This window comes from Triturus cristatus, chromosome 10, assembly GCF_964204655.1.
Source record: "Triturus cristatus chromosome 10, aTriCri1.1, whole genome shotgun sequence".
Lineage (NCBI taxonomy): Eukaryota > Metazoa > Chordata > Amphibia > Caudata > Salamandridae > Triturus > Triturus cristatus.
In genome coordinates this window covers 1,014,620,823-1,014,692,911 of record NC_140593.1, presented here as the reverse complement: position 1 = coordinate 1,014,692,911, position 72,089 = coordinate 1,014,620,823, and positions in this window count along the sequence as shown.

The following is a 72,089-nucleotide window of genomic DNA, read 5'->3' as shown; positions in this document are numbered from 1 at the left end:
TGGCAGCTAGGATTATGCTTTTTTAAAAATCACAAAATACTCCAGCATAACATGCTTATACCCCCATCCAAGATTGTGTAGTTGGAGGTCTAATGCTGCAACAGGGCTCTACCAAGCATGGCAAGAATCAGGTTTTGGTCAGCTTGGGGATTTCTATAATCATCAAATGTTAATTATTTGGGAAACGATAAGACTGCAATTCGGCAATTTAAATACTGCTTTTTCATTGAGCTATCTTCAGCTTGTGAATTTTCTTAAGAATAACTATACCACGCTGAGTAAGGCCGCACGTCAAATTACTAAGCAAATGTCGCATAAAATAGTGAGAATGGGAGTTTGGTATCGGCTGTTACATCAGCAAGCTCGTAGTGAAGAGATCATTGTGAAAGAGCTCCAGAAAATCTACTCAGAGACAGGTTGCAAGTTCAATACGAAAGAATGGTGACAACTTAGTGAATTCTTGAATAAAGTATTGCGAGGTGCTAATTATGAAAGAATTAATTTTTTATCCAGATGGCTAGCATATTGCACTCCTCTGAGATTGCATAAGATGTTTCTTACTAATCCGAATCAATGTTTTAGATGTAATATACAGGATGAAGGAGGATGGGTACACACATGTTATGAATGTAGTAAATTGCAGCAATTTTGGAAGGATTTTTGTTTTATGATTTCTCAATTTCTGTCGTCAACTATTGACCCATCATCTAGGCTGGTATTATTTGGGGCATCACCGGAGGTTCAATGTTTTACCAAATATCAACAGTGTTCTGTGATAATTTCTATAGCGGTTGCTAAGTCCCTTGTTCTGCAAAATTGGAAAACTATTAAACAGCCTAGGATTAACCAATGGGTTAGTAGACTGTGCAGGACTTATAGATTTGAGGAGGCCTATGCAAAATGTGTGGGAGGTATGGCAAGATTTAGAACTATCTGGCAAAAATTCAGTATAGCTGAGTAAGAGCAGGTTTGAAGACCCTTCTGTAGTTGGGAATCAATTTTTGCACTTTATTTAGTAAAAAAGGCGCTGATAGCCGCACTTGCACTTTAAAGAGTTCTTAGATATTTGTATTGATGTTGCTACTGGCATGGTTTTAAGTGATTTTTTGCAATTTTTTATTTTGTATTTTTGAAATACTCACTCCTTTTTTTTATTGAATTTTTTTTATTCAATCCATGACAAACAACAATCAAAATCAATTACATAAATACATAAGCCCTCAAGTTGCCATAGCGTATATACACATTATTAAGACAATAAATAAACAATCAGACAACCCAATACATGATATATCCCTTATATAGCTTTCTTATTTCATATGGTCTATCATTGGCTCCCATATCTGAGTACCCAAATTTAGTTTTTTCATTGATTTCAAAGAATATAAACTAGATTCAAAATGAAAGATATTATAAAATTTGGCCCGCCACATTTCAAAAGAAGGAGCTTCCTGTTGCAGCCACAGCAAAGCTAGACATAACCTAGCTACCGCCACTGCTATGAATATCAAGTATCTGAATGGATAGCACCCTTCCCCTGATTTGAGGGATTCCCCAATTTCTGTAAGCATTATATATATTGTTATCTGTACATTAACCCCCGTAATCTCCGATAGAAACCCTTCAATATGTCTCTTCCATGGATTTAGCTGCACACACCCAAATAAAATATGATATCCGCCCTCTCCGGCGCACACCAAAAACATCTCCCATCATTTGTACCTCCCCATTTCATCATCTTCAAATTAAATAGTGCCTTAAAGTGTTGGGCTTTCAAGTTAGCTGACAGCAAGATGTTCCCTGCGACATCTATTGATTCCTGCATATACAATCCATCTTGATTTAGCCGGGAACACCAATTCCTATCTTGCATCTCCATGTCATCTTGCTGTAGATCCATCAATATTTGATACAGTGCACCTATTTTAGCTCCCCGCCTAACTGCCTCACCAAGAGGGCAGATTTTCATCCCCTTCTGCTCTTGCTGCTTCAAAAAATAATCTCGAATTTGCAAATACTTAAAGAACTCATTTGCAGCCCAAATCTATCTGATAACGTTTTAAATGAGACAAATACTTCCTCCTCAAAAAAGTCACCTAGTTGACTAATCCCGTTTGCTCTCCATTTCTCCATTCTGAAGTCCCAAAATATAGGCAGCAGCATTGAAGTGGTGTTTATAGGAGTATAATAACAAATCCCTGTTAGCCCTATTCTCTTTCTAAACAGCTTCCAAGCTTTGTATGCTGCAATTACCATATTGAATCGCGTTCTTTTCTAATAGCTTATTCCAAAAATTTAACTAAACAATTTCTCGCCTCTGATCCCAACAACAGCTGATATATTGATGGTGTTTCTGCCAACGTTTCCACTTCCTCCCCTGTTAACATAACCCTAATATTTTGAAAGAGGCAAACATAATAATAGAAAGCAAAATTGAGAACAGCCCATCCCCCACGATCTCGTAGTAGCATCATATACTTAAAAGCCCTCCAACATATCACCAATAGCTTGTGCTTTTTTAAGTTGTAAGCTAGTTAGCTCTAATGGTACTGCCCTGAAATAATGCATGAACTTGAGTAGTATACACATCTTGAGGACATTACACCTTTCCACTAGTATGAAATGAAGGCACTCCAATTGGTCCAACAACTGCTGAACCCCAGCAACTATATTTCTTCAATTAACATCTTTTAGCTGCTGTAAATCCATCCTTATTTTTATACCCAGATATGTAGCCTCCACCACAGCCCGAGGGTCCCCAGGACAACCCCCTCTGTAGACACAATCTGAGTTTTTGCCAAATTTAGTTTATATCCAGACACTTCCCCAAATCCTTGGGCAAGCCTTTCTATCTCCTCAACCGTTTGCAGTGGGTCTGATGTTGCCACCGCAATATCATCTGCGTAAGCTAATACTCAAACTGAGTATTGTCCACAGGTCATAGAACTGATCCTATTGCTGCTTTCAAGCATACATAAGAACGGATTATTATATAATCCAAATAGCAACGGGGAGCAAGGGCATCCCTGCCTTGTTCCCTTTGTTATAAACACCGGCTCCGATTTTTTACCCAATACTCATATTCTAGCTTTGGGTGATATATACATGGTTTGAATAGCTCTAATATATTGCGGGCCAAATCCCATCTTATATAAAACTGCCCACAAAAACGTCCAGGAGACACGGGCAAACGCCTTCTCAGCGGCAAGGAATATCAATCCCAGCTTAGCTTGATGTACATTCGCATAGTCTAACAAGGCAACTACTCTATTTATATGGTGGGTATAAACCCATGCTGATGTATAGAAACCAAAGGGGTAATCACCCTCGCCAACCTAGTTGCCAAAAGTTTCGCATATATTTTGCCATCCGCATTTAACAAAGAATTGGGCCTTTAAGACCCTGGTAATTCTGGTGGTTTGTCCTTCTTTTTAAGTACCACTATGTTGGCCTCTTCCCATGATGGCGGTGATTTCCCGGCCTGCGCTTCTTGCATGACAGCCAACATGTCCTTCTTTAACTCCTGAAACAACACTTGATATACCTCAAGTGGTAATTTATCTGGCCCTGCTGCTTTCCCTCGAGCCAGCAAACCCACTGCCTCCTGTAACTCTTCCATTGTTATCAAGGTGTCGAGTAGTTTCTGCTCCTCTTGTCCTAATTTTAATAAGTCTACTTTCACTCCTTTTCTCATGAGAATATAATTCTTTATAAAATGCATGAAAGATTCCCAATATACCCTCCATATTTTCCACCATATTCCCAGCTGAGTCCTTCAATGCATTTATTTTCTGTAAAGAGTGTTTAACCCGCAGTCTCTGCACCAGACACTGCCCTGTGGCTTCACCAAATTCATATCTTTCCTCTTTATATGTCTTCTATTGGCGGGCAATATCCTTACTCCAAACCCGATTAATTTTAGCCTTATAGCAGGCTATCTTTATTTGTAATCCCTTATCTTCAACCCCCTTCCTTATTTCCTGAATAAGTTCCTGTTCCGCCCTTCTGAGATCATCAGTCCTTACATTATATCCTGATGTTGCTTCCTCTTAGCCCATCCATAACTAATTGTCTCTCCTCGCAATCCAACCTTCAATGCATCCCATATCATAGCTGTTGAAGCTGTTTCTCTATTAGTTTCTAAAACAAGTGAGCATCAAGCTCACTTATGTTCTACAAAAAAACTATCCAGCAAGAACTTCCTTTTAAACGTAAAGGGTCTGCCCACCCTCTTCTGAACACCTAGATTGACACCTAAAAACAATAGGCCATGATCCACCATAATCCTGGGCCATATCTGCATTTTTGCTCCCACCATATATTGTCTTGACATAAAAACATAATCAAGTCTTACTAACTTATGGTGTGGGTGCGAGTAAAAATTATATCCCGGATCCGCGCAATTTAGGGTTGACCACGCATCAACCAATCCATGATCTAAGATAAGCATCCGTAACACTTTAAAAACCTTAGGTTTACGATCTGCATACTTTCTCTTATTAGGATCCCATTCCTGCCCTTCCACATGTATATTGAAATCTCCGCATAAAATCAGCGGAGTGTCCCACATCGCTAACTCAATATTCAGTCCTACTAATATTTCTGCTTCATCAAGGTTTGAGCCATAGACTGTACATATGACAACCTTCATTCCATCTATTACACATTCTGCAATAGCCCACCTCCCAAAGTTGTCTGCCTTGGTCTTCCCAATCACGCCTAATCCATGTCTAACCATTATAGCTACACCCCTATTCATAACAGACTGCTGGGATACCACTACTAGACTAAATCCCATTTTTTTCATCACTATACATCTACACCAGGGTATATGTGTTTCCTGTATACATACAATATCAGGTTTCATTAACCGCGAATCAGCTGCAACCCGTTGAGATTATTCCTCCGATGCCTATTCTCCAAGTCCACAAGCTTAGTTTGTATGTCATCTCTATGTAGACTTATATCTTCTGTAACCGCCTTCTGTGCTGCCATTTCATCCTCCAGTGTAGAGATTCTTGCCTCAGCCTCGTTCATTCTCTCAGTAAATTCATTGCACGTTTTTGCAAACCTTCTGACTGTATTTTGAAGTTTTCAATACGCCATGTGGGTTTTTGCATTCTCCGTACGGGTCTCCACTCTATGATCTGAAATACATCGATACATTGAATCCACAGAATTCTCAGTGTCTGTTTTTTCTCCTGGGCTGCCCTCGGTTTGGTCATCAAATTTAGCAACTTCAGGGGTCATTTCAACTGAGGAGGAGAAATCCCACAACAAGTTCTTAGTTGCTTCTGGCCGATCCCCCTTCTCCTTATTTGGCATTTGTTTATGCATCATAGTTACCTCTAAGTTTTCATCTTCCAGATTTGTACTATTCAAATCGCTGTCAATACTCATTACTGATCCCTCCAAGGAACCAGATTTAAGCCCTAATTCACAATTTCTCCCCTGAATCCCTCTCCTTACTAGTAGCTTCGGCATTCAGTCCTGTCTCAGCTTCCAATGGTCTGCTCTCCTCTTGAAGCCCCACTGTCATCCTACTTAATTCAGTCACTGCCGCTGGCACTGCTGAATCTAGGCCAGTATTTATGACACTCTGTTTAGTCTCTGCTTGTCGCTTTAATGCCTCCTTTTCCACCAGTTTCCCCTGTGCTATATCATTATCAACTTTGTCAGTTCTTCCATCTTCAATTTGATCTGTTGCAGCCTTAAACACATGCAGCGATAGCTGTTTTTTCCTATTTGCTGCTAGGAATATCTGGGGTACTTTTTTACTCCCTACCCCTTGTTCAGCCCCCTTGCAGCGAGTTCTCCGTGACCCTTTTCTGCTCCCTCCAGCGCCCAACAAGTGCCGTCCTGTTCACTGCTTCATTAACAGCTTTGATTTTCCCTCCACGGGCCGTTTTGGGAGGCATGTCAACGCCCAGCAACACTCAATAGCTGTTAGCACTGTCCCCCAGGCACAAATCACCAACTCTTCTTTTTGTTAGAGCCAAAGATAAGCCAAGGATATGCCCCCACTCAGCCTCACTCGCGACCCAAACCTTCACCGGCCTGGCGACTTTCCAACTCCTCTGCTGATGCTTATCCCACTGCCGGTTTCAATACCTTCCTCCAAGTCCACAGTCCATAGTTCACAGGCGTATGCAACACTTTCCGTCTCCTCGCTGCCACTTCAACCACCAAGCCGCCCTGACACAACGCAGCCGTTTCAGCAAACCCAGTCATACCACCAGGCTCACCGCTTTCTGACTCCTTGCTGCCTCTACCACGCGCCAACACACCCGTCCTGCAACCCTGCCGATGCTACTCCAGCTGCCGGTTCCTCCAACTCCACAGGTGTATGTATGTATGTATTGAATTCTTATTGAGCGCTTCTGCCACCCCAAGGGTATCCTGGCGCTTGACCTTACGTAAGTCATCAGATTAAATACACTACATTGCTCTTGGAAAGAGAGAGGTCTTCAACTCTTTTTTAAAGGAGATTAATTCTTGCTTACTCCTTAGCAACAGAGGAAGAGTATTCCACAGCTTAGCTGCTGCAAAACCAAAAGCACGTCCGCCCATCCTCACTCTGACAAATTTAGGGACTATAATCAAAAAAGCCGAGGAGGATCTTAAGGGTCTAGCAGCCTGGTACCAGGAAAAGAGATGTTGGAGTGGCAGAGGTCCCAGACCATGCAGCGCTCTGAACACAATGCAGGCAGCTTTAAAAAGAATACGCTGCTGGACAGGCAGCCAGTGAAGGTCAGATAATGCTTCTGAGGATGACGCGGAGCGTGGTCGAGCCAATGCCAACTTGGCTGCCATGTTTTGAACCCTCTGCAGCCTAGATACCAAAGACTTAGGTGCCCCCAGAAGTAGTGCGTTGCAGTAGTCTAGTCTACTGAGTATAGTACTGCGCACCACCTCTGCTCGAGCTTCTAGGGGAAGCAACGGCAAGATTTTACGTAGGGCTCGAAGTAGGCCCATGCACGTTGCTATAGTCTTATTTACCAAGGCATCCAGCTGCAGACTAGGCTCAAACATGATCCCCAAGTTACGGGCCGACTCAGCAGCTGTCACAGTATCCAAGATGGATGCCGGCCAGAAATCTTCTGGCAACGGGCGAGAGGGCTGATCCAAGGAGCAATGAAGCACCTCGGTCTTTGCCCCATTAAATTGGAGTGAATTGAGGCGAAGCCACTCTGCTGTTTCCGACATACACTGATGGAAGATATCCCTCAAGACTGCCTCCTTACCCTCAAAGGAAAAAATCAGTTGTGTATCATCGGCATAATTAATAACTGAGATGCCGAAGGATTTTATCAAACTGATTAGGGGTCGGAGGTAGAGGTTGAAAAGGATCGGACTAATCGCGGACCCCTGTGGCACACCCTGCTTCACCTGGCGTATATCTGAGCGAAACGGTGGTAATGCAACTGCTTGTTGCCTATTGTCCAGATAGGATTTAAGCCAGCCCAGCGCCAGACCAGCCACGCCCGCTTTCTGGAGACGATCCAGCAGGACAGCATGATCCACCGTGTCGAACGCAGCCGACATGTCCAGCAGCACTAAAAATGCTGCCTTACCTATGTCGACACGCGTTCGCAGATCGTCCAACACGGTGATCAAGGCGGTCTCAGTCCCATGTGCTGGCCTGAATCCAACCTGGACTGCGTCCAGACAAGCGTTAGATTCCAAAAAGTTTGATAAAGTTCGTGTAACCAACTTCTCTAGAATTTTTATAGGGAATGGAAGCAACGAGATAGGCCTATAGCTGGCTGGACATAGCGGGTCCAGTGAGGCCTTTTTTAGCAAAGGTGTTACTATTGCAAGCTTCCAGCTATCAGGAATCGAAGCTGAAGCCAATGACTGGCAGCAGATGGTATACAGCGGAGGTAGCAGTTCTGTCTGGAAGGCCTTCCATATCCTATGTGGCAAAGGGTCAAGTGGGGAACCCGACGACACACCATTAGCCACTGTATAGAATTCCTCCAAGGAAGGGATAGGAAAGCAGGATAATTGCTGTTGTTCCCCCTTAACCTCGTGAGGAGGTTTCAGTGGAGAAGACTCTATCGAGACCAAATGGCTCGAGATCGAGAGGCCACTCAGAATAAGCCTGATTTTTTCCTCAAATGCAGAGGCCAAGGAGTTGCACAGCTCCTGAGATGCTATAGTGACTGGTACTGCGCAGGCAGGGTTTGCCAAATTATTGACCAACTTAAAAAGGGTCTGTGATTTATTGGTGGCTTTGGCCAGAGAATCTTCCAGAAACTTCGCCTTAGCCATCTTTAAGTGGCCTTTATATTCCCGCAGAGCCTGTCTATACTCTGCGCGGTTCGAATCCGCGTACCCTCTCCTCCAAGCACGCTCCGCCTGTTTACAGCGGAGTTTCTGTTGGCTAAGATCACCAGTGAACCAGGTGTTGGCTCTCCGAGGCTTGTTCTTCACCCTTTTTAGAGGGATCAGTTCATCCAGTGATGTTAAAATTTGTTTACTAAGGGCAGCATAGCTTTTATCCACGGTTTCCTGCACCGCAAAGGTTGTAGGCAACAATGAAGGTAAACTTGACCCCCTTAACAGACGGGACCACTGTCTACTAAATTTATGCCCAACCGAGCTATCATCACTACGCTGCTCTCCTGACATAAAAATAGACATGAGAACCAAAGCATGGTCTGTCCAGCATTGATCCAAGACCTCATTAATAGCAACCAACTTTTTATCTGCAAAGACCAAGTCCAAGATGTTCCCCTTCACATGCGTGGAACATTGCACAAGCTGTTCCAACTGTATGTTGTTGCATGCTTGGCAGATTTCTCTGTAGGCTAGTTCTTGTGGGCCTGACAGTTGTAAATTAAAATCACCCAGCACTATAAAGTTGGAGTGTGAGTTAGATAAGTCATAAACAAGGTCAATGAATTGCTGGAAAGAAGAGGCCATTCTAGAGGGCGGTCTGTAACACAAAAGACCTGCCAAGACTATGCCACCTTGAGCCATCAAAGAGAAGCCCAAGAGTTCAAAGCCTACCACCTGTTTGACTATAAACTGTGAAAGGGAGAGTGTATCTTTACAAATAAACCCCACTCCGCCACCCCTTCCCGTAGTTCGAGGAATATGTCTAATAAAGTATCCTGGAGGACATGCCCAGGCCAACTCCGCTCCACTATCTGGTGTAGTCCAAGTCTCTGTTAGGAACAAAATATCCAATTTAGCTGACTCAACTAACAGAGAGTTTTCGGCAGAATGCTTTACAAGGGAGCGGACATTAAGAAGGCCACAGGAAATGGAGGGCGGGGTCATTGGCCGCGAGTTAGATCCTTTGTTTGAGGCCGAGTGGTGGTTCAGAGCACACAGTTCTTCTCGAGAATATACTAAGTGTGTCCTCATCGGTTCTATAGAACCAGGAGCAACCGGGACGTGAACGGGCGCAAACGGGCTTACCTCTGGCGCACCTCCGGCGCGCCCGCTGCGCGCGAACGCTGCGCGCCCGTACCTCCATTCAATTAATAGTATTACGCCGCGCGGGTACCGCCTCGTAGGCGACTGACCCACCCAATATGGCGCCTACAATGTCACAAGCCTCACTCACCCACTCAAAGATGGCGATCAAGCGCCGCTAAACCGGAGCCCCCGCTAACTGAGTCCCGCCAAATGCGGGTGATAGAACAATTTTAATGTGCAGGTAAGCCTGACTGTCTCCCCCAGCGGCAAAGCAGCGTAGCAGCAAATTTAAAACCTCTATTCCAATAGAGTTGTATTTAGTTTTAAAAATAATCCAATGCGCGCGATGACAAGGTCTGCCTTACCGTGTCAGAGGAGCTATTTATATAACTCTCCAATGCGCGGGTACCGCCTCGTAGGCGACTGACCCACCCAATATGGCGCCTACAATGTCCCAAGCCTCACTCACCCACTCAAAGATGGCGATCAAGCGCCGCTAAACCGGAGCCCCCGCTAACTGAGTCCCGCCAAATGCGGGTGATAGAACAATTTTAATGTGCAGGTAAGCCTGACTGTCTCCCCCAGCGGCAAAGCAGCGTAGCAGCAAATTTAAAATCTCTATTCCAATAGAGTTGTATTTAGTTTTAAAAATAATCCAATGCGTGCGATGACAAGGTGTGTGCAGCAGGTGAGCGTGCCTTGCTGAGAAACCCATCAGGAATGCCCTTTGAAGAATTACTTTCGCCGCTTTCCGTGCCTTCCAATCATTTTTACTTTTAGTTTTTCTGTTTGTGCCTTTTGTTTATTTTTCCTCCATTGATTCTCAACCTATTGAATATCGAGGGTGGGCGAAAACAGTCGGGAGCTCCTCACTCACACGTCCATCCAGTGGATGCCATCTTGCCGCTCAGCTGAAATATTCACTCCTAGTTGAACATGCACTTTAAATTGTTGCTGATAGTCTTGTGCTATTTTTTTAGATTTGTGTGGGTCAATTATTCAGTAACAGTGTATTAAGGATTATACATTAATGTAGAATATAGTTTTTATGCACCTTCTTATATTTCTTAAACCCTCGATGCTAATCCGGAGTACTACTGTTTTTTTGCATTATTATGTAATGTATATTGGGTTTTCTCTGTTTTTATTCCTGCTCTAATAAAAAATTAAGGGAAAAAAAAAGAAAATGTACAATGTAAGGAAAATACTGCACGTTTTTCCCCATTTAGATTGTAGTAGGTTTGACCTGCCAAACGTTTAGGAAGGGGGAAATATTTTTACATATCCGGTAATTACAGGGACGGGATGAATAACACAGAACTTGTAATTCTGATACCTATGCAAACATGGTATTTAATCAGGGGTCAGAAAACACTGACCAGCTCGTAATCAGGACCACAGTGTGCCTGTATTGGTTCTTTCTACTGCTATCCTTTCCTCAGTAATTTTTGGATATCTACTGTCAAAATGGTGGCTGTCAAAAGCAGTGTTGCCATGCCCACATGTTCCTTAAGTGACCAGTCTTTACTATGCCAAATTTACCTGGGATGGGAAAAGGTCCAAAACTAGGTGATGCTATTCACATTGTGGATTTATGTGGAATAGCTGTAAGATCACCAAACACCACTGAAAACAGAATGATGTAAATGCTTGGGAGAGGTGTACTCTACAAAAACTACTTTGAAGTGATAATTTCTACTATTAAAGAACTTTTGAGCACTAAGGTTTGCTTCACTTACCTTGTCTATATCTAAGATCCTTTCTGGGTAAATCTAGGATTTGGGCAGCATTTTGATTTAAAACGCACTCTTCTACTACTCTAAAATGAGTCAAAATTAATAAGTAGTAGTAATGAGTAGTTTATTCATTTCATGTTTCTTTCTTTGAATTTGGACTTTTTAGTTCCAGTTGATTCCATTATAAAATCCAGAATGCGTATAAATAGCCTGTCCTGGATGACCTACTCAGACATGGCATTGGAAAACTGAAGAGGTCTGTATTTTTAAAGTTTATCTCTGAGTGAATGAGAGACAAGACATGCCAAGAATTATCATAATTGAAATTCAAATTCTTCTTGAAACATCTTTGTTGATATGAATAATGGATTTGAGTACACTATCCAAAATAGAAATAGTTCCTCTGAAATTCGTGTACAACTCTAAATTGCCGATACTAGATTTACCTGTGCTTGTGTACCGCACATGCATTGTCAAAGGCAAAAGTGCTAGGCAGCCATCATTAAATAATATATTCTATAGTTTAGTATTGTCCAGTTCAAAGATGGTGACATGTTGCAAGTGCATACTGCATAAACTGTGCCTTTAGTTGCAGCGTGACACCATCTTGGACTGGTACCGTAATATAGTACAGAAAATACCACTTCCAGATTGCCTGACAGCCTTCTCAAGATTATGTTTTCTATGTTTTACTATTGTACCACTCCAAGTCACATTGTGTGTAGATGCCTGAATGTGAAAATATTGCACGTAGACACAACATAACAACATTTTGGAGTGTCCCAATAAAAATGTATGGAAAATGCTACTTAGCTGTCCGGGGTAGTGCCTTGGCCAATGTATGTGCCACTAACAGTGATAAGGAACACCAATACTGGTTGGTGGCAGATGACGAGAGGCCATATTAGTTTTATCCAAACTCTGATGAGGAGCCTGGACACGACTGAAACAGGGATTAGTGGGAGATCACTAGAGTGAGGCCTCAAGGTCTAAACACTTATAAATAGGGTGACACAAGACACAGGCAGAGTATAGAACAGAAGTTGGGTTTGAAAGGTGGTGGGACAGGATGCACAGGGTCAAAGAGAGAGTGGGAAAGAAGAAAGGGGAAGGGCCCTGCACTCCCATCTAGAGCAAAAGTGAAATGCCATAGAGGTCAGCAAACCGAAAAATAATTCTGTGACATCAACAATAGAAGGATACAACTTCCCAATTAAAACACAAAAAGAATGTTTCGCTGTGTGGAATAAGCACAAGACCAGGGAGGGGGGAAATTGATTAAGGAAGAGGGTGCTAAAAAATACAAGCACAATGTTGGACTTGGCGATCTCTGCAGGGTCATCCCCAAACCTTTTGCCTTCACCCCTCCTGTTTTCTGAATTCGTTTTTGTTGGCATTAGGACTCTATGCACTTTACCACATGAGGACTCTGTGCACTTTACCAGTGCTAACCAGTCCTAAAGTGCCAGTCCTCCCTCCCTAAAACATGGTACAATTGGCTTACACCTGACTGAAATATTTAATTTACACATACGCCTCTAGTATATAGTACTACATGCATCCAGGGCCTCTAAATTAAACACCACTAGTGTGCCTGCAGGACTCATTGTGCCACCCACTAAACTAGCCATTTAAAACATGTCTCAGGCCTGCCACTGCAGCCTGTAGTGCAGTTTCAATCTGCGGATTTGATCAGGCAAAATAAACCTTTTCCAGGCCTAAACCTTCCTTATTAAAACGTATGTCAGCTCTAAGGTAGGCTCTAAATATCCCACAGGGCAGAGTGCATTGTATTTAAAAGGTAGATCATGTGGTTTTAAGTTTTACCTGTCCTGGTAGTGAACAAACCCTAAATTCATCTTTAACTACTGTAAGGCCCATGTCTCCCTTAGGATTATACTGGGTTACCTTGTTACATTTAATACGTGTTTATTGGGAGCAAATAGGGATGTCCAGGTTAGATTCAAGTTAATTGTAATGTAAAATACTCTTTTAAAAAAAAAGAAAAATGTAAATCCTCATTCACCTCTGTCCTCCATGGCCGAAACCAACCGCCTGTACTGTACACGTTGTTGATTGCAGGTTTTAGGGTTTCGCCTCCCTGCTGGTACACCTGCGTACTGGGAGGGCACAGGCCCGAAAATGGGCACAGTCACTCTCCAATGTGGTCCAGTATTCACTGGCGGCTGCTAATGTTGGCGATAGAGAAGCAAGAGAGGCCCAACGCAGTCTAGAGACATCCAGAGAGGTATAATCATAGGACCAATTTCTGTTAACAAAGATACAGATACATAATCAGGATTCTCAACAGTTCTCCTCTACCTCAGCATTTGACCATCTTAATAAAAAGTCCCAGTGAGCTTTTTTCCTCCTAGTCTGGATCCTTCTCAGATCAAGCTTGGATGTCGAAATGTCTGAAGCCAGCCATTTGAAGAGCAAAGGAGACAAGCATGCTATCCATTATTTGCATATTTCCCTCCTGGCTAAATGTATGGCATAGCCCAGGCCCAGGCCCTTGCTGGGCCTGTAACTTTACTGGAGATCCCAAAAATGATTAGGGAAAGGCTTAGTTTTACTTGAAAACCTAGAATTTGCCGAGATGGTTTCGCTGACTTCTACTCAGAAGTCAGAAATGTCCGGACATTCCTGAAACATATGTATATCAGATGCTTTCTCCAGATCACATTTCTTGCATCTGACAGGGGTCCTGTGGCCATCTTCGACAGCTTTTGGGGGGTAAGTAGGCCCTATGAGTTGTGAACAGATGGTTCCTTCTGAGCCGGGCAGGCTTAACTATGGAGAACAAAATGCTAAACAATGTTTGCCAGAGATGTTCCCAGGGTTCGTCTGGCATACAAACAACCCACAATTCCTCTGCTAATTTGAAGACCCCATCCATTGCCTCTTCGATGTTCCAATACCACAGAGAGACCTCCTTCTACCCCCTCAGTCTTTCCATAAGATGTTCCTCTAAAGTATTCCCTATACCAATGGGTGATTTCTGGTTTTGGACCCAGCTTTGAAGTTGGATATATTTAAATTTCAAGATGCCCCCTTCCAAAATGGTGTAGAAAGTTGGCCAGGGTAAAAGTGTGCCTTCTTGAGTTAAATCACCCCATACCTTAAGCCCGGCCTCTGTAAGTGGCTGTGCTAATTTGTCCTTAAGGCACTCCAGGGGCAAGACTAGAAAAATAGCTGAGGCCCGTCAGCAGTCTAATAATTGCCCATGTTCGTCTGTAGCACCTTTAGCCTTATCTTTTCGAAGAACTTGGGCTCTCCATGTTTTAACAGGAAACCCTCCTGAGCCAAGCTGGCACCCTTTAGCATCGCTGGTGACATTGCCCCTACCCCAGCACAATCTGGTATTTTTAAGAGCATCCTAGAATAGGACAATTGGAAGGCCCACGAATAGTACTGCAGTCCCGGCAGTAAAAGTTCTCCCTTCTCCCTCCTACGCCTCAACTTCCTCCAGGCAATTCTGGTTCCTCTATAGGCCCAAATGAATGAATTAATAGCCTGCTGAAGTTTATCTATAGCCGGTTTGCCAAAATGTAGTGGAATAGCATTGAAGAAGAAGGTGATTTTGGGGAGCACTATCATTTTGATCAGATTCACCCTCCCAAAGATTGACAAAGGAAGGTGGCCCCAACTCTTCATAGGCTTCTGGCACTCCTTTGTTACATTAACCAGGTTAGTCTCTGAGATTTTGCCAATATCCTGTACTATTCTGACCCCTAGGTATTTCATCTCTCTTTTGGTCTGGTATTGTCACTCCCCTAAGTTCCATGACATCACCTCGGTCTTCCCAGCATTCACCTCATACCCTGATATCCTGCCGAAATCTTTGGCATTCTTTATTACCGCTGGCAAGGCAATGGAAAGGCCAGAGGAAAGGACCAGTAGATCGTTGGCATCGAGGGCCACTTTTCTCTCCCATCCCTCGCGCCTAAATAGTAAGATGTTTGCCTCATCCCTCAGCCTCTGAGCAAATGGCTCGATATACAGATTAAAGAGGAGGGGAGATAAGGGACAGCCCTGTCTAGTGCCCCTGGTGATTTTAAAGGGGCTAGTTAGGTTGTCATTTACCAACAGTTTCGCAGACGGTCCTGATAGATCAGCTGGTTGGCTCTGAGGAATTTTATACGAATATTATATTTCTCCAGAACAGCCCACAGATACACCCAGTTGACCCTATAAAAGGCCTTAGTTGCATCTATGATAATAGCTGCAAAGTGAAGCGAGTACGTTGTGGCTAGATCAATCACACCTAAAAGGTCATATATAAATTTGTATACATTTCTGCCCTTGACAAAGCCCTTTTGGTCAAGGTGCAGCATATCCCCTGCTACTGTTCCCAGCCTATCAGCTAGAACTTTGGCAAAGATTTTATAATCTGCATTTAGGAGTGATATGGGTCTATACGACTCACAACTCGCTGGATTCTTCCCTGGCTTTAGTAACAGGGTGATCGTAGCCTCTGCCCTAAGAACCTGGCAGCTTTCCTCGGTCGCTTACAATCTCATTGAAAATCTGGGTCTTAACTGGAATCAGGACCTCCCCCAAGATTTTATAAAGTTCTATTGGCAAACCATCTGGCCCTGCTGTCTTTCCCCCTTTGCTAGCTAACGTAGCCCTCTTAACCTCTTCTGTGAGATTCCTGTTGACTCATGTCCAAGGAACTGAGAGGGCTCATACTCAACCATTCCTCGACCTGGGATTTATTGACTACCTTATCCTCAGAGTACAGTTTCTGGAAAAAATCATAAAAAGCGCCCTCTATCTCCTCATCTGTGGAGAAGGCAGTCTTACTGTTGCCATCCTCAATTTCTTTTATCAAATTACACGTCCTATCTGATTTTACTTTCCACGCTAATAACCTAGCAGCCCCTTCACCATATTCAAAATGAGCACAGTTACTCGCCTCCCATCGATTCATAACCCTCGTCTGGAGAATGGTGTCAAGCTGTTCCTTTAGTTCTTTCAATTTGGCCATACTCTCCTGCTGCTTCTCTGGTTCTATCATACTGCTCATATCTTCCCCTATGCTCTTCATTTCTGCTTCTTTTTGGGCAAACTGCTCTCTATACTGCCTATTCCTTAAACACACTCTGCTAGTAATGGTCCCCCTTAGGTATGCCTTCAAGGAGACCCTGACTATGGGAGTTTAGGCTGACCCCACATTGCGAGCCAAAAAGTACTTCGTCTCAGGGCTCAGATGCTTCATCTCCTCTGTATCTAAGAGCAGCGTACGATCGAGAGTCCAGACTCTACTACTCTGCCTGTTTTTCAGATCCAAATCGAGGTATACCTCTGAGTGATCAGATAGATGTGGTGTCAAATAGCCAATGCCCTTAACTATCCCCCTCAAGCTATGGCTGACCAGAACATAGTCAATTCTTGATTTATGGCCATACTTCCCATTGTAGTAGGAAACGCCTAACCTTTGGCCAGATCTATCTCCCCAGACATCCCTAAATCCTGTCTCCTTCATCATTGAGTGGAGATATACCCGAGATTCAGATGGTGTCATGACTCTGCTTTTTGGCGAATTGTCCAATTTGGGGTCCAATACGAAGTTAAAATCGCCTGCCATGATTACAGAGTCTGGGAAATCTATCAGGTTTGCAAAAATAGATTTTAAGGGGGTAGGATCATCATGATTTGGGCCATAATAGCCTACCAAGGTGAAAAGCGAGCCCAGAATGATTACCTTAAGAATGACCCACCTGCATCAAATGTAAAATCTAATATGCGTGCTTTAACTTGTTTTTTAATTAATACCGCTACTTCTCTGATATTAGCTTTTTGGTTGGCACAGATCATATGTTCAACCCATTTTATTTTCTTGAATACCTCAATTGATTCATCTTTTGACAGGTGTGTCTCTTGCAGGATAATAATCTGCACGGGAGAGTCCCTTATGTATTGTAGAATTTTTGCCCTTCTTCGTTTAACGTGCATACCGTTCACGTTCCAAAACTGGACCATTCTTACGATGGATTGACCTTAAGATACATACAAAATTTAAAGAAAAGAGGTCGCCACAACCAGTCCAAAACATTTAAAACTAGGATGACTAGGACTAGGATGACTAGGGCTGCTGAGGTAAATGAACAAACTAAGGTGACTGAGATTTGTTTTTTGTGCTTTTTTTCCCACAAGCGCCCCACCCAGGTCACCCCCTCCCCCCTCTGAACCCTCCCTGGAGAACCCACCCCTTCTCGGACTGATGGAAGTCCTATCTGCTACACCCGGAGGCCGCACGCCTCCCAGTCCCCTTTTGTAGTAAGAACAAAAAAGAACTACTAGAACCACAGGGAACAATCATGACTCAAATTATAACTATCTATTTCCATTTGTGACTATGTGATGAAATAGTTTAGATAGGCTAACATGATGTATCGCCACCACTAGCGCCCTCCACACTCATTTAAGAACTTAGCTCAGCCAAAGCAGATATCCTGGTCCTTAAAAGGGAGGAGCAAGAGGTTCGAGATAAGAATGAGCAGTTGGAAAACAACTCCCGGAGGAACAACCTTCGTATTTTGAATATTCAAGAAGGGAAGGAAGGGGAGGACCCAAAATCCTATATTGTACTATTAAAAGAAATAATGCAGATTGAGGAGCCCGAGGAGGAGTTAAAAAAAGGCATCCAAAGGGTGCATAGGGAGCCATACAGAATAAACCCAAAAAGGACCAAACCTAGGAAGATTCTCCTTAATTTTCATACATACTCTCTGAAGGAGAAAATCCTAAACATGGGCCTGAAAGTGAAATCTCTAAGGGGGAAAGATTTTTCATTTGAAATAAGTTCTGACCTTGCTCCAGCCACCTTAGATATGCAATGGGAGCTGGGGAGAAAGATAGAGGAATTAAAAAAACTAGGGGCAGTGGCCTGGCTTAAGTTCCCTGCCTCCCTAAAGGTTATGCACAAGAACAAGATGCATAATTTAACAAGAGGCAGATGAGCTTTTGGAGAGTATTAAGAAAGGTGATATTTAGTCAGGGGCGCCTCGTCCCCTATCTAAGGCACTTACAATTAAAATACTCTTTAATGGTAAAATCAGTTTTTTAGTCACATTTTCTGAAAATGACACTTTTAGAAAGTTGCCATTCTCTTGTCTTAACCATTCTGGTGCTTGTAGCCTGTGTCATGAATCACATGACTGTGAACAGCTTGGCAGCAGGCCTTTGTGTATTCTTCTTAGAGCCATGAGTCAGAGGGGTATTAAGTATTAGCAGGATGGGCCATCCTTCCAGAACGGTTGTGCGGAGCTGTTCCTTGCCCCACTTTTTCATTTTAAAGGGCTGTCTCCTGTACACATTCACAAATGACATGGGCACCAGCCTTCAGTCACCCTAGAATACTTAGAGCCTTGACAGGATAAGGGAAGAACTTTCCAGAACCAGATATGAGGTAGCTAGGATGTCACACTACTTCAAAGGCTGGCACCAGGTATAAATATTGGACCTCCTGAACCAGCACTTCAGTACACTCCTGGACCTGTGGAATAATTCAGAAAAACTGTCTTTTAATCCAGAGGACTGCCCTGCTACTTGAAGCCTGCCTTGTTTCTCATAGAACTGCTCTGCTGCCACCAAAGGATTCCCCTGGTGTTTGATCCTTGTCTTGTTTCTCAGAGGACTGCCCTGCTGCTTGAGACCTGCCTTGCTGCTTGTAATACACAAAAAGCTCTGGAGGCCTCCCTGCAACGGTTCAGCTGACCTGCTGCACTGGCCCTACCTGGGCCTGCATGTGGACCTGCCTTAGCCCTGCTTGCCTCTGCTAGAGTGAGTTTATGATCCCCAGAGGTGCCACCCCAAGTGCAGGACACTTGTTTGGCATCAGAGATAACTCCTCCTGGCATAATTGAAGGTCCCATCAAGTCTGCTGCAAAGTTGCACGGAGCCCAGAAAATCTTTGCCACAAAGCTGAAAGCTCATCAGAACTGAAGGTGAGTGACGAAAAGCCCCACAAGCCTCACCACATAGCTGAAAGCTTCATCGAAACCAATGCCAAATGGCGCAAAGCCCCGCAACGCCTCGCTGCACAGCTACTAGCATCATTGGAACTGACATTGAGCAATGCAAAGCCCCACAAAGCTTTACCACACAGCTGAAAGCTTCATTGGAACTGACACCAAGCGAAGCATTGACCCATAAAGCCTAACCTCACGACACCAGATGACGTGAAGCCTCACAAAGCAAAGCAGCGTAGACCTTGCACTAAGGAAATAAAGTACAATCTTCCGCGAGCTGAACTTGGTCCTGTGCCCAACCTTGGCTCCATCAGGGTCAGCTTGAACTTGTGACTTTGACACGATCCAGCTCGACCCGATACCCACCGTTGACGCTTTCCGCTTTTTGGCGCGATTCTTACTTTAACTTCTAAAATTCAGTATCTCCAAATCTACTGATTGGATGTTTGTCATTCTGGTATCACTTTATTTATTTATTAAATTGAACTTTATTATTTGAAATTGGTTTGGGATCTTTCGAGTGTTGTATTTTCAATCTATTACTTATGTGTGCTGCATAAATACTTTACACATTGCCTCTACGTTAAGCCTGACTGATTTTGTGGCAAGCTACCAGAGGGTTAAGCTCAGATTAATTTAGTGATTTTTCTGATTACCCTGTTGAGAATTGGGGCTGTTTCTGGGAAAGGGTCTTCAGCCCACTCAATTAAAAACACAATTTCTTACACACACCATCCAATTATGAGCAAGGGCAGACCCAAGTTTACTTAAGTTTAAAGTAATGGTTACATTACTGCCAGTGACCCACAAAGGTTGTCTTTATCCACACAATAAGAAAAAACTCTGGGAAAATTAACTTACTAATTTATAGGACTATAAAAATCCAAAGTCAACATTGGTGAATCATATTACATCACAGCACCTTAAAACCACAGAGATCACAGAGCAATATTTAACAAAACCACAACACAATTCTGATCCCTACTACCACTTATATTTGCAACACAACATATTGACAGCCCACCAAGATCCTTGGGTGCACTACACAGTTCCAATACTGTACTTGGAAAGCAGGGTTGACAGCAGTATACACCACTCCCCACACAACATTCTGACAGAATCAAAAGTGCATGTTAAATGGACCATAGTTCAAGTGTAAGTGTACTGCACAGCCCAATAGTTCCATAGTTGGCATCAAGACAATAGTAGTGCAAACAAATGCAACTGGCCAAGAGAGGGACAACCTTCAGCTTCAGCTGGAAATGATTAAATGGTAAAACTCTATGGATTGTACACCCTGGCACAGGAATTGCACAGAAACACTCTCTGCAAACACTCAACGCAAGATAAAACAACACAATACAATATAATTTACAAAGCGCACAGCTGCTTCCAAAGAAGCGTCCCAGTGCTTATGGCGTGTAACCAGAACTAAAATCCCAAAAAATGAGAAACATCAAAACCAGATGTAGACAAGAAAAGTCTTGAAATTCTTTTTGAAAATGCCTTCAGAGGGGGGTGAACAAAGACTAGGTGGGAGAGAGCTCCAGAGCCTAGAAGTGAGATAAACAAATGATCTATCCTAGCTTTGGGGATATGAGGAACTGGAAGTAGTTTTAAGCTATTTGATCTTAAAGTTCTAACGTAACAATAAACTTTGAATCTCCTCCTTAAATAGGTGGTCCTTTTTGCTCAATAGTCAAAGGTTAGAGCCTTGAATTGAATCCGTTTAATTGCAGTCAACCAGTGTCGTTGTTATAAATAAGGTGTCACCGATAAACGAGTGAGAATTTTCAAAATTGAACGAGCAGCTACATTTTGAATAATCTGATGACACTGAATGACGTAGGCTGGTAAGCCCAAAGACAGGCTGTTCACATAGTCCAGTTTAAAGGTCACCAGAGACTGAACAATGATCATACGAGTATCTTCCGGAATCAAATGCCGCATCCTTTTTAAAGTGTTGCAAAGAAGATAGAAGAAATTGCCTTGATTTGAGGTTCAAAAGAAAGATTAAAATCAAATTGGATACCCAAATTTCTTACTGTTGGAGTGGGTGTAGGAGGAGCTCCAAGCTCGGATGACCACCAATTGCAAGAGTCAGGGGAACATTTGGTTAAAAAAAAAAAGAATCTCAGTTTTTTAGAAGTTGAGTTTGAGATAATTACTCTTCATCCATTCAACAACTGATTTAAAACACTGTTTAAATGAACTCGAAGCTTCTGCATCATTTCCCTGAAAAGACTGGAGGAGTTGAGTGTCATTGGAGTATGAATTCACACGCAAACCCCACAATGGCTTTCCATTAAACCCTAGTAATCAGCAATACATATTACAGAAGAAAGCCCTATTGCTTCTCAGAACAGACGCAATTATTGCTTCGCTACCAAGCCTGTGGTCAGAGTGGAAACCTAGACCAACCAGACAACCTCCAGAATGCTGAGAGTGCAACAAGGCCATACCAATGGAACAAATGTGCTACTCAGTTCTCATTACATAACATTCAAAATAAAAAAAATCCTGTTTATAACCAAGTGCTAAATTGTGATGGATGAAGTCTGACCCACTTTAGCCCATGTGGATATTTTGCTTTTGGACCACCTAGTTTTTGACCTTTGCTGTGAGTGAGTTGCACTCAGTATAGCTTTTGGCAAAATGGATTGAATTGCTAACCGTCAGTGCCCACCTTTTAAAGTAAGGCCTGCTGAGATGCAGCTGTGGTAAGAGGCTTGGTGCTGGTCACACGTCATCACGTGTTTACAGGCGGTTGCACTCATGTGCTGGCTGGACCTATGGGATTACTATCTAACTCAGTTGGGCATCTGCAAACACATATGCTAATGCAGATAGGACCTTTAACAAAATGATAATGGCTGTAGTATTTTACTGGAAGTGTGAAGTGCTTTACTGTATTCATACTGTAGGTAAAAGATGGACCTAAATTCAAAATTTCATATTGGCTCATCCCAGAGAAGCATAAAATATGTGCTTCCTTAGGTTCACAAAGGTCCCCAGAACAAATCCGAGGAGTTAAGTTCTGGGCCTGTAACCTGACACCACCTTCCTGAGTAAGCCATGGATTGCTCACCTTTCCTACATGTAGATCAAGTGCTATAGGCTCATACTTGGTCCTCAGTTTTTAGTACAGTAGTTAGCTAAAGCTGCAGCACACCTGGGGTAAAAAGCTCTGACTGTCATAATGTGAGCAGGGTAATAACTGTTTACCCTGGGCTCCTGAAAATGGACCAAAAATGCACATTATGGAATACATTGCACCTTATAGGTAATGGCTTAGATTACACGAGACAATGTACTCAGGTGCAGATGTGTGCAAGGCATTGGAGAACTGGATCTATTTTTGTGTGAGAACAGATTGAAGCAGTGCCCCACTCTTTAACTAGCACGTCACTGATATCACTGCAGTGGATACTGAGGTGCATTTGTGAATAGCCCCCTACAGTTTTTGTATAGCCCAGAGTCCATTTAATTTGGCGTAGACATGTAAGTTATACTATTGAGTGAATTTTCACTTGGATTTTTTGAATCAGGCCCTAATTGTTTATCAGACCTACTAAGCCTACTAGACCCACTGAGGGACATTGTGAGAAATATCATCTGGCAACTCACAGCACAAAATCAAAGATATCGATCTCTGGAAGAAAAATACTATGTGCACTTGGAAAGAACGAGAATCTTCAGAGGCAATAACTGAGTAGTCCTATTTAGACTTTTATTTTGCTCTGTAATGTCAAGGAGCGCTACTAAAGAGATGACATGCGAAAATTAAAAGTGTAATGAAGGAGAGAGTCCAAATGCAAGGCCTAAGATAATAAGTGTTTCCTGAGACTCTTGGCCTAAATCTCCTCTTGAATTAAACAATTCTGGTTTAATTTCATATAAATTGGTGCAAGTATGAGGCATCTACACTGCAAGGAGAGCTGTGGTGGCTGTGGGGATGGGAATGCCAGTTCAGCCAGTGCTGCAGAGGCTGGGGATCATGCTTGCTGAGCCAAGTACACAAGGTGATGTACTGGTGCCACACGAGTCAGGAGCGATTGCTGGCAAGCAACTATCATGCACATAGCCGCCAAGTTGTCCCAGTAAATTTATCAATCATTCCTAACTTTTTTGTGCCACATCCACTTTGCACAATGGGCTCATAGTTTCACTTTTTATATTATAAGTTTGGACTAAAAAATCAAAGTATGTAGTGGGGTGATGGCTAAAAAACAGACTGGCTGATGGTGTCACACATCACATGTGAAAATTTGCCAAATCTCCAACCCTACTCACCCTCATCCCTTCGAATTTGAAGGAAATACACCAGTGAGTACATCAGAGGTGGCTGTCAGCCAGGGCTGTGGACAGCTTCTAACTGGACAGCTGGCTTCTCTGGGGAGTCCTTTGAGATGAGATGCTCATCTATTAGCAACCCTTGCACCTAACATACTTTGGGCCATATTATCAAGGGCAGGCAATAACATTATTGCCACTTTAGCGTCCGTTTTCGGGCGAAATGCGGCGATAATGTTATCGCTTTATTAACAAGGACATGCTAGCACGTGTTTCCTTGCCTTAACGCCCGGTGTCCTATCGCCTTGCCTCGCATCGCTAATGAGATGCAAGGTAGGCGTGCCCCTTACAACTACATTATAAAATCTATTAGCAATCCTTGCACCTTACATACTTCGTTTGGCACTTCATTGAGTACATGGTGAATTGAATAATTTCCTTAAGGGATGAAGTTATGTTTCCACTTAAAAAGAGTACATTACATCACAGTAGGGGATTTTCAGCATATATTGAGAAGTTGTATTTGGTGCATTATGTGCAAAGTAAAGCCCCTAAAATTCTTGTTAAAGCACCTCATTGAATCATACTGTACTTCCTCGAGGAGAAGGAGGTTTTTGTATTATAGACTGAATAACCAAAAAACAAGCCAAGTCTGAGGAAGGCTTTCTTATGGGTTATACCTAATAGTGTTTATTGTATTGAGGAACAGTTTCAATATTGACAACAAATATCAACATACAAATATTTCATACTTCCATGATGAAGAGGATGATTTTTAATCAATTCTCAGAACGATGTTTTTATTAACATATCACTTGATCTTCAACTATAAGAATGCGGAGCAATATTGGGAATCTTGTTATTATCAACAATACAGATACATGCTCATGTTTAATTGCATTAGCCTAGTGTATCTGTCTGTCCTTTAAGTACTAACAATTTTACTGCTAGGCCTTCCCCCACCCCCACTGCTAAGCCTTTTATCTGGCTATTTAAGGTAGTTCATGCGTAAGCCTCCATAACTTTTTATCCGCATAAGCTTACCATGCCAAATTTGTTCCTTTTTATCCTGTTGATCCTTGTGGACTCCCCTGGAGAGGACTGACAAAAAATAGCCATAATATAGCTAACTTTTGAGTTCATCAATGAACGGTTTGATGTGCTAAACTCACCATCTTCCCGACTTTCAGGAACATGCAGAGCTGAATCCTATACCGAATTGTTTAACATAGTTTTGGCATTTTTTAAAGAGGTAAACCATTTTTGCTATTTTATGTTTTTTCAACCTACTTCCAGTTTGTGGTCCAAACCAGTGTGCAACCCGTGGGTGATTTAGGAATGCTACATATTTCTGAGAAGTAGACAAGATTTAAACTTCAGCAAATGGTAATATGTGTAGATCCCACAAGGTTTTGCCAAAGAAACTAACTGTTGAAATAAAAAAATATTGAAAACAAGTTGGAAATTAAAAGAATTGTAAAAATGTTTCATCTGTAACTTTTCGTGATTATGGCTGATTTACAAAAGCAATGTACTATTACCTTTGCTGGACCCTTTTGGTTGTGGGGATAGAAAGGGTTTGTAGGTTCTCCAAGAATTCGAGGTACCCAGTACCCAATTGTGCTGCACCGTACAATAGATTTTCATTGTGGAATGAGTCGCTGCCAATTAATATGGTGAAATACGTAGAGTAAACAATAGGTATCAAGGTAACCTATGTATTTCTGAAATGGACACAAGATATGAAGTTTAGAAGCAGTGGTTATTTGTACATCTCTGAATTTGTGGGTACCAGTACAACCAAATGATGTAGAGGGTATTTTTCAAAATGTCTTCTTTCTTACAGACTTGCTCACATTTGGAAGGCACAAATGCAGTGAAATACAATTGCTAATTTTAAATAAACTACTATTCTATGCTCCAGCGTCTCTTCTGATAAAAATGGTACCTAGCGCCTGCAACAGGAAATGGCCCAAAACACAACATGGATACATCACATTTTTCCACTCAAATCTGATCCGTTTTTTGCAAAGTGGGTAGGTGTGGATTTTGGGACCTGGCTCAGCTGGCACCTAGGAGATCATAGCAAAGCTGTTAATTTTTTTTAACTAGACACCTAGGCAAATCCAGGATTAGGTAACATGTGAGGCTTTCACCAGGTTGCCTTATCCAGAATCCCTTGCAAACCACAAACTTTGACTAAAAGACACATTTTCCTTACATTTCTGTGATGGAAAGTTATGGACTCTGCGGGGAGCCACAAACTACCTTCCACCCAGCATTCGCATAAGTCTTCTGATAAAAATGGTGCCTCATTTGAGTGGATTGGCATAGTGCCCGCAACAGGAAAAGCCCCAAAATACAACGTGGTGACATCAACATTTCCTTCCAGAAAAATGATCTGATTTGGCAATGGGGGTATTGACGGACACCCAGGGAAACCTACCACACACAGACATTTCTGAAAACTAGACACCCAGGGGAGACCAGGGTGGCATGCCTCGCATGGATCACACAAAGTTTTCCCACTCACAATGTCCTGCGCATCTCAAACTTTGCCCAAAATTGCAAATTTTCTCAATATTTTTTCCAAAAGGTAAGAAAAATATTTGCGCCTAGGGTAGGGCGGAGCATTAGCCCACTGTCAGAGGGGCGCTCACCCTCAAAATATAATCTCTGATGGTCTTGTGGGCTTTCTGCTCACCTCCGGTGATCAGATTGGAAGAAAACACCTCCAATCTGCTTCTGATGAGGTACGGAAAGGCTGCTCGGATTATTTGGGAAGGGTTTGGGTCCATCCCAATACCTAAGTGGGCGGCCCGCACACATTTATGCATCTATACAAAATCCCCGGAGTCTATTGGTCTTTCTGCCCCTGCTAGGGCAGATTGGAGATAACAATCTCCAATCTGCCCTGGGGGGGGGGGGGCACGAAGACTTTTGGGCCTGGGGGAGAGGGAGGGCACTTGCCCATTGTGAGGGCCCCCCTACAAATCCACTCCCTGATGGCCTAATGGGTTTTCTGCCCCGCAGGGCAGATTGGAGGAAAACACCTCGGGCCCGATTCACAGGACTAACTTAAGACAAAATCCTAAACTTACTACTTTTGGTATTCACAGAAGTTAGGATTTTGTCTTAAGTTGGTCTTCAGACAAACTTAAGACAGACTTAAGACAGACTTAAGACAGACTTAAGACAGACTTAAGACAGACTTAAGACAGACTTAAGACAAACTTAAGACAGACTTAAGTTAGGATTTTGTCTTAAGTTTGTCTTAAGTTTGTCTTAAGTCTGTCTTAAGTCTGTCTTAAGTCTGTTTTAAGTTTGTCTTAAGTCTGTCTTAAGTCAAACTTAAGTCAAACTTAAGACAAAATCCTAACTTCTGTGAATACCAAAAGTAGTAAGTTTAGGACTTTGTCTTAAGTTAGTTCTGTGCATCGACCCCCATTCAATCTGCCCCTAACAGGGGCAGAAAGACTCATGGTGTTTTGTTGATAGGGGTTGAGGCTAGGCCCAATGCCTAGGTGGGCTGCCCACACCCATTTACTCCCCTATAAAAATCACTGGTGTCTAGTAGGCTTTCTGCTCCCCAGGGGGCAGATTGGAGGTAGCAACCTACCTCCAATCTGTCTCGGGGGGCAGAAAGAGTTTTTGGCCTGGTTGGAAGGGGGTATTAGGCCATTGTGAGGGGGCCACTCCCCTCAAAAAATAGTCATTGGGGTCTAGATGCTGGATCCCTGCTTGGGGATCGCGTTCCTGCAGCTCTCCTGCAGAAGCCATGTGCGTCGATCATCATTGCACAGGAAAAAAACGCAGTGTTCGGGTGCTGGGCGATCTCTTCATTCATATCATCCATCAACCTGTCAAGCTTCATTTGGGTGCTGGGCCCTGTGTCTTAAATCCTGAGTCACGTATTCTATCTTCATTCCTCCACATCCCACAAAACCCACCCATCTTTTACAGTCCTGTCTCATTTGGGTCTTTATAATTGGGTCCATATTTCATATTCCACATCCAACACAGCCCCCTCCTTGACCACTATGAAACAGTCCAGCCTCATATGCAGACTTTCTCTTGGTTTCTGGATCCTGTCTTGCTCTCCCACGCCCCACCGATTGAAACATTGATGCCTCATTTGGGTCTTGTGTCTTAATTCATGGGCCCTACGTCTGGTCTTCATTCCCCATACCCCCATACATCATGCTCCCAGTGAAGAGGTCCAGCCCCATTTGGGATGCTGGCCAAGGTCCTGTGTCCAGGGTTCACTTAACAACGCCCACATGCCATGCCCCCCATTTGAAAGAGTTCAGCCTGACTTGGGTCCTGAAACTATATTTTGGATGTTGTCTGTATCCCCCACATCTGACAAAACCCCACAGTAAACCAGTTCTACATCATACAGTCATGGAGCTTTTTCTTTTCTCACATCACACATAACATCCCTAAATGTAGTTTCAGCCTCATTTGGGTGTTTGGTCCTAGGTCTTGTCTTCTAGTCCTACTTCTCACATAATCCATTCAGCATCATTTAGGTTCTATGTCCTGACTTCTGGGTCATGGGTTTTGTCATCATCCTATACATCCCACATATAACCCATTTAAACAGTCCAGCCTATTTTGGGCCGTACCCACATGCTCTGCACATCTGCACCTTAACAGTCCAGCCTCATTTAGGTTCTGAGTCATGGGCATTGTCTTCATCCTCCACACTGTATACTCCCCATTAAACAGGCCAGTCACATTTGGGGTCCAAACTCAAGAGTCCTAATTTCTGGTTGTATCTGTCACATCCAACACAACATCCATTTAAACAGTATATTTGAGTCTCGAGTCCCGGGTCTTAATCCGTGGGTTATAGGTCCAGTATCTCTCACATGCATTACACTCCCTTTGAAAAATCCAGGTTCATTTAAGTCATGGGTCCTGGATTCTCAATGATGGGGGGATCTTCATCCTTCACACCCAACACCACCAACTCGCTGAAGCAGTGCGGCCTCATTTGGGTCCTGTTCTTAAGCCATCTCCCTGTCATCATCCCCACATATAGACACACATGGAAACACAAACACACACACATATTTAGACAGTCTAGCCTCATTTGGGTCCTCTGTCCTGGACCCTAGGTCCTAGGTACTGTCTTCCGCCACAACACACCACATTCCCTACTGAAGCATCCAGTATCATGTGGTTTTTGTTTTCTGGGTCCTGAGGCCTAGGTCCTTTGTTCACCCCTCAGATCCCACACAGCACATCAGCATCAGTTGGTGCTTGGTCAAGGGTTCTCAGTCATGGGTTATGTATTCATCCCTCAAACGCCTATCCATTGAAAAAGTACAACCTCATTTGGGTTCTGGGTCCAGTTTTCATTCCCTAGATTCCACCCACTCCTCATTTAAACAGCCCAGTTTGATTTGGGTCCTAGGTCCTATCTTCCTCCACACATCTGGCACAATCCCCACTGAAACTGTCCAGTCTTATTTGGGTCCTGGATCTATATTCTGGGTGCTGTCATCATCCCTAACATCAAACACAACCCCCATTGAAACAGTCTAACCTTGTTTAGGTGCTGGGCCTATCCCACATCACACATCCCATTGAAAGAGTCTTGCCTAATTTGGGTCCATGGTCTTGAGTCTTTGGGTCCATGTGTATACCCCACAAGCATCCACAGCCACATTTACACAGTCAATCCTCATTTGGGGCCAGGGTCTTGAGTCCTGCGTCCTTTCTTCAAGCTTCACTTCTGATAGAACAATCTGACAAAACAGCCCAGTTCCATTTGTGTTTTTGTTTCTGGGTCCTTTCTTTATCTATCACATTCCACACAAAAAAGCTGGAGAAAATCTAGCCTCATTTGGGTCCATGGATCAACCCAGACATCCCACACACCACCACTGAAATAGTCCAGCCTCCTTTGGGCCCTGAGTCTTGGGTCCTAATCGCATCTCCCACTTCATACACACACAAATTAAACAGTCTAACCCAATGTGGGTCCTAGATCAAGATCCTGAGTCTTGGATCTTGTGTTGTCCCTCCCCATCCCACAATACACCCATTTACGCAATCTAGACTCATTTGTCACCTAGGTCATGAGACCTGGGTCTTGGGTTGTATCTTTAACCTCAACATTACACATAATGCCCCCCAAAAACGGTACAGACTTATTTACAAGTGTGGTTCTGGGCCCTCTTATCATCTTCCACATAAAACATCATTGAAACAATCTAACCTCAGTTGGATGTTGGGTCCTTGGTCCTGCATCCTGTCTTCAATCCAAATATCCCACATAATCTTCCCCATTGTAGTCTCATTTCAGTCTAGGGTTTAGAGTGCTGGGTCATACGTTTTGATATTAATCCACTCAGCCCTCCCACAATCAATCAATCAAATCTGCCTCTTTTGGCTCCAGTGCCGTATTCCTGTCTTCACCCCCCACATGACCCAATCACACACGCAAATTTCAACAGTCCATCCTCATCTAGGTCTTGTCTTCATTCCCCACATCGCACCCTCCTTATTTATTTATTTGTAAAGTTTTATAAAGCGCGAACAAGACCCAGACGGGTATCAGAGCGTTGTACAAAGAGGAAAATTAACATTTACGTGAAGATACATATAAGTACAATACAAAAGGCAACGTAAGAGGAACCTGAGTCATAAAGGAACATTTGGGTGCTTGGGGAAGATGAGGTAGCAGGTGATCAAATAGGAAAGCCCTACTAGACGAGGCCAAGCAGTTTTAGCAGCACACTGCGTCCAATGAACGAGAAAATACATTTCAAATCCAATGTAAAAAAAGAAAATGATTGTCAAGTACATATTTCATAACATAAAGATTGTCAAGCATATGCATTTCAATTCACAAAGTAAAAGTGATTGTCCAGCACTAGGGGGAAGTGACATAGAAGCTATTGCTGCGGAATTGCTTCTAAAAGTAGCCATTTAACCTGTTTCTTGAATGAAGCAGTTGAGGGGTTGGCTCTGATCTCCTTCGGTAGGGCATTCCAGATTCTTGGGGCCAGCTCTGAGAAGGTGCGATTGTAGGTTCTTTTTTTGTTAATTTAGGTGGTTTCAGGAGTAAGGTATTGGAGCTTCTTAAGTTTCGACTGGAACCAGAGAGCTCAAGTTTCTTTGCCAGGTAAGCAGGGCTATTAAAGTGTATAGCTTTATGTGTCAGACAGGCTATCTTGAAGAGGATCCTTCCTTCAATGGGGAGCCAGTTAAGTTGAATTAAGTCAGGTGTAATATGATCATGCTTTCTGGAGCCTGTGATTAGTCTGGCAGAAGCGTTCAGAGTAGCTCTTGGCGGAGCTAACCTAGATTTAGGAAGCCCAGTTAGGGTCTCCAAGCCATATTCTACTCGCGAGATAACAAGTGATTGGACTGCTGACTGGTTGTCCTCGGGCAGTAAGAAATGTTTGATTTTCCTAGAGTGTTGAGCTGATGATTGGCACTCTTAATATTGGCACTGATGTGACCTTGCATGTTTAGAAATGTGTCCAGAGTGACACCTAGAGAACAAGCGGAGTTCACCATATGCAGGGTAGAGTTGAGTGCAGAGATATTTTTGATTCAGTTTTGCGTTGGGGACTCTTGGTTGCGGAGGTAATCAGGAGAAATTCTGTTTTGAGGGAATTTAGTAACAGGTGGTTATGAGTTAGCCATTATTGAGTTTTTTGGAGCGCTCCATTAATAGTTTTAATGTCATCTGGAGAAGAGATCTTCAAATACAGTTGAGTATCGTGCGCGTACATATGGTACTGAATACGTGACCCGTTCAGAATAGCAGTTAGTGGTTCTATGAAGAGATTGAAGAGTATGGGCGAGAGAGCAGATCCTTGCGGTACCCCAATAGTGACCGTGGTGCTGGCAGCCAAAGATTGGTTGACTTTGATTCTTTGTGTTTGGTTATGTAGGAAGGAGGAGAACCAATTTAATACAGGGCCAGATAACCCCATCCTATATTGCAGAAGGTTAATCAAGTTATCATGTTTGATAGTCTCAAAAGCAGAGGACAAGTCCAGAAGAACTAGAAGACAAGGCGTATCTTGATCAAGAGCTCTCAAGGCGTCATCAACAATGTGAGTTAGCACTGTTTCTGTACTATGACCTGATCTAAAGCCTGACTGATGTCGGTCTAGGAGCTGAAATTTCTCGATGTGGGCGCAGAGCTGTATGTGAAAGCATTTCTCAAGCAACTTCGCTAGAGACATGATGTTGGTGATCGGCCGGTAGTTATTGGGGTCCCGGGCTCTGGCTCCTGGGTGCTGCCAACATTCCCCACATCCCACAAAAACCCCTTTGTAACAGTACACCCTCATTTGAGTCCTGGTAATATCTTCATCCTCCACATCCCAAGCCCTCATCTGAAATAGTCAAGGGTCATTTGGGTCTTGGTTCCTGGATCATAAGTCTCATCTTCATTCCTCACATTGCACACAATACTCCAAACTGAAACGACAATACCCCAAAAATGCATATCTTACGTATGGTTATTTACATTACCTAAAATATCAAAGTATGAAAAGTTGATTGAGCATCAAAGTATTATTCAGTACAGTTATCTATATTTTTTTAATTAGCATATATTGTTATCTTTGTATTTCATCATGCACAGGAAAAGGCACTGTAATTTGAAAGACAAATGTCCAAAACATCAATAGCATCTTAATTACAATTAAGGTAAATCATGTCCAGGCTTTACAAAACATTGTGCGAGTTCATGAATTACACTGGGTGATCGTTTCTTTTTCAAATTGTCTGCAGTGGTTTGTTAACCAGACAGGTACACAGTGGAACTGAGGAGAATCTCTGAAAAGGCCTGAGATATGGATTCTGTGTTTAATAGGCTTCATACAGGATTGTGTGTGTGCAGTTCACTTAATTCCCTCTATAAAAGTGATGCATTTCAACCATCTTTATATTTTAGGGTCTCCTCAGGATGGGGAACTAACTATGATTGTATAGCTAACATATAATCAAATGAAGAGCTCACCATCTGCCGGCCAGCCTCCTTAACATTGTCTTCCCCTTCAGCCACTATAGAGCAGGGCAAGGTTATGTGGAAATCCAATACTGGCACAGACAAAACTCAAAAGTAATACCTATATTTATATTGTAATAATTGATATTATACACACCCAATCGTAATAATAACAAATGGTGGCTTAATGAAGGATTAGAGATATTTAGCAGTTAATCCGCCAATCCAGTTTTTGACGTAATCTTAATCTTATAAAAACGGGATAAAGTACTTTTTGATTTGATAAACTGTGTATCCACATAAAATTAAGTCTCCTCTAATTAATTGCCTTGAGACTTTGCTATTCAAAATGACTGAAATTCTAGCCAGAATGTCTTAATAGGGTTGTGCATGTTGCAATTTTGTAACTGTTATTCTCATTTTACAGGCATAGCAACTTGAGTTTTTATACAAATCTCTAATACTCTGTTTTGCTAGACTAACATTCTCTTTGTTTGCCATGCATGTAAAAAAAGTTAATACATGCAACCTCTTGTTTAAGGCGCAATGAGCTCTGCCTTAGTTCAAGGTGAATGGCCTCAAGCTCAACACAGGGTAGGAGTCGTTGACAAAATGCACAGCCTTCAAATTCTTTAAAAGCAAAAATTCAGTTCAATTTTAGCTGAATTTGCTTTTTGTAATTGTATTACCATCCAAATTGCTAACTTTCAATTGGAAGAACTCAGACAGGTCAAGTTTGGTTTCTAAAGAATTGTACTTAAAAGCCCTCTTTAATGGTAAAGCCAGATTTTAAGTCACAATTCTGAAAATGCCATCTTTTTTGGAAAGTTGCCATTTTCTTGCCTTAACCATTTGCTGCCTGCAGCCTGTTCCTGGATCACATAACTAGGTGCAGCTGGCAGTTGGTCTTTGTATATTGCTCCCAAACAGTAAGACAAAGGAAAGCTAGGTGTTGGCAGGATGGGGAACTCTGAGTTACCAAGAGGAAGGTGCACTTGCACAAAGGCTCTGCCCAAGTACTCTCACAAAGGGGTTTGAATTGACACTAGTCTATTGTGACCCCAGACAATCTGGGGCCGGGGTAGGGAGGCAGGAAATTCCAGGCACCTCTGGGATTGGAAACCTTTGGAAGCTTCTCCTGCTTCAGAGTGGGCATCTGGTAAGAATATTGGACCTCAGACCCCAACTCTTGAGTACACATCTGGACTGTGGAAGACTCAGAAGACGGACTGTTATGCTGCTCTGCAGGAAGGACTGCCACTCTGCTGCTGTGCTGCCCTGCTACCTGGTGCCTGTATGAGGAACTGAACCTGCATCTTTAACCCAGGACCTCCAAGTGGCTCCAGGGGCTAGTTGGATGGCCTCATGGCCAGAGCCTCAGGGACAGAAGGCTCCAACCACATCGAACCCAGCACCTGAGCTCTTTCTGCTGTGAGTCCTACCCACCCAAGTGGTGCCACCACAGTCCTGAACCCATGGAAGTGGAGATGAAGGAGCTCTGCCAGCCCAACTGTGGTCCCAACAGAACCAAATGTTCAGAGCCCCTGTGCTCCACATTGCCTCATCAAACTTCTAATCTGGACCACTGCATGAACCATTCCCGGCACAGGACTCATCACATCATCGACGCTAGCTGCATCAGAACCAGTGCTGCGCAAGGCATCCTCGACGCAGGCCTCAACATCACAATCCCCTCATCAACGGCATCCCTGACGATAACGCAGGACTCTGCATTGCAAGCCCAGCAGCTTCTTCTAAACTTGCTGATGCGTGATGCATCTTCGATGTAGGACTTCACATCACAACCCCCTCATTGACGGCCTCCTCGATGACAGTGGAGGGCCTCACATCTCACCTCATAGCTCCTCAGAACTGATGCTGCACAATGCATCTCAACATCAGGACCTTGCATCGCCTTGGCTGCATGACGCAACCAGGATTTAAAGGTACTCTTGTTTAGGGGGCCTAACTGAGCTCCTACAGTCAGCGCGGGCATCACAGTGGAAGGCCTGAACCTGTGATTTTGCCCTGATCCGGCACAAACAGATAACCACAGTTGGCACTTTATGTTTTTAGGCACCATTTTCACTTAAATCTTTAAAGTTCCAAATCTACGGGTCAACTGGTTGGATTGTTGTCATTTTTGTCATTTTGGTCTTTATTTAATAATTAAAATGTACTCTATAATTCTAAATTGCATCTACATTAAACCTGACTGCTCTGTGCCAAGCTACCAGAGGGTTGAGCACAGGTTAATTTGGAATTTGCTATTAACTTCAACATGACAAGGATAGTGGTTGCTGCTTTAGTAGGGTTTCACCCCCTCAACCAGAAACCCAATTTCTTACAGGGAGAGACCATATAAACTTTTAAAATACTCTTCCCACGGATAGTTTGTTATATATGAAGTGCCTTTAATCTGTGTGCTCCATGGCTTAACCATTTTTCAAAATTGCCTAGTGCCATTGGTGTTTCCCTAGACATTATTTCGCAAGCACAGACTCTGACATCTCACTCTGTATTTTTCATGACATTTTTGTATTCTTTCAACTATATTTTAGAAGTGGTCATGCAAAATTAGAGCATTTGTCTTGACGTTCTTCATCATACCTGGCCCCTTTATTCTTTCTCTTTCTAATATTTATCACAAGCATTTTAGCATTATGTTTCTTCTTTACTTCAAAATGACACTCTGTTGCCTGGTCATAATCACCAATTGTGTTGAAAATTTTAGTTAATTCATTTAGGGCTTAGGACCAGTTCAGTCTCAGCCTTGCCATTGATAAACACTCCACACCTTTCCTGTTGGGTGCCTGAGTCATCCTGAATGATACTTAAGTTCATATTAAATTTCAACACCAACTTGATTGGAAGGTAATCTCTAGTTAAATACTCTTCCATAATAGAAGAGACACAAGCCCAGGGAAAATTCAGAGTTCCAGGCGTAGCCACCATATTCAGGAAGTTTTTGAAAACACACCTCTTCACTATGGCACTTGGATAGACTAGCTGTCTGAGTTGTAGGGCCTGGCTGACTTCCTCTAGTCACACCATTCGGACTCCGAAGGGCAGACTGCCTGTTCCACTCAGGCCGTGGAGTTCTCCTCATCAAAAGCTTTATCAACCCATCCTCTTCAAACCAGTGGGCCCATTAGACAGCAGTGTGAAGTGATCTCTCTCCCTTGTATATCTTTCTCGCTTCCCTCTCACCACTGCGGTACTCCCTAGCTTTCTGAGGCCGATCTTTGGGATGGTTTATAACGCTTAAGAAAAACCCTAAGTAAAAAGATTTTTAAATAAATAAAATTGGCCTGGGAGTTCCTTGAAACTGTTCACCAATCTCACCACTTCACCCACAGTCTCAAACATCCTAGCCACTGCTCGCCAGTAGCTCAACCCAAAAGAGAGGGAGGACAAATGGCATGTCACAGGCGATCAGGCAATGCAGTAGGAGGGCTGGATAGTTGAGTTCCAGGAAGAACTAGGACACACGTGCTACTAGCTGGTGCTGAGAAAGCCAGAAGGAGTGTATGCAGCAAAGGAACCTGAACGTGAAGACAATGTTAGGTAATAGGAGTGGGAGAACAGCACGACAAGAACAGAAAGGGCAGATAGAGATGGCAGGCCTGAGCGATGGATAGTGAATGGCGGAGTAGGTGACACCACTTTAACCCTTTAAGTGGGATGGGATCTGCCAGAGCTCAGCAACAGCAGCAATTAAGAGAAGACATTTAAATAGGTCCCTAGTGGGCCCTACAGTTAATATACTTAACTATACAAGTGAACACACTGGTTTCTTCCTGTACAACATATTCAAAGGACCCTAAAGTAATATAGTCAGCAGAACAGACCTTATTTTTCATACTTTTTTACGTCACGTTGTATGATATAGATGTTCTTATTTCAGATAAGTATTTCATTTTCCCGGATGTGTTTCTATAGTTTTGTCTGTCATGAAACATATAATTCTTGTTTAGAGCATACAGCAAAATGGGTCGCCTTCAGGTTTGAGGTGAGTTCAGTATGTTTATGGGTGTTCATAATGGGGCATGATTTAGAGCTCTGAAATTAAGGCTGAAAGCAGTCTGAGTTTTTCAATGCCCTTGCCACTGGATCATAAGTGTGTTAACACTACATGACCATCCAAGTATTGGTCTCTCAGCAGAGAGCACAAATTGATGTTCACATGTGTCAACTGTAATTAGGATTGTGTCAGAAATTGGGTGAATGAGGTACTGAACTAGCGCAACAATTACTGCAACAAAGGAAAAGAAAATGCAGTGTCTGTGTGTGTGTCTGTTTGTATATGAGCTTGTTTACTTAGTGAAGCAGAGAGACAAAAATAGTATTTGAGAAGTTGGCCTGGCATATGCTGGTCACTAGTTATAGTGGCCACCTTGCACCAGTCCAATTCGACTCTTATGGTAGATAAGTTTAAGACAACCTTTTAAAGAAAGCTATCCTAGTGGTAGCTGTGGAGAGCAGCCTTCAGGCTAAGTCTCAGAGGAATGTAAAGCAGCTTGTTTTACCTTCTAATCTCTTGAATTACCAAATGAAAGGACATCACACAGGTATATATATCAAATATATATGTATTTATTACTAGAAACACTCTACTAGTCTCTTTATGAGATTAGAGGCCAGTTACACATTCAAAATTCAACGTGTCTCAATAAGTTAAGCACAAATATGGCTGGAGCCCTAGGGGCGTACGAGACCATATACTAAAAAAATGGTATAAGAATGTTGACTTGCAAAATGACAAGGCCTAGAGCCTGGGGAATCGCTGAGGCTTCACTACTGCAGTGTTAGCAGGTAAGTAACAGGCCCACGGGAGACGCGTGCAGTGTGTGAACACAGCCGTGGGTTCCCTATTGATTATAATGGTGCAAGTTGCGGTTTGATTTTTAAAGTTTTAGGGTACTTCGAGGAAGTCTACAAGCAAGCCACTTACAAGGTAAGTACTTCAAGGGCCAACACACACTAGGGCACCGGAGTGCACGAGTTACCCCACCCAAGGAGGCCGGGTGCATAGGTGTCTTTTGGTGTCGGGTCGCGTCGCTGTTTTCTATGGAGACCAAAGAAGACTTGCTGCTTGCGTCGACTGAAGAAGTGTCCGGTGGAATCCAAGGGTGGAGTCAAGATGGAGGCGACCTGAAAATTGAAGGGACAGTGTTCAAAGTCACTTGCCAGTGACCGGTGGCCAGGAAGATGGCTGACCACGGATGTCGGGTGATTTCAGGTCATCGATGGTGTTTTGACTCTTCACTCACGAGGTCCTGGAGGGATCGACGATGACCAGCAGCTGGATTCGGAGTATCCCACAATGTCTGCGGCTGATGGCAGTGTTGGCAACCAGATTGGAGCCAACAAGCTTTGGCAACTGCAAGTCTTGTGTAGACTGAAGAAAGTCGATGGTGCAGACCAGCAAGATCTGAGGGACTCACCCAGCGAGGGTAAGTGCGGGCAGGCCTGGAGCAACCAGGAGAGCCCTTTGAGTTGATAAGAAAGTCTTCGAGGGACCCACCAGCCAACGGGCAAGGGATCGCAAAGACGCCTCTTCAGGAAATGCTTCACAGGAGCCCACGGTCACTCGGGACGGGGTAGGCCTCTGATTTTCACTGCAAAACCTGCTGGAGGCTTGGGCCACAAATGGTCCAATGCACAAGTTTGTAGAATGTAGTGAAGGGTTTACACTCGACAATAGTGCACGGTCCCCGGGTTTTGCTGTTCCTCGTCATTCATGGGGTCCACTCGCCAGCTCTGCTGGGGACTCACAATGGCTGTCGAAAAGTCAGGAGATCCACTTCTGGTGCTGCAGGTACTTCGAACTCCAGCGGGAGCGGGAAAGTTTGCAACCGTAGATTAAGGTTTTTGGTGCCTGCCAAGCAGGGGAGTCTCTCCTTGACTCCAAGGGAGATTCTTCTGTCTTCCAAAGGTAGTGGAACGTCGAAGGGCCAGGATTCTTCTTTGTAGAGCGTCGTCCAGGGTTATCTGTTTTGCAATGGCAAAGTTTGCTATCTTATAGTGAAGATAGGGGAGGGACTAGCTCTATGACCACTCCTCTAGGAGGGTCAGGGGAGGGGGTGGTTACACCCACTTCCCTTTGTCCAGTTTCGCGCCAGAGCAGGGACAGGTAGCCCCTGAACCGGTTTGAGCTGGCATATGCACAGAGGAACCTACCTCTCCCCCAGTGCAGGACTTCAAAGCACTCTAGGACTAGGAGTACACCCACCCAGCCCCAATACACTAAATCCTGTCTGGGAGGTGGTGACACCTCCCTGTGACAGGATGCCTTTTGATAGGCTTCCTCCACTGCGAGTTTCAGTCAGCAGCAGGAGGGCAGCCCAGTGTCTGTGCTGGTGGCATCCATTTTGTGATGCCAGGGCTCTTTCAGATTTCTGTCGTTTTACATATCGTCCCCTCTAGAAGGGTGGGATCATGCTCCCACATCATGGACTGATGTGGGGGTATGATTCCAAGTTGTTTGACACCAAACACGACATGTTTTGATGCCATCATATACAAAGAGTATATGGTTTAACCACATCCACAAACAGCCATAGAGAATAGACTCTGGTAGCTGCAATGGGGCCCTGCTCAGGCAGAGGCACCCCCTCACATTGTAAACCAAGCACCCTGCCCTCAGGATTGATAGGGCCTGCCATAGGGGTGGCTGATAGGTTTATATGTGTGTGTATGGTGAGATATAGAAACCTATATCTCAGTGAGGAGTGCTAACACTACCTCACACAGGCTGCAGTAGCAGGCCTGTGGTGTCAGATTGAGAATGCTTCCCAGGGGTGGCATAATACATGCTGCAGCCCCTGGTAGGCCTGTGAAGTGCCTATGCCCTAGGTACCTAAGGTACCATATACTAGGGGCTCATAAAGTACCACAGTATCCAATCACTAGTGCATCTAATATGCACAGCAAGTCGTTTAGAGAGAACAGAGAGACTGGGGCCCTGATTAGCAGCGACCCAGTCAGACTATAGCCAGAAACCAGTGTATACATCAGAAAAAAAGTGGGGGCAACATAAGTGCGGAACCTACTCTCCTACAATGTACATGCAGAAGGTAGAGTAAAAAGACAGTGATGAAGAGGAAGGAGATGATATCTGAGTAGTGTAGATGTAGATATGTCTGAAAACAAGCATTTGCAATGCAATAGGTCTCGCATTTACGCAAGTTTGAGCTATTGTTATTGTAAATGACAATGCCTTTTATTTATGTTTTGGTTTTTAAAACATAAATAGAAGGCGTTGTCATTTACAATGCCAATAGCTCAAACTTGCGTAAATGTGAGACCTATTGCATTGCAGATGCTTGTTTTTTTCAGTGTTTCCCCTAGAACAAAGTCCCGGTATCAGTACGTGATTGACAAGGCTAATTTACCAGGTATCAAACCAGACCCATTTGAGTAAACAGCTCTTTCCAATCGCAGGTTTGAGAAGTAACAGACAGTTTATTAAGGAGTTGAAGTACCCGAAGTTCTAAGTTACGGTTATCCTTGTAAGTAGTTATTGGCATTTTTTTGTGTGCAGTTTTGTATTGTGCGAAGGTAACGGTGCACTTTACATGAGCATCAGTTACATTACACAACGCGAAATTCATGTTTTTCTAGGCAGGGGGCGCCTAAATAAATGCTGGCACCCCTCCCTCTAGGAGAGACCTTCCATTGGTATATATAAATCAATTAATGAATCACCCATCAGTATCAACCAAAATCTTAGCATCTTTCCTTGAGATCCGATCGCCCACCTCTCACAACTTTGAGCCTCGTTACAAGCACCTGCTCATTCAATAAGAGGATTCGGGGATCCGGACTCTCCGAGTCTGTGTGGAATCCCTGTACCAAATAAATGTGCATTATAAGTTATTGGCCGCAAGAATGTGGACTAACATGTGGACATTGGAGTAAGGGGTCTTTTTCCTCGTACCTTGTTACTGCCCTTAACCCCTCCATTTGACAGCTGCTCATGTTCGTTGCTGGCAGAGGCACACGCGGACGCGCAGCACTTCAGGGATATTCTGGGGAGTGTTGCCCACTCCTTCCGTTTTGCAGGAAGAGGCGTGAGGCGGACTATGTGGGATGGCGCCCCTGCCCAAAGCCGTGGGTGGAGTTACGCATGGGTTTCACCTGGTGCAGTTTTGCAGGAGGAAGTGCGAGGTGGTCTAGGTGGGGCGCGCGCTGTGTTCAAACGCCAGCCCTACGCGGGGACAGGAGATGTGCACGGGTATGGAGTGCACATCTCCTGTCCCCCTTCGGCAGAGAAACCGGCGACAATAGGTCTCGCCAAGGCGAGTAGCGCATGCGTTGCGTCGCTAGGCGAGATCTAAAAATGTGTTTAGAAAAGAGTGTAAGTGATTTCAAAAGTAAGTAATGTGAAGCAAAAAATGGGAGTTGTAACTCATGTCTGATGTTGAAGAGAAAAAAAGGTGTTTGAACAAAATATCGGAAAACAATATTGTGATGCAAAAATACTGTATCAAGAATCTAGGAATATCAAAAAATATCGCCGATAGGAATATCAAAAGAAAAAATATGTTTTTGTGTGTGTTTAGGTTGAGCATTCAAGACCTCTTGTATATACTTTAGTATATACTTATATGTGTATGTATTTTGTGGGCTCTGGAGATCAGCCCTAGGACTTGTCTGTTTCCCCTTAGAGACTTTTCTTCTGTTCAACTGCCTCTATTTAACTGTCTTGATAGAAAACGACCAATAGAGGTCAGTAAGATACCAGAATTGCTTTCTGGTTGTTGAACTGCCTCTATTTAACTGTCTTGATAGAAAACGACCAGTAGAGGTCAGTAAAAAATCAGAATTGCTTTCTGCTTAGGGACTTTCTTTTTTTATTTTTCTGGCAACAGCGTCTATGTAACTTTCTTGATAGAAAACGACTAGCAGAGTTCAGTAAAATACCAGAATCACTTTAGCATTCTCCATAGAAATTGTCTTTCACGAGCATCCGTAGACAATAATATTTTTTCAAATCTTGGATTTTCAGTGATATGACCACCGAAGGCCCTGATCTTATATTAAAAACAAAGCTTTGGACTATACCATTTCCCACTGAAAGGCAATATTTCTCTCCATGTGTTCCCATATCTGGTTTATTTTACTGCCATCTCCGTTTAATGAAGTCAACCTCCAGCGTGCATTTGAAATACTTTTCTGTTAAATGTAGTTTTTATGTGGTACAGATGACGTAGTTTAGTTTGTGATATTAGCACTGTATATCTTTAATATTACTACTATTTCAAAATAATATATAATGTGCTTAAGTTCAGGGTATTTGTTAATATGTAGGGGTGGTAGGTCTTTGTGTCAAAAGTCATACACATTTATTTATGAATTACTCGAGTTGTAGCGTGGCAAGATACTTGAGAATTGCTTAAACTAGTATCTTATTAAATTTAGATAGAACAAAGGTAATATATGTCTCGGACCTGTATTTTGCTTTCAGCCCTGGCACTTTGTATTTTACAAATTAAGCATTGTAGGCTTTTATTTGGGACATATATAGCTGCAGAGTATTGAAGCGTGGAACTTGCAACTTTTTTGATTTTGCATAAGCAGGTTTGGTTTGGGAATTTTCTCTTCAGCTGAATTTACACTTATTGTGCTTGTGTCGCTATAAAGGTGAGTCATTTTTTATTTAATTGCAAATAGTTTGGAGATAGTGGAATTTGCTGCTTGTTTGATTTTTAATATGCAAGTCTGGTTATTTAATTGCAAATAGTTTGAAGACAATTAATTCAAGGGAATAAGTATTTAGAGTCTACTTTGTCATCGCGGTTTTTGACGTGTTTTTGGTCATTTTTAAAGTTTTGCATTTAGGCCTGGCACATCATGTATCACAAATTAATGACTGGCTATATAGGCCTTTATTTGTGAACTGTGTGACTACAGAGTGCTGTAGTGTAAAACGTGGCAGTTGCTGTTTGATTGATTTTTCATAAGCAAGTCTGCTTATTTAATTGCAAATAGTTTGAAGACGATTTATTTAAAGGAAGGAGTATTTTGAGTGTAGTTTCTTATCACATTTTTGACGTGTTTTTGGGCACTTTTAGAGTTTTAATTTTAGCCCATGCACTTCAGGTTTTACAAATTAAGCACTGGGTGGAGGCCTTTATTTGGGACTTATGTGGCTGCAGAGTGCTGGAGAGTAGAATGTGGCATTTGCTGCTAGTACTGCATCATGGAACTTGGTGCGTGTTTGATTTTGGATAGGCAGGTCCGGTTTAGGAGTTTTCTTTTCAGCTGAAGTTACATTTATTGTGTTTGTGCCGCTATAGAAGTGTTATGGCGTTTTTTACATGTTTTTGTGCATTTTCAAAGTTTTGCTTTTAGTCCCGGCACTTCATGTTTTACAAATTAATCACTGGGTGTAGGCCTTTATTAGGGACTTATATGGCTGCAGGGTGCTGAAAAGATTGTTTGTTTTTTTACCTTAGAAACTTTATTCGATCTTTCCAATTAAGATCATAAAAGTACATTAAACAGAAAACTGCAAAAAACTAGAGCTAGAGCTTGGAACTTGCTGCTTGTTTGTTCTTTGTTAGGCAAGTCTGGTTTGGTGCTTTTCTCTTAATCTTCATTTACACTTATTGTGTTTGTATCAAAGGTTGCATGCTTTTTGGGGAGCAGCTACGTAGAATGAGCTGGAGTAAGTCTAATGTGACCAAATAGGCAGCTTAGCATAGATTAGCATTATAATAATTCTCTTTATTAAAAACTGCAACACTAAACTCATCAATATGGCGAGACCAATTGGATTTGCCAATGCTTGTTTTAAAAAGGTTGTAAAAATATCGATGTATAAAATTCTTGTATGTAATATCATGTGTGAGCATTAATTAGAATGTAATTTATTGTACTGTGTTTTATTGCATATGTGTATTCATATTTTATTTGTATTTTAGTTATTTAATTTTTTAGTTATCAAATTGATGACATTTTTGGGTTAAGTTGTTTTAATGTATATAAATAATTGTTGATTTGTTTTTTTTCTTAGCGGCTTATTGGGTTTTTAGTAAATATGGGTTGGGAGATTTTATTGAAATAGCCATTTTAAATTTAAGTTTAAAGCGAATAATTTTAAATATTGCAAATATATCATTTTTAGTTATAGTTTGTTATATTAATATTTTCTATGTTTTTTAATTTGATGTGTGATGCAAATTATATATTATTGGGATTCATTTTTATAAAACGTAAAACCATATAAAAATGATTTTAAATTAAGTGGAATAATTAGAAAATATTTTTGTGAAAATACAAAATTTTATTTTTATGTTTTTTAATTTTTTTTATTGCATACAATTATTTTTGTAATTACATTCATTTTGATTTTTTTCAAATTTAAAAGTTATTTAAGGTTTTTAGATGTATGATTGTTAATTTTGGCATATGAATATATTTTCTGTTTATTCTTTAAAGTTTATGAATGATAGTAACTATTTTCAACAATATATCATTTTGTAATTGTCAAAATTGTATTATTATGTATTTAAATGTAAATATGTATGTAAAGGTTGGTCATTTATATTAGTATGTTTTAGATAACGTTTTATTTAATTCTTGCCACCCCCATCTCACAGGGCTTATGTTGCCCATCACCCCTGCCACCCCCACTCACAGGGCTTATGTTGCCCATCACCTCTGCAACCCCCACTCACAGGGGACCTGTTGCCCATCACCCCTGCCACCCACACCCCTAGTGCTTATGTTGCCCATCACCCCTGCCACCCCCACTCACAGGGGACCTGTTGCTCATCACCCATGCCATCCCCAATCACGGGGGACCTGTTGCCCATCACTACTGACACCCCCACTCACAGGGGACCTGTTGCTCATCACTACTGCCACCCCCACCCATAGGAACTATGTTGCCCATCACCCCTGCCACCCCCACCCATAGGGACTATGTTGCCCATCACCCCTGCCATCCCCACTCACAGGGGACCTGTTGCACATCACCCCTGCCACCCCCACTCACAGGGCTTATGTTGCCCATCACCCCTGCCATCCACACCCCTAGTGCTTATGTTGCCCATAACCCCTGCCACCCACACCCCTAGTGCTCATGTTGCCCATCACCCCTGCCACCCCCACTCACAGGGCTTATGTTGCCCATCACCCCTGCCACTCCCACTCACAGGGGACCTGTTCCACATCACCCCTGCCACCCCCACTCACAGGGGACCTGTTGCACATCACCACTGCCACCCCCACCCATACGGACTATGTTGCCCATCACCACTGCCACCCCCACTCACAGGGGACCTGTTGCTCATCACTACTGCCACCCCCACCCGTAGGGACTATGTTGCTCATCACCACTGCCAACCCCACCCATAGGGACTATGTTGCCCATCACCACTGCCACCCCCACTCACAGGAGACCTGTTGCTCATCACTACTTCCACCCCCACCCATAGGGACTATGTTGCCCATCACCCCTGCCACCACCACCCATAGGGACTATGTTGCCCATCACCCCTACCACCCCCACTCACAGGGGACCTGTTGCACATCACCCCTGCCATCCCCACTCACAGGGCTTATGTTGCCCATCACCCCTGCAACCCCCACTCACAGGGCTTTGGTTGCCCATCACCCCTGCCACTCCCACTCACAGGGGACCTGTTGCACATCACCCCTGCCACCCCCAGTCACAGGGGACCTGTTGCCCATCACTACTGCCACCCCCACCCATAGGGACTATGTTGCCCATCACCCCTGCCACCCACAGCCCTAGTGCATATGTTGCTCATCACCCCTGCCACCCCCACTCACAGGGCTTATGTTGCCCATCACCCCTGCAACCCACACCCCTAGTGCTTATGTTGCCCATCACCCCTGCCACCCCCACTCACAGGGCTTATGTTGCCCATCACCCCTGCCACCCCCACTCACAGGGGACCTGTTGGTCATCACTACTGCCACCCCCACCCATAGGGACTACGTTGCCCATCACCCCTGCCACCCCCACCCATAGGGATTATGTTGTCCATCACCCCTGCCACCCCCACTCACAGGGGACCTGTTGCACATCACCCCTGCCACCCCCACTCACAGGGCTTATGTTGCCCATCACCCCTGCCACCCACACCCCTAGTGCTTATGTTGCCCATCACCCCTGCCACCCCCACTCACAGGGGACCTGTTGCTCATCACCCCTACCACCCCACCCATAGGGACTATGTTGCCCATCACCCCTGCCACCCACACCCCTAGTGCTTATGTTGCTCATCACCCCTGACACCCCCACTCACAGGGGACCTGTTGCTCATCACCACTGCCACCCCCACCCATAGGGACTATGTTACCCATCACCCCTGCCACCCCCACTCACAGGGGACCTGTTGCCCATCACTACTGCCACCCCCACCCATAGGGACTATGTTGTCCATCACCCCTGCCACCCCCACCCATAGGGACTATGTTGCCCATCACCCCTGCCACCCCCTCTCACAGGGGACCTGTTACCCATCACCCCTGCCACCCACACCTATAGGATGGGTGATGCGCAACACCTCCAGCATACGCAAACATCTGGTATGTCCCCAAAATTCATCTCCCATGACATCATGACAACAGTGTGTAGTCTGTGACAAATGCCCACAACAGTGATTATGGCTACGAGCATACAATGTAAGTAACAGCACATGTGTGACCAATACATGAGTGTGACATACACAAGGCAAGCATCACCATAGCACTGTGGCAATGTAAAAAGAACACCCCCTCACTGTGTAGAGCAGAAGTTAAGTGGGGGCTCACAAAATGCAGCAGATGTGGAGCATTGTGGTGATGGGGACCAAACCCCCCTCATCACAGTGACCAAAAGGTAAGTGTCATCATGGTCAAAGCTGCAAATAACAAACAGCATGTATGATCCCTGCTCCCAACACATCAAAACTTCTGGGCAAACTAGTGGTTGTGTCCCATACACACAGAGATGTGGTGAGGCTAACAGTGCTGTGAAAACATAACACTCTCGGCCATGTGCAAAGAAGCACAACACATGGGGGCTGACAATGCATACAGCGTACAATGACACAACAGCAGAAGTGACCATCACCAAGCATGCACATATCTTGAAAATAGACACACCAATCAAAACAGCATGTGTAGACTGTAGGTGTCAGCTCACAAACTCACATTCCATGCCAGCAATGGCACCCAACAACCAGGATGAATGTGCACAATGATGTGAAATGACTCACAGGGACAGCAGGCAAAATCACAGAAACAGCATCCAGACAAAGGCCCACAACAGCAATACCAATGCACTGGTGCAGATGCACAAACAGGCAAACTCACACTGCTCATCGGACACAACATGTGTGTGTGTGTGTCACAGTATCCCCAGGCAACTACACAACACATGAGGGGGGCTGAACCACAGTGACACAGATGTGGACACAGTGCCATACAAAAGTATACCATCATTGGGACACCCTCAGTGGGCAATCAGGCGTTGGGAGATGAGAGGAAGCACAACAGACACATGTGACACAAGCTGAAATGAACACCAACTAACACAGCAAGAGACTGACACAAAACAACACTACCCCCAGGGAACAGACAGTGGGGTGACACAAGCATGCATGACACCTCCACTGTGATGACAAAGGCAGATGTCGTACAAACTGGGAAACCCAGACATGTGTCCTGTGCCACAAACGTACATCACACATACACAAACACAAATCACTCAGCATGGCCCTTCATCCATGGACAAAGGGATCTAGGGGACCATCCATGCAAACATTCACATTAATCCACCATCAACACCACACACCTGAACTGCAACAATGTGTATCTGTGAAGTCCACATGGACAGGTGACATTGCACATGCACCCATGACAAACACAGGAATGTTGCCAGGAACTAAGGTGCACACACACATCACACAAGGACTGTTTACAACCCTGGGGAATGACAGACACACTGCACAGTAGGTGGTACATGGTCATGACCTCAAAGGTCATGTAACCTTCAGAATCCCTGCCACAGTCCCAGGACTATGCAGATGCCAAGGAGGATCACAAGGCACCCATGCTGACACCTGCCAGCATCGCTGCCGTAAACCCAACAAGTGGGAGCAGTCACACACACATACAAATGTCTCAATCACTGAAAACTACCACCTAGGGACAAATACATGATATTGCGAACAAACAAGTGCCTTGAGGAACCCTGTAGGGGTGGGCGGAATTTGCGAAATTCACTTTCGCAAATTATCGCGAAAATGTTAAAAATTTCCGCAAACACGCGGAAATATCGCGAAGATGCAGAAGTTTTTTCCCGCCCATTCGCGGTATTTTCTGCGTGGTTGCGGCTCGCCAACTTACCCATGCGGTTGCTCACGGGCACGGCCATCTTGTTTTCACTTGTCTAACGGTGCATGATCGCGAGAAGAAAGACATGATCGCGCGACGAATGACGTTACTGCGGGCGCGAACTGTCGCGAAACAGCGCAAATGGCTACCAACAATCCAACATCTCGTGGAGAACGCGACCGGATCGGGAAAACTTGTCGGCGAACGCTGGGATCCAGGTACGGCGATCGCGCGCATGCAAGAATGTATTATTTAACAGCGCGAGCAAGCAAAAAAATTCCGGTAAAATGCTGATTGCAGAAATTTTGACATTTTCGCGCTCTCCGCAGAACGCGAAAATGTCAAATTATCGCAATTTCCGCGGGCGGAACGGAATTTTAGCCCAGGCCTAGAACCCTGACTGTGTCCCATCTGTGTCTGACAACATCATCACCACTCAGAACTGACAAATCACAATGATGATACACCAATTAACAGTAGTGTGTCATGCACCCACACATCTTGTAGCCCATTGGAAAAGTAGTGGGATGAACCCAGTACCACTCAGCAAGCATCAACAACAGGAACATATCAAGGGAACACTGTGTATGAACAGGGATGTGGACATACACACATGCACATACACATACAACACAAACCATGGGCCAGGCCATGTCACTGGACAACACACTAACTTGAGGGGAGACAACTCCTGTGGGAGCCCAGCTGTGCCAAACATATGCACCGCAAGTCCCACTCATGTCTGCAGAACACTTGGTCAGTCAGCCATCAGTTACACACAATGAAGGCTCTGGTCACAACAGCCAGGGTATGGGAGTCTTCCCTAAGTCAGCTGCACATACCCAACACATATGTCTAGCAAGTTGCACAGAGGACCCAGTTGCGCATATTACAATGATAGCACACCTGTAGGACCTGTGATGATGAGCACGAAGTATGTGGAAGTGACAATTTGGACAATGGTAAGCGCATCATATGTGCAGGGGTGCAAGCCACAGATGTGACCATGCCAATGAAATGCTCACAGAGAGATGTACACAAATAGTTGATCCAGACACACCCAGGTAGCTGCAAAGGATGACATGGATACCCACCAGCATAAGATACATATCTCATGGACCACAGGGAGTACCTCACATCAACACATCAGTATGCAACATTGTAAACCAAGCATTACAGGTGCAAGGGCATGTAAAACAACATCAACATGATGTACAGCTAAATCAAGTTCACAGGGACAAAGTAAAAAGCTTTATTCAGCATATGAAAAGTGAAACGTCTGTTCCAGCAAAAGGCCAATGGCCAGTCCACGTCCAAATGGCAAGGAGTGAACTAGAGTGACAAATTCAGTATATGCAATGCTAAACGTCTGTGCAACCAAAAGGCCAATGGCGAGTCCATGTCAAAATGCCAAGGAGTGAACTAGAGTGACAACTGTCACACCTTGCTTGCCTGCACTGCTAAGGACCAGGGTCATGCCCTCGGAGGGGCATGCGTGGGGGCAGGCCAGGCACCGCAGGGACAGGATCAGGGCGCAGCAGAAGGAGGCAGTGAAGAGGTGGGGGATGCAGGCGAGACACTTGCAACTGTAGTGGAGCTGACTGAAGTGGTGGGTGCTGTCACAACTGTGGGGCACAAGTCAGATGGGGTAGGTGCCGGCACAACTCCAGTGGGCAGGTCAGATGGAGTGGATTGGCTCACCACTGCAGTGCCCAAGTCAGACGGGGTGGTCTTGGACTCCAAAGCAGTGCCTACATCCATGGGAGCGGAATGGGGGACAGGTGAGGTCGGCAGGGCAGGGGGGGGCGACATGGTCCCCACATCAGTGGCACCAACTGTCTGACCAGGTGTGGAGGAGCAAGTGCTAGGGGGGGATGGCCTTAGCATTTTGGGGATGGTGTATCTGTGTGTGGGGGAACCTGGGGCAGGGAGTGGCGGGGGAACCTTTGGAGTGGTGGCCTGGGGGATGGAGGACGGACACTTTGCCTTGGAGGTGCGTGCTGGCGGGGGGGTCATGCTCTTCTTGTGCCGGGGGGACTTGCGGGTGGGCATCTCGGTCTGACTGCACCTGGGGGAGGGTGTCCGGGTGTGAGGGGCACTCCCTTCTGTGTGTGGGGACTTCCTCTTCCCCTTGTAATCAGGATCTGCTGGGTCGGTGGGGAAGAGGCCAAGGTCACAGAGGAAGAGCTTCTGGGGGGATGGGGTTGCAGGTGAGGCAAGGGAAGGGGGCTGGGAGGGAGAGGTCTCGGAGGACTATGGAGTGGTTGTGGATGACTGTGTGTGTGTCAGCAAACCAGCCCCTGTGAGTGTGGAATCAGTCCCCTGCGCTTGCTTGTGTGCACGTCTAGCCCTTGGTTTTGGGTTTCTGAGCTTGGGACAGGTAGGGTGCTAGGAATCGTGGGTGGTGCAGGGGTAGGAGGGGTGTGGGACTGTTGGAGGAGGGACACTGCTGCTATCAGGGAGGAGGCCACGGACTGGTTGGTCCTCTGTAGGGCAGACATGCCCAAGGAAATGCCCTCCATGAATAAAACCGGTTGTGTCAACAGACCTGTGTGTGTATGGAGGACCTTTAGCATTGACGTCTGCCCTACATGGATCTGTCTAAGTAAGTCCACAGACTCCTCACTCAGGGCAGCAGGGGACACAGGGGCAGGAGGTGCGGTGCCTGGCACAAAGGAGACATGCTCACGAACACGGGAGCCCACAGGGACCTCTGGGATGGGAGCCGATGGGAGGGGGGTGGTGGTGGTGGCGATGCCAGAGACAGCCTCTAACTGGTGTTTGGTGGCTGCTGACACCCGCCTCCACAGGGGAGTCATCCTCAGAGCTGCTGTGGCCTTCAGCTGGGGGTATGGTGCTGACGACTCCTCTGTGTGGCTCAACTCGCCCTTCGTGCCACTGGGTCCACCTGACTCCACTCCTTCTGTACCTGTAAGGCTCTGTGGCTCCTCCTGGTCCGTGGAGCTGTCCCCTCCTGTGGCCGTGGATGTATCTGGATAGGAATAGGAAGTAAGAGAACAACATCAGTCACCTGCACCATTCTGCACACACCACAGTGAGTACATCACATCACAAATGTGCCAACATGCACCACCCACACATTAGTTGTACATGCAAGTGAACATGTAGGAGTATGTCACTAGACACACAGCACATCTCTTGCGACTGACTCAGTACAGGTGTCCGGATGAAGGGATGGGCAGAGACTCATTTCACATGCTTGGGATGCATGCCAGCAACATACACTATGATGTACTCATGTCCTGATGGGCAAGGCCACAATGGGGTGCATGGTGCACACTTGAACACAACGCAGGCTCACTCATAGCAAGTTCAATGCCATGGCACTGGGATGCCCTGAAAGTCAGTCAACACTGTCTCCTGTCACAGGGGCAGGGCATCCTCCAGACAACAACAATATGCACTGACTCACAGTCCTAGCTCAGGGGTAAATCTGACTCTGCAGATGACCAGCGCACTTGCCCATCCCATGCAAACAACATATCCAGGACCCAGAAGACCCCACATCATGAAAATCATTCATATGAGTCTCAGAAAACACATTTCCTTGTAATTATATATCACAGTTTCCCATGCATATAACCCAGCTGCATGAGGGACACAGTTGCATATACCATTGTGCGCTGTCAGATGTCACACAGGTCTTGACTCCCACAGTCACATTGCAGATGTCATGCTGACCCTCTGAATCATGGACACCCCAGGTGTACGTAGCAACAAGCCACACCCTAATGACACAGAGGCACACACCTGAGAGCACATGTCACTAAGCACAACCTGCAATTTCATACACAGGAGTGGGATTACAGAGTGTTTCTGAATGCCCTTGAGGGGGCATGACTGGGCAGGACTAAGTGAAACAGTGTTTTGCCCCGGACAGTAGTCAGGTGGCTAAGCAATTGTAACATACTTGATATACATACTCCTGATGCCCAAAAATTGGAGTCCCCTGCTGCATGGTTTTGTTTTGAATACCCATGAAACATGTTGTGAGTCAGACCAGCAATTGGTAAACATCTCAAGGGCACACACAGTTCACATGTCAGATCTCAGGCATTGTGTAAACAATTGAACCACCCATGAAACACACAACAGAGTCACAGGAAATGATGCTGACTGGTACCTGAAACATAGCTGACTGCAGGGAAACAGTGCCCTAGTGACACAAGCAACAGACTGTAGGGGCCACACCTGTGGAACAGATGAGGAGGGTGCATCACACAGATGAGGGACTTGATTTTGGGACTACAAGACCTACGTAATGTGGAAGTGTGACCAGGACAAAAGACTGCTATTTGCATGTCAGACATAGTACACAGATCAGGCATGGACTTACCCCCTTCCTGCTGCTGTCTGGCCTTCAGCTGTCTATCCAGGTCCGGGAAGACCACCGCCAGTATCCGGAGCATGTGGGGAGTCAGGGTCCGGTGTCCACCCCTCCTGTGTGGAGGTGACAGCTTCAGCTGGACTCTAGCTATTCTCCGGGTCCAGCCCCGAAGGTCCTGCCACCTCTTCTGCCAGTTGCGGATGCTGCGCTTGTAGACCCCCACAGAACGAACAGCCCGGGCGATGGTCAGCCAGATCTCCTGCTTCTGGTGGGCATCAACCTGTGAGGATGACAAGTGAAAAGTAAAACACACATGCCCCAGATTTGTGCAGCGCACAATTGGATATACATGTCATCATCACAAAGTGAAGAAAATTACACAGGTAGTGCAACCATGGGGAATGAAAACTCACATGCATGTCTGACATTTTAACAATACAACAAAAAGTAAGGGGAAGTCAAGGAAGGGCTTTTATGATCAGGTCCAGCATACATGCCCAGAAGACTATATTCAAACACTGAGTATGAAGTTCCTATCGTGAAACGAAAAGAGGAAAGAAATGCTAACTGTGTGGTTGAAACCGATGGAAATTCGGAGAGTGATCTCCTTATTGGAATAAGACCCTCACACACCTGACAAGTAGGTGTCTTGCTTCATCATCGGGTCTGCTCCTACTCGGGCCGGCGCTGCAATGCCCGATCAGGCACCCATTGAGGGGCCTACTTCTCGGAGATCTTTTTTCCAGAGCCGATGGGTGAAGTGCACGTGAGGATCCTAGTGTCAGTATACGTGAAGGTGTTGTGTGCGTTAAAATAGGGAAAAATAATCCAATTCAAAAGAATTTTTAATGAGTATGGTTACTCCCCTAATTAAAATGAGAATAGCGCGTATCGTCACTACAATGTTGTGTTGTGATACGCTAAAAAGAGGTCGACATGTTTCTTGCCTATTTATCAAAGTTGATGGCAATTCCTCAGGACCTAATGTTATACTACCTCCACATTTTTTGGTGGTGGTCACCCAGAGCGAATAGTGAAGGAGCGGCCACCATTACAGCACCCTAAAAAATGTGTAGGGGTGGTTGGTACCTTGGTGTCAACCGGGGTAAGCAATGCTTAACCCTCGTTCAATCCGTGCCGGGCCATATTGGTACCGGTCTCCGCCAGCACTGCTGTGGTTTTGCAGTTGGATTATATCGTTAACCCTACCCCTGCGGAACAGTAGGTGTCCAAGTAGTTGACACCAAGGTACCAACCACCCCTACACATTTTTTAGGGTGCTGTAATGGTGGCCGCTCCTTCACTATTCGCTCTGGGTGACCACCACCAAAAAATGTGGAGGTAGTATAACATTAGGTCCTGAGGAATTGCCATCAACTTTGATAAATAGGCAAGAAACATGTCGACCTCTTTTTAGCGTATCACAACACAACATTGTAGTGACGATACGCGCTATTCTCATTTTAATTAGGGGAGTAACCATACTCATTAAAAATTCTTTTGAATTGGATTATTTTTCCCTATTTTAACGCACACAACACCTTCACGTATACTGACACTAGGATCCTCACTTGCACTTCACCCATCGGCTCTGGAAAAAAGATCTCCGAGAAGTAGGCCCCTCAATGGGTGCCTGATCGGGCATTGCAGCGCCGGCCCGAGTAGGAGCAGACCCGATGATGAAGCAAGACACCTACTTGTCAGGTGTGTGAGGGTCTTATTCCAATAAGGAGATCACTCTCCGAATTTCCATCGGTTTCAACCACACAGTTAGCATTTCTTTCCTCTTTTCGTTTCACGATAGGAACTTCATACTCAGTGTTTGAATATGACATTTTAACAATGCCTGGATAGTTTAAGCTTGCAACAATGCACTTTAGCAGCAGGAAAACTATCTATTACATGTACCTACACACTTTGGTGGATGAAAGTAGTCAGTGAGAATGCTTGCCACTGGTGTACACACTGCTAGTACTGCTAGTCAGACAACATGCATAATTAGGAAGGCAGTGGACAGCACACTCACCTGCTCCCCTGGTGTCCCATAGAGCTTTCTGTACTCTGGAAGGAGTCCATCCAGCAGGGCCTGGTTCTCCTCCTCAGTGAAGGCTGGGGCCCTCTCCAGTGTACGTGCCATAGCAGGAGCCAGAGGATGCATAGACAGCAGCAGTGGTAGCAGGGATGTGGTCCAGTAGCATGTAGTGCAGGCAAGTGAGCTCCCTGGGGGTCAGCCAGCCTTATATCTGTGCTGCAGAGGCAGACTCTGTGCCATGTGTCCCAAGTGATAGGTCCAACACGGTTGCATCCTATGAATCTGGCCAATCCATTCAAAAGTATGACTCGTACACGCCTTCCGCATCATCCAAATCTTCACCTTCATGGAAGACTTGAAATTGCAACATTGTTGTAGGCATCCAACTGAATTTCCAGTGCACAACTCGTACAAGTTTTGAATCCGCATCCGTCTCCATGACAGTCCTGAGCCAATGGGTGCGCCCGGCTCGTTCAACTGACTGTACAACGCGTATTTTGAATATACACATGCACCCGTGTCCATATGATTCAATGGCCAAGGCGCACGCCTGTCTCGGACCATGCCTGTCCGACGCGTATGCAAGATAGTCACCTGGGTTGGACTTCATTGGATTCAATGACAAGGCGTACGCACGACTCAGTCATGACCCGTGCAATGCGTACGCATTGTCACCCGTGTCGGACCTCATTGGATTCAATGACAAGGCGTACGCACGGCTCGGTCATGACCCGTGCAATGCGTATGCATTGTCACCCGCGTCGGACCTCATTGGATTCGATGACAAGGCGTACGCACGGCTCGGTCATGACCCGTGCAATGCGTACGCATTGTCACCCGCGTCGGACCTCATTAGTGTGACTATTAGACGGATGCAACACACATATACTGGCCATGGACACCTGCACATACCTGCCACATTATAGCATTGGCCACACAGTGTCCCATGGCATGTGAGGCTGCATTCCCTGGGTGTTTGAGGGGGCCACAGCTGTTTTTTTGTCTGGCACTTTGTGTAGCCACTCCCAGGCTGTTATCTTGTACATGGGGACAGAGTCCTTTGTGTGTTGTGCACATTAGCACTGTGATGTGCAATTGGACAGTAATGGGCATGAGTGAAGGCCACAGTGTCAGGTTGGATATGTTTAAGACATGTCACATACACCCTGAATCCTGGGGGTGATGGCATGTACGTCACAGTGAGACCTGTAGCCCCAATACTGATGTGCACCCACAGTCTGTGTGCATGTTCTGTCTTAGATGTGTCTGATCACATGTTACCAATGGGTGACAGTCTCCACATCCATGTGGTATATGCATCAACCTTGATGGGGTGTGTGTCTAAGAGACGTACATGTAGGGCCGGCATGAACAACAGTGGCCACTACCTGTGGGACTTACGCTTGCCTTGTGGTGTGTACGTGCTACGCCATGTCCATTGCTGTGTTAATGTGGAAATACAGGGAGCCTGGGTTTCTGCATGGCAAAGATCTGTGATGCCTGGGAGACATGAGTCCTCATTTGTCACTGGGGTGTTTTTTTTAACATTGCAGCAGCACATAGGTTGGGTGACACAGCCAGATGATTAGCCCATTGCACTACATGGCACTCATGTGGACATGTGGAATTGAGATGTGAGGTGGTGGTCTTGTAGGTGACATATGTGTCCATGCCCAACTGTGGTCAAAAGGAGGGACGTGGAGCCAAGTTTGTGAGGTCCTGCTCATAGGCCCCAATGGAACAGTAGAAAAGGAATGAGCAGTTCCTGGGGGTACTGTCTAAGACAGGGGAATGGGGGGAGGGGAAGCACAGGTGTTTCTTCGAAATGCCCTCACACACCCCAAGGGATGTCATGCTTCATCATATGGGCATTTGCCCCTCGTCTGGCCGGCGCTTTAATGCCTGACGGGCTCCCGAAACCGGGGCTCTTTGTCGGGGATCTTTTGAAGAAGCCGTATGGGTGCGTGTGGGTGTGAGGGCGGATTGGTGCACTAGGGGTGAGGTGGATAAAAAAGGTTTAAAGAGCCATCCTGCTAAATACAGTTTTTATTCATGAGGTAGCTCCAACCTTATTAAAAGTGTGAAGAAGCCCTGTATAGGAAATAATGTTCCCTAAGGGCTAAACTTAAGTGAGTGTGGTCAACATGTTTCGTGCCCCATCTGCCCCAGAAGGGGTCAATGGCACTTCGTCAGGACCGATTAATTGAGAAGTGAGTGCACCGCCGTATCGCAGTGTTTGCTGATTACGGCAGGAGAAGGTAGATGGAGAAATGGTACTTGGAATGTACCAAAACCCCCAAAAGCCTAATTCGTGCTGACGGGGAAGTACAGAGCACTACAGTTGCTCCGGAGTAGCGGTAGACAAGCAACTTCGCCGGTGTCCTACCCTCGCTCTGGGCCCCATGCCCAACTGCACACACCTCAGTACATTGTGTAATGTCATGAACCAGCATGCGATAGTGATCGTGGTCATGGCCACATGGGTGGATATACTGACAATCTTCCTTTGTGCATCTCTATACTACAGGGCACCAGCTGTCAATCGGCCATTCCCAGACCTTGCAACCATGCAGGAACACAACAGCATCAGACGGTACCGCTTTACCAGGCCACTGATTGAGGAGTTGGCGGAGCAGTTGGCACCACATCTGCTACCTGGCCGGACATACCCTACAGCACTGACTCCAGAGGTGAAGGTGATGGCAGCCCTGCACTTCTTTGCAACCGGTACCTTCCAGTACACTGTGGCTACTGCTGGTGGTATGTCGAAAACGATGTTTAGTCGGGTGCTACGCGATGTCTTAGAGGGGATGTTGCAATTCCTCGACCTGTATATCAAGTTACCGAGCCAAGATGAACTCCCTGAAATTAAGGATGCCTTTTATACACTGGGGAGGATGCCAAATGTCATTGGATCCATTGACGGGACACATGTTGCCCTGATACCACCACAGGCACATGAGCAGGCATACCGGAACAGGAAGCACTATCATTCGATCAATGCTCTTATGGTCTGTCTTGCTGACATGTTGATCACACATGTGTGTGCACGTTTCCCTGGTTCGGCGCAAGATGCCTACATTATGAGGAGTAGTCACATTGCAATGCTGATGTCACAGATGCCAACTCAGCGTGCCTGCCTTGTCGGTGTGTACTGACTGTTTCTCATTGTGTGTGTTTGTCAGTGTTGTATTCCGCACTCCTACAAAACTCAGCTACTTGTTCATTTTTGTGTGTGTAGGTGACTCTGGATACCCCAACATGCCGTGGTTGCTGACACCCCTCAGGAACCCTGTGACACCAGCCGAGCTGCGCTACAATGAGGCACATGGTCGGAGCAGGAGGGTGATTGAGCGGACATTCGGCCTCCTGAAAAGCTGCTTTTGCTGCCTGGACAAGACCGGAGGGGCCCTCCCATATGAGCCTGCAAAGGTGTGCAAAATAGTACTGGTCTGCTGCATGCTACACAACATGGCGGTGCGGAAGGAGGTGCCTCTCATCCAGGATGACGATGATGACGACCAACGTCCGGCACCTGTGGAGGATCCCGGCCTGGGCCAAGATTCCAGTGATGATGAAGATGATGGTGACGTCCGCTCCCAGCTCATCAAAAACTTCTTCACCTGAAAGTGAGTTTCCAGTGTTGTTATGTGAATGTATGGAGGTATCCTGGAATGTGTTGAGCCAGCTCTGTTGCTGTCTGAGTGTGTCTGTGTGCCACTTGACTGGATGCGTGCTGTGATGTGTCCATTCAGGTGGTGTGTACTCCACAATAGGATAGTACTTCTAACTAGTGTTTGTGTAGGTGTTTTGCAACATGTTTTGTGCATGTGTATTGCATTTCTCTCCTGTTCATCTGTGCTTTTGACTGTATCTTGTCTGTCCTTCCCAGGGTCCTTTGCCTGTTGTGTGGTCAACACTGACCCCCAACACCCAGAAGCCAACACCAGTGTGGAAGTTGACAATTCCCATCAACTGATGTACCACACATCCCTGGACTTCCATTCTCCAACACATTGTGAGCGTGTGTCCACTGTTACGTAGAATTACCGTGCAACTAGTGCTGGAATAAACATGTTGCTGATGTGTAATGAACCTGTGCTACGCTTTGTTATGTGCGTTGTCTGTCTTCCCACATCTGAGTGACATCTGCTTACCTCACCTGTGGACTTGTTACCACTGACTGTGCTTGGTGTTGTGTCTGTGCATGCCAATGTGTTTCAGGTCAACATCATTGTGTGTGATGAGTAACATGGCCATGGTGAGTATGTTTTGTGTTGCCATAGTGGTGTGTCTCCCTCACATGTGTCACATCCCCATGACTCACCTTACGTTGGTCACATTGTTGCAGTATTTGGCATGCACTGTGTTGTGTAGCAGATCGACTTCGCCCTGAACATGACAAGTTGGAATCACAACAGAGGCAAGTATGATGTACTGGTGCGTTTATTTACAAACATGTGTGAGTGAAGTGCACAGGATTGTTGGGTGCTGTACAGTGGTTTGGGAATCCAAAGTTCACATTGGAGTTGGAAGTGCTGGTAGATGAAATGTCCAGAGTGAAGTCCACAGTCGTCTGCTACATTGGCCCAACATGAACCCTCCATGTAATGTGGGCGAGTTGTGTGCGATTGGACAAGGTGAACGGGTTGCGCACAAAGAACATTGTCCAGAACAGGTTTGGAGGCCCTGGGGGATGTGCTGGGACATCTGCCTCACACATGTTCTTTCTTCGGATGACCCCTCTTCTTCCGGGGGGATCCTCATGTGCAGGCCTCTGCGCTGAAGGGGAATCTCCGCCAGAGTCCTCCTCCCTCCCTGTGGCACTGGCAGATGGTGTTGCGACAGATGTTGTGGGCACAGGTTGGTGTTGATTTGGCGGAGGCATTGTAGTATGTCCCGATGCACCGCAGTAAGGGCATCCCACTTTGCCTCCATGCGGGCATGGTGGGCGACCTTCTCCTGTTGCATGTCCTTGAGGATCCCCACTACCTGGCCAATTCCTCCGGTGCTATCCTGGTACGCATCTAAGATGCGTGCCAGTTGGGGGTCATCATGCAGTCCAGACCCCTCTGCAAGGCGTGCCCTGTGTTAATGTTAATGTTAATGTTAATGTTAATGTTAATGCTGGAGGCGTGGATACAGGGGTGCAGATGTTGCTGCTGCTGGTGCTGCATGATGGCTCACACCGGAGTGGGCAGGTTGGTCGTCGTCATCCGAAGAGGACAGTGAGAGAGTCAGACCAGAGAGCTCAGTGTCCACCAGAGTCTGGGACTGGGTATCCTCGTCCTTTGGCGCTGGGTGCCCAGCACGACCTGTGTTTGGAAGAGACACACAATGTGATTTATGTTTCTACATGCATCGTTGGTTCACAAACATGACATTTTCTACTTTTCAAACAGATGCCTGCCTGTACACTGCTTTTTCCCAGCTTGTCACAGACAGAGTTTGATCTTGTTGTTGGCCATTTGCCAGCATGGCCTTGTGCTCCCCACAACAGAGCCCAGTGTCAGACATCTTGTCAGTCCCTTCCCACTCCCTGTGAGGCGAGTATGGTTCAGGTTGATCTTGCAGGGCCATGTGGGTGGGTGTAGGTTGTCTGTGACTGCGAGTTCCATCATACTCTTAGCTACACCCCCCTTCCGGGCATGCCCATGCTTCCTCCCTCTTGACTCTGCTTCCCTGTGAGGGGGTGTGACATCAATGGCAAGATGGCTGACTGTGAAATCCTGGTGTTTGTTTGGCTACTAGTCCCAGCATGGCCTTGTGCTCCCCACAACAGAGCCCAGTGTCAGACATCTTGTCAGTCCCTTCCCACTCCCTGTGAGGCGAGTATGGTTCAGGTTGATCTTGCAGGGCCATGTGGGTGGGTGTAGGTTGTCTGTGACTGCGAGTCCCATCATACTCTTGGCTACACCCCCCTTTGCAGCATGCCCATGCTTCCTCTCTCTTGACTCTGCTTCCCTGTGAGGGGGTGTGACATCAATGGCAAGATGGCTGACTGTGAAATCCTGGTGTTTGTTTGGCTACAAGTCCCACGTGAGCCCCTGTGCTTCACACAGCAGCACCCAGTACGGGGTATCTTTTGCTGATATTTCAATGAGGTGTGTGTCAATGCATTGTACCCGATGAGTTGTGTGGAGTTTGTGGTGGGGGGGTGTCTCCCCATGCTGATTAGTATGGTAAGGGCTGTCAGTCCTCCTTCCCATCATGAAACGTGCTTCCATTGTAGGGCGTGCAAGTTGTCTTTCAGGATGTCAGTCAGTGGTGTCCTGCTTGTGATTTGCACACAAGCCCTAGCAGGGCCTTGTGCTCCCCACAGCAGGAGCCAGTGTCAGACATCTTGTCAGTCATTTTCCACTCCCTGTGGTGTGGGCATGTTTCAGAGGGGTCTTGATGGGCCAATCAGGAGGGAGAGCATTATCTGTGACTACAGACCCCATCATGCTTTTGTCTACACTCACTTCACCTGCATCCCCACTATTCCTTCCTGGCAGTCAGCTGCACAGTGAGGTGGTGTGTTTGTGGTGGCAAACTGTCTGGCTGGGTGTATTTGGCTTAGTGCCACATGCTTGCTCTATTTGTTTGTAGGTTGGTGCATGTCATGACACAGTCCCCAGTCACTATGAGATGGCAGGTATTGTGTTTCAGTGACTGGCATACACATCTTGGGTTGATTATCTATTGGTTAGTGTAGCTTTGCTTGGGGTGCATGGTTTCACTGTCCCCTTGCCACATAATCTTGGGTATGTTGTTTGTGTACTCACCAGGCTCTGGGATGTCTGTTAGGCCATGGATGCTCTCTGGTGGTAGGATGTCCCGCACCTTCTCCTCCCAGGTCCTGAAGTAGACTGGTTTGGCAGGAGGGCCACCGCCGGTGCACTGACTCAGGGCGTGATCTTTCTCTATGAGTTTCTTGACCCTCCTGCGCACGTCATACCACCGGTTCTGGATATCGTCCTTTGTGCGCAACGTTGGTGCTTGTGAATTCACCTTGTCCACAATCCTCGCCCACATCTTGGTTTTCTGTGAGATGGGGGTCCTTTGAACCAATGTACCAAACAAATGTGGCTCTACTCTGATGATCTCATCTACCAGCACTTCTAACTCACTATCTGTGAACTTTGGATTCTTCTTTGGAGGCATGGTGATGGGTGGTGGTGGTGGGGGATGTGTGTGTGAGGGTGCAAGTGATGTTGGGTTGGTGTTGGTTTTGCTGTGTGTATGTGTGTGTGCTTTTGTATGAGGTGTTGATGGTGCGTGAGTTGTGTGATGGGTGAATTGTCAGTGTGTCTGTGGTTGCTATGTACTGGTGTTTGCTGCTGGCTGTGTCTCCTGTTTGCAAGGGATGATGGTAATGATTGTAGTCCTTTATTTCGTTGGATTTGTGGGTGTGTCTTTGTCCAATTAATTTTTTTAGGGTATTTATTGGCTTAGTCATTGCTTGTTTGGTCCTTTTTTTGTGTTTTTTCCTTTGTGTTTTGTAGGCATGAAGGAGACGTTCATGTGACGGAAACCGACGCTACTGTTGTCTCGTGCGGGCTTCTCCGCCTCGTTCACGCTGCCTGCCTTCTGTGTTTGGTATGCGTTGTTCGCGGCGGTCTCTATTGCTTGTGTGCCGAGTTGTCTGTGCGTGTCGGTCGTGCGGCTTGGTCTCCGTGCGAGTCAGTCTGGTTTTACACGCATTGCATCGTACTGCGCTAATCGTACATCGCGGGTACGGGTCGGTCGGGTTCATTCTGGGTTCGTGTCGGTCGGTGAATATCGCGTCGGATTTCCGGCCGGATCACTATTTTCCCTCAGGCTCGGTCGTACGGCTTGTATTCCGTACGTGGCGGTTGTAATTCACTCGCGTTGCATCGTACTGAACGGGTCGTATGGCGCTGGTCCGTGTCGGTCGGTATTCGGTCCGGGTCCGTGTCGGTCGGTTCGTTTTGCGTCCGGAATCGGAATCGGCCCCTTAGTGTCCAATGCCTTTCCCAAGTGGGTTGATATTGCGGTGGGAATTGTAAATGTCACCTCTTTAGTGTCCAAAATCTTCCTCCAATATGGTTAGATTGGAGTGGGATTAGTACATTTCACCCCTTTATTGTCCAAATTTCCTAAATTGGTTTCCATTGGAGTGAGAGTAGTAAATGACACCTCTTTAGTGTCTAATACCTTATTCAAGTATAGTTGTGTTCTGCTCGATTTTCCCGGCCGTCTTGTGAGGAAAAGATGATTAAATGTGACTTCAGTCTCTTACCATTCAAGTCTAAGGGTTAGAGTAGTGAATGGAGCCTATTTACTAGGCACTTCGACATGATTCTGTGCTCTTCCCCATAGATCAGGGCTCGCACACATAGCCTAGGGGATAGATTTGTTAGTATTAGGGATAATCTGTCCTGTAGTGAGGGTATTTCACGGAGCTGTGCTGAATTCAGGCCTGGTAGGCCTCAAACGGGAGAGACTCCATCTTTCTTTCTGCTCCGGCAGCTTGGGATGCTTCTAGGTCAAACGTAATGTTTTAGTTATGAGGTGTTATTCGCTTGGAGAGAACCGGTTCAGGCCGGCCCTTATCGAAGGATTGTATTTTTCTTCATGCCGAAGACACTACATCAGGCCGGCCGGCTGGGAACGTGTCCTTGGTACGGGGAGGTACAAGAATTTGGTGGGCGGCAGGTTACGGGCCGGAATTTTCCATGAGGAAACGCACCTCTATATTAGTGAAAGTCTGAGGCAGTTACATGTTAAGTCCGTAGGCGGCATCTAGCCGTTAGCAGTAAAGCTACTACTTATTCCAGGGAAGACAGACGCCATCTTGAAGGCGGAGAAGAACCGAGAGACAGACGCTTTCCTAGCAGAATAGCCAGAGAGGAGAGAGTAGCCGATAAGGAAGAGGTCCCAGTGACTCGGAGAAGGGTGATTCCAGGCGAGCCGAGGCACAGACGAGAAGGGAACCTAGATGACTACTGAGTGCAGGCTACATACTACTAAGGTGATGTCGACCCTTTCTTATTAGAGTGTACAACTTAATCTTTTACTTTTCTTTGCAGGTTATGTGTTATATCGTAATGTTATGTGATTGTGTATGTAATGAGTAATAAAGTATCCAGTTTGTAGTGAACCAACATGTGCTGCGTGTTCTTGTATAAGAGGGTAGCCTATTCTTCTAGTCAGCTGCGGCTACATGAACAGATGTTAACCCTGATCAGGTAAGTGGTAACTGAATAAGGGAAAGAGGAGCCCCTCGAACCTGAGAACAGGCTATGCTCGAACTGGCAATCCTTGTGTGATCTGATGAATAGTGAGACTGATTCCCTTTTTGTATGTTATGGTAATCATAGGATGAACTGTATGAGACTGCCGTCTGGGTAGAGAGGTCTGGGTTCGTATGGGACCGCGAGGCCGCCACTTGTGATACTGTCGTATGGGCAGAGAGGTCTGGATCCGTATGGGATCGCGAGGCCGCCGACTGTGCTGAGACTGCCGTCTGGGTAGAGAGGTCTGGGTTCGTATGGGACCGCGAGGCCGCCACTTGTGATACTGTCGTATGGGCAGAGAGGTCTGGATCCGTATGGGATCGCGAGGCCGCCGACTGTGCTGAGACTGCCGTCTGGGTAGAGAGGTCTGGGTTCGTATGGGACCGCGAGGCCGCCACTTGTGATACTGTCGTATGGGCAGAGAGGTCTGGATCCGTATGGGATCGCGAGGCCGCCGACTGTGCTGAGACTGCCGTCTGGGTAGAGAGGTCTGGGTTCGTATGGGACCGCGAGGCCGCCACTTGTGATACTGTCGTATGGGCAGAGAGGTCTGGATCCGTATGGGATCGCGAGGCCGCCGATTGTAAGAGGTCTTGGTATGTATAGTAGGAATCCCCTGTCCTTAGGTGATAGATATATGTGGATGCAGGATTGGAAATAGGTTCTAGGGAGGGGGTAACGTTCTGGCTGGGTTAGTGAGGCTCTGATGAGCAGGTTCTATCTGATCCGAAAACCCAAGCAGAACATTTGGCGTCACGAACCGTTTACGAAACCTGTGTGCGTTTTGGTTGTATCGTGTTTCCTTTCGGTGCATGCGTGGTTTCGTTTGAATATTATTTGTATATAATTGTTTGCTATTTTCTTTTCTCTTTCTTCTTTTTCTTTTTCTCTTTTTCTTTGTTTTCAAAGATGTTTTCTAGAAAAGTCGAAATCTACTTTTAAGTTGCCCGTTGATATTCCCGGCTGGGATTCAACACCTTATGAAGCTTTAGCCCGTGAGTGGGCTGATTCTACTGGTTTGAGTGAGAATTGGAATTCTTTTTTGGAGCTGGCGGAGCCGGCTAATGTGATTACTTGTTTACAGAAGGTGCCGGTATCTAAGGGTGATGAGCTTCCCGTTTTGGGACGCAGAGGTTGGATTGTTCTGTCTGCGTACAGAATTCTGCATGAGAGGTTGTTGAAGTTACAGAACTTGCATAAGGATTTGGAAGCGAACTTTGTTGAGATTCAGAATGCTCATACTTTGTTGCGATGTCAAAATAAGTTGCTTGCTGATAAACTTGAGACGTACCAAACTATTGCCGAGAGGGCGGCTGTGCGAATTGCTCGTTATAAATACAAGAATCGGCGTGGTCGGGTTTCGACGCGAAAGGTGCGTCTGGTCGTGGCGAAAGCCGGACTGGATTGGAATCCTGATGAATGGGATGGTAATATCTGGAACTCGAGTGATTCTCCTTCCTCGGGTGAGGAGTCTGCCAAGCGCGAGTCCTCTCGCTCTGGCCGTGATTGTAAGTCTGCTTCTTGCGCCTCTGATGGTGCACCCCGTGATTGCGCTCGTCCTTCGAGCGGGGTCGATGCTTCTTCCATTGATTGTTCCTCTACGTGTACTGGTCGAGCTCCTTGTGATGCTCGTCCCGCGGTCTCGGTGCATCCAGTTTTTCGGCGGAAGGTGCAGCAGGCTCCCGGTGCTCCGAATGGTATTGCTTTAGACTCTTTGGAGGATTTTACTCAACAAGAAATTAGTGATATTTTGCAGCGATTTCGGCAGCGAGCTGGTGAGACCTTACTCACATGGATGGTGCGCCTTTATGAACTGGGCGCTGCTGGCATTATGTTGGATGCTGGCGATTGTTTGAAGTTTTGTTCCTTGAGTTCGGATTCTACTGTACAGGATCATTTTCGTAACTTTAATGGTGGTGGTCAAATTTCTTTGCTTCAATTGGCGACTGAGGGTTGTAATCACAAATATCCTACTGAGTCTGACTGGCCTGTGACTGACAAACCGTGGTATACTTTGCGCGATGCTGCACAACGTCTCAAAGAGGAGGTGATGAAAACGGCGATTTTTCTAAATACTGCTGACAGGTTGCTTGATGGTTTCTTGACATCTTCTGTGCGGAATCGTATTATTCGTTCTTCCCCTGTTGCTTATAAGCAGGTCATGATGACTTTATTGATTAATCAGACTGGTAACATGTTATCTGTGGTGCTGGAATCGGTACGCCAACTCGGTGAGTTGGGTGAGTGGTTTAAACCTGAACGGCAGTCCCGGCCTGACACTCGTACTCCTGGTGACAATAAACTTACTAGACGTGATATGTTTCTTGGTCTTATGGCCGACGGTGTGCGGAAGGAGGACATTGATGGTGAGACTACTTCTCGTTTGTGGGAAATGTTTCGCAAACGTGGCTTGGATCGTAAGGAGGGTGCCCGGCGTGTTCGGACAACTGAGTGTGATCGTGGTTTTTCTGACGGTAGCGGTGATGACGACCGCCGTGGGCGCTCCGATCGTCGTGATGATCGACATTATGTACGTGATTTGTCCCCCCGTCGTGAGAGAGACAGGGAGAGAGAGGGGGAAAGAGAGAGGGGGAGAAATGATTATGTTAACAGCAGACGTAGAGATGATAGGGATCAATCCCCTGAGTTGAGAAGGAGAGAGGATCAACACATATTGGCCGATCGAAACCCGCAGTACAATGCAGAGAACAGTAATCCATTTTGTAATGGAAATGGATATGAACAGGAGGTATCGATACCTGGGAAACGTGAGAGTCTTTATCCTGATTTATCCTGGTACACAGAACACAGTAAAAAGGACTAGGAAATAGGTCAAGCTCCAGTACACAGATGGGCTCACAGAGATAATAGACCCTATGTAGATATTGATATTTTTTGGAAACATCGTAATATCCAAAGGGCCCGAGCATTGGTAGATACAGGAGCGGAGGCCACTCTTATTCATGGAAAATCAAAGAAGTTTAAAGGTCAGCCTTTTACAATTACCGGATTAGGTGGAAAGGAAACTCCCGCAGTTCAAACTTTACTTGAAATGAGAATAGGTAGAATTCCTAGAAAAGAATACTCTGTATTAGTGGTGCCACTCTTAGAATTCATAATTGGAATTGATATTTTGAAAGGAATGACTTTGCACTTAGATGATGGATGTTACCAATTTGGAACTAAACATTATATATCGTCCAGGCCTGTACGGGTTGGTCGTTTAAGAATACCCCCCATAAAAGTTCCCCAGGCGACAAAAGTGGTTTGTCAGAAACAGTATCGTATTCCAGGTGGTCATGAAGAGATTAGTACCACTATTCAGGAGTTGGTGGATGCAGGAGTTATAACTCCAGTTACTTCTGCTTGGAATAATCCTGTTTGGCCTGTACGTAAGAGTGATAATTCTTGGCGCATGACTGTTGATTATCGAGAATTGAATAGACACACACCCACTTTGACTGTTGCAGTACCGGATATTATTACCCTAATTGAAAGAATCCAAAAACATCCAGGTACATGGTATGCGTCCATTGATATTGCTAATGCTTTCTTTTCGATTCCGATTGCCCCTGAGTGTCAGGAACAATTCAGTTTTACGTGGAACGGGCGTCAGATGACGTTTAGAAGTCTTCCCCAGGGCTATGTGCATAGTCCTATGATATGTCACCGGCTGGTGGCAGAGCATTTGACTGAGGTACCGGTTCATCCGCAAATTCAGATATGTCACTATATTGATGATATTTTGATCCAAGGCGAAACACAAGAGGAAGTTCAGACTCAATTGGATAGAGTCATTGAGTGCTTGCGTGAGAAAGGTTGGGAAATCAACCCGGATAAATTACAAGGTCCGTCCCAGGCTGTGAAATTTTTGGGTATTAATTGGCATGAAGGGCACCGAGAAGTGATCCCTCAGGTTAAACAGAAAATTCTTGATTTTGCAGTTCCGAGAAATAGGAAAGAAGCCCAAAGCTTCATTGGTTTATTTGGCTTTTGGCGCCAGCATATTCCTCATTTGAGTCAAATATTGGACCCTTTGTACCAGGTCACTCGTAAAAAGAATGCATTTGAATGGGGTAAACCACAGCAAGATGCGTTCAGTCTGGCAAAAGAAGCAATTCAGCATGCTCTAGATTTATGGCCTGTAGGTGATGGTGAGGTGGATTTGAATGTGTCTGTACAAGGCCTTTATGCGAATTGGAGTTTGTGGCAGAAACAAGGCAAGAGTAGAGTACCGTTAGGTTTCTGGACTAAAAAGTTACCTGATGCTGGTGAGCGTTATACATCTTTTGAGAAACAGTTACTTGCATGTTATTGGGCTCTGGTGGATACCGAGCAATTGACTTTGGGACATGATATAGTTTTGCGACCTGAAATTCCTATCATGCAGTGGGTTATGAGTTCGCCGAAAACTCACCGAATTGGACACGCTCAAGAGGCGAGTGTGATTAAATGGAAATGGTATATACAGGACAGGGCACGTGTGGGACAAAAAGGAGTTGCATCTTTGCATGAGCAGGTGGCACGGGCACCATCAACTGAGACTGAGAGTGAATGTTCCGTACCTTTAGTACAGGAGTCTCCTGTTAAGTGGGGTAAACCTTTTGATGATTTGTCCGCAGAGGACAGAAACCATGTCTGGTTTACGGATGGTTCAGCAAGGTTCATAGGGACGAAACGGCATTGGAAGGCAGTGTCCTATAATCCGATCACACAAAAATTGCTGAGTACAACTGGTGAGGGTAAGAGCAGTCAATTTGCTGAACTCTATGCTGTTTATAAAGTTCTGAAACAAGAGTTACCTGGCACATGTCATATTTTTACCGATTCTTGGTCTACTGCCAATGGACTGGCAGTTTGGTTACCGACTTGGCATTCCCATAGTTGGAAAATCCATTCAAAAGAACTGTGGGGAAAAGAATTATGGCAGGAGATTTGGGAAATGCTCCCACAGAGTACTGTTACAATCTTCCATGTGGATGCTCATACCCCGATAGACTCTCTTGACAAATTCTTTCATAATATTGCAGATGAGAAATCTAAAATTGCTGAGGCAGTGGTGGACACGCAAGATTCTGATATTGCGGGATTGGCGAAATGGGCCCACCAGAAAGCAGGACATTTTGGAGAGAAAGCCACTAGCAGGTGGGCTGCTGATCGAGGAATTTATATTCCCCTAGATTTAATCAAAAATGTTATTCTACATTGTCCCATTTGTCAGCATATCAGGCAGCGCAAAGTGCCCCAAATTGTTAAAGGTCATTTACATCGCGGGAAATTGCCCGCTCAAATTTGGCAGATTGATTTACATTGGTCCACTTCCTATGAGTAGGAATTGTCAATATGTTTGCACCATTGTTGATACATACAGTGGCCTGTTGGTGGCCCTTCCCTGTAAGCAAGCTACCCAATTGAATACTATTAAAACATTGGAATTGATTATGATGTATTATGGTGTGCCATTCCAAATTCAATCTGATAATGCATCCCATTTTCGTGGAAGATTGGTACAGGAATTCTGTGTGGAAAACAATATTGAATGGGTGTTTCATATACCATATTATCCACAGGCCTCGGGTCTTGTGGAGAGGTTGAATGGCCTGCTGAAAGACCAATTGCGCAAATTAACAGATGACAAGTATAAGAATTGGCGAGACTTTTTGCCTCAAGCGCTATTGATTTTGAATAACCGTCCTTTTCTAAACGCTGAATCCCCACTTATGCGTTTGTTTCCTCCGAATGTTGATGCTAAGCCCAATGAGATCAGAGAGACTGTGATGTACTGGGAGATTACTCCCGGAGCTTTGGCTCCATGTAGAGCGACCCCAGGGTCGGCAGGTTTAGACTTGCATGCCATGGATGACACCATTATAAAAAGTAAAGATCGAGTCATCATTGAAACCGGTGTTGGTGTTCATATACCAACTGGAAATTTCGGATTAATCGCCCCTAGATCGGGGCTGGCTGTAAAAGGCATTCAGGTGCTTGGAGGAATCATTGATAGTGATTATCAGGGAGAGATTAAGGTGCTCCTGCTGAATAGCAGTGAGATTGACTTACTGATACATCAAACTGACCGAGTGGCTCAATTGCTAATAATGCCTGTCTTCAGTGGTGAGATGACAAAAGGCACTGCCCCAACGTTGCTAACTGTACGAGGCCAGAAAGGTTTTGGCTCCACAGATAATCCTGGGGCCAGAGTTTGGGTGCAGTCGCCTAAGAATCCCCCTGAACAAGCAGAAGTGATTGCAACCGGTCAAGACAACACCATTTTAGTTATGAGACCAGGGAAAGATAGCTGGGAAGCAGTCCCGGCTGACAAATGTTACTTACGAGAATGAATAATGCCTGTATTTGATTCTCTTTCAGATCATTCTTTGGACTGTTGCTGCAGGATGTGTCGGCGTTGGACTCCTTTTGGGCTGGTACGACGAGAGAGGAGGGATCCCATCAACCCGGGCTGAGTTGAGAACCCGAGTGTCGCGTTCCTTCGCTGCGTGGGATTCGTCGCCGAACTTTTGGATTACATTGGCCAAGCAAGTGACTAAGGCCCCTCATTTCTGCTTGACACTGATGAGATCGGTGACGGATATTCTGGCAACTTGTTTAGTTGCTGTCCCTGCTTCATTGGAGACTTTGACTCATATTTTTAATTTATCAAATGCTCGCCCCAATGTTCTTCTGGGCGATTTCGCTGCCCATGAGTATTGCCCCTTCTGTACTGTACTGTCAGACCCGATACCCCCCATCCAATCCCAAATAGTTACCTATAATATCACACAAGGTGATTTATGTTTTTTCCTTACTTGTGATCCTAGGGTGATTTCTGAATGTATGCGTTTAAGATTGAAAGGTGCCACTTCATTCACCGCTCATGAACGAACTTTGTGCCTTCAAAGGACACCGAAAACATGTACTTCTATTCAGAATAACATGACTTGCAAGAGTATGGTAGTTACCCCCAGTCACTATCGCACAATGTTACTGCCTGCCGGATGGCTTTTCTCATGTGGTAATACTTCCTGGCCATATATACCCGCAAATATTTCTGGAGGCCCTTGTGCCATTACTAGACTGAGCTTGCTCATGTTCTCATCACATCCGACTGCCAACTCTCGTGTGATTCGAGATACAGTGAGGTTACAGGAGGATTGTGACTCATCTTTGCATTTATATTCCAAGTCTGAATACCTTAGCCTGGCTGTTTCAATTGTTGGTGTTCCTGCTTTGGCAGTTTATAATGCCAAATCTATTGGGAAAATGGCCTGCTGGATGGTAAAATCCATCAATCATACTTCTACAGTCCTGTCTGACATGCTATTAGACGCCCAGGGTGAACGAAGGGCTATCTTGCAAAATCGAGCGGCCATTGATTATCTTTTGCTTAAACATGGACACGATTGTTCTGATTTTGAGGGTCTTTGTTGTTTTAACTTGTCGGATCATACAAAATCCATTCAAGCTCACATTGACAAATTACATGACTTGACAGAAGAAGTTAGAAAACACATTGACCAGGGCTGGTTTGACTGGCTCTTTAATTGGTTACCTGATTTACATATGTTACGTCAAATATTAGGAGGTATTCTGATTACTATCGGCATTTTGATTTCTATCTGTTGCTTTATTCAGTGTAATCCTTCACTACTTCAATTCTGCACACCTGGTACTAGACATAGATCAGTTAGTCTTGTTTCATATTATTCTTCCACAGATATTAGTTCCGTTTAATGAATGTATAATAGACTGAAGTCAAGGGTGAAATGTTCTGCTCGATTTTCCCGGCCTTCTTGTGAGGAAAAGATGATTAAATGTGACTTCAGTCTCTTACCATTCAAGTCTAAGGGTTAGAGTAGTGAATGGAGCCTATTTACTAGGCACTTCGACATGATTCTGTGCTCTTCCCCATAGATCAGGGCTCGCACACATAGCCTAGGGGATAGATTCGTTAGTATTAGGGATAATCTGTCCTGTAGTGAGGGTATTTCACGGAGCTGTGCTGAATTCAGGCCTGGTAGGCCTCAAACGGGAGAGACTCCATCTTTCTTTCTGCTCCGGCAGCTTGGGATGCTTCTAGGTCAAACGTAATGTTTTAGTTATGAGGTGTTATTCGCTTGGAGAGAACCGGTTCAGGCCGGCCCTTATCGAAGGATTGTATTTTTCTTCATGCCGAAGACACTACATCAGGCCGGCCGGCTGGGAACGTGTCCTTGGTACGGGGAGGTACAAGAATTTGGTGAGCGGCAGGTTACGGGCCGGAATTTTCCATGAGGAAACGCACCTCTATATTAGTGAAAGTCTGAGGCAGTTACATGTTCAGTCCGTAGGCGGCATCTAGCCGTTAGCAGTAAAGCTACTACTTATTCCAGGGAAGACAGACGCCATCTTGAAGGCGGAGAAGAACCGAGAGACAGACGCTTTCCTAGCAGAATAGCCAGAGAGGAGAGAGTAGCCGATAAGGAAGAGGTCCCAGTGACTCGGAGAAGGGTGATTCCAGGCGAGCCGAGGCACAGACGAGAAGGGAACCTAGATGACTACTGAGTGCAGGCTACATACTACTAAGGTGATGTCGACCCTTTCTTATTAGAGTGTACAACTTAATCTTTTACTTTTCTTTGCAGGTTATGTGTTATATCGTAATGTTATGTGATTGTGTATGTAATGAGTAATAAAGTATCCAGTTTGTA